This window comes from Carex rostrata, chromosome 7 (assembly GCF_964058835.1).
Source record: "Carex rostrata chromosome 7, lpCarRost1.2, whole genome shotgun sequence".
NCBI lineage: Eukaryota > Viridiplantae > Streptophyta > Magnoliopsida > Poales > Cyperaceae > Carex > Carex rostrata.
The window spans coordinates 12,880,160-12,946,857 of record NC_135924.1 but is presented as its reverse complement, the minus strand read 5'-3'; the positions used below and the strand labels follow the sequence as shown (position 1 = coordinate 12,946,857).

Genomic DNA, 66,698 nt, shown 5'->3' with positions numbered 1-66,698 from the left:
ATCGACTGTTTGAACTTTGAAAATGATAGAGAGAGATGGAGGCATGATGGAGGCACAAAAACATGGAGGCATTTGAACCCTCCTCATTTCATTATTATAATTATAAAATTATAAACAAGAAAACCTCTAGCATCATAAAAAATTAAAAGAATCTTAATATATAGATCTGTAGTACGGGTGAATCCGTAATATACATATTACCATAACCTCACTTTTGTAGTTTTTTTTATTTATAGAAATATTATTAAATAATATAAGATTTTAGATGGATTGGGAGTATATTTCAATTTGGTGAAAAGAATAATAATAATCGAACTCGGTGTCTTTTTTTGGGATCAAATATACAATTCAGATTTTTTGAGAAAATTTCAGTGTCATGGGCCACATAAATATTCAGATCTTTTGAAGGAACTCAATTCTTATTTCGGTTCCTTTTTGTTTTTGAGAAAAATGTATGCAGTGGATCTTCAATGGCTAAGGGAGAATTATAAATGGATGATGAGTGATTTCTAAGGAATTCGAATTGCAAATTCAGTTATTTCCACCAAATCGAAATCCACATCCAATTCATCTAAATCCCTATATATTTTAACTATATTGCTATAAATGAAAAGTCAGGCAATCTTGGGGTATTTTGGTCCTTTTACCGATGGAAGAAAATCAAACCATAACGAAGGTCCGTGATATGTGCTTCTATTGTTAGGTATAGAGTGAACAAAACTTGCCGTTTTTCGTTGTGTCGTGATTAAATTAATTTTTTATGTGTCGTGTTGTACTGATTAAAATATTAAGAAGTGGTCACGGCACAAAAATAGTTATGTCATGTGAGTCACGCTGTATTCAAACGTGTCGTGACCAAACATGACTTGCATAACTCAGGTGCTAAATTTTCTAAAAATAATCACAGCACTCAAATGATCATCATATAAATCACAGTACATAACCGACATGCGTGCTGTACCATAATCATACAATTTCATAACCAAACCGGCTCCACCGTGCTATTTTTCGAATGCGTATCCTCTGTGTTAATGAATCTCAACCGTCTAATTTTAAACGGAGCCAATCCAGGTCCTGCCTATAACATAGAGGGTTCTTTAATATTAGTGCAGATCTAATATGCACAAATTTTAAAACAGATTAGATAATCGAGATATATTACTCAAAAGGGAATCTTTCAGAGGATACAAATTTTTGGATTCAAATCTGCTCCTTTTTTTAAGAAAAGGAGCACCCTCCTATTTTTTCATCTGAACCGTTCAAAATCGATCGTACGGCTTCAATTATATCTGATTTGTTTTAATAGATTATATTGATATAAAAAAAAGTAATTGAAGTCATCGGATCAATTTTGAACGGCTCGGATGGAGGAATAGGAGAGTGGAGCAGATTTGAATCCCAAATTTTTATTCTTCTCACTCTGTTAGGCATTGTAGAGGAACAGTAGCACCTCTCGAAGCTTTGTAACAATATTATATATAGATTACATATATATATATAGAGGTGTATATAATGAGGTGGGCTACGGTGAGTTGCGAAGTAAAACGCGTTTCTACTTCACGCCGTATTTTTATTTTGAAAGTCCAAACAACCGATCCGAACCGTTAGATGTTTAATCCATATTGAAATGTGCTTGGAGACCAAATTTTACATTTTTTGAAATTTTTTTACTATTTATTAAGCATTTTTGAAAATTGCTGTTTTGCTGTGAACAGTAAAAAACAGTAAAATTTTCTGGACCATCAGATCAGCGACTTTCAAAATTGCTTAATAAATAGTAAAAAAATTCCAAAAAATGTAAAATTTGGTCTCCAAGCACATTTCAATATGGAGAACAAGATGAACGGTTCGGATCGACGTTTTGAACTTAAAAATCACAAAATATGAGCGTGAAGTAAAATAGTCGCTTTACTTCGTAACTCACCGTAGCCCATCTATATATAAATATATATATCTACGTGATTCCAGATACTGTGGCAAGAAGTAGAACCTTTTGGATGTTTCATTTGTTTAAGAATTTAAGGTCTTTTTGTTTTTATACCAGATGAATTTTATTGGCATATAGAGAAATATATGTCCACATATGTAGCTTTCAAAGAATACAGACAAAAAAAGAGAGGTTTGACTCTGACAAAGAATGTTTAAAATTGATTAATCTTATCTGACCGACAATAATATTGTTCAATTAATCCATTATGTCAAATACAAATAATTCAAAAAAATTTCAAAAAAGAAAATTAGTTCAGATAAAATTAATAAAAAAGCAGCATGTAAAATTAAGTGACAATATAGATTGTCCGATTTTATTTGGAATTATTTAGTACAAATTCTCGATAGTTTTGATAATCCTAAAAGAAATTTTAATTTAAAATTTTATATTGTAGGCATGTGATCTACATAGAAATGATATGAAATGATGAAATGATGCATCATGAGAATATGAAATGATGCATCATGAGAATATGAAATGATATGAAATGATGCATCATGAGAAATCATTGCTTATACATACAGAGAGAGCACGCTTACAATGATTCCTTTCACTTCAATAAATATTCAATTTAATATGTTGAAATGGGAAAATTAGAATAAATACCCTTCAATTTTGTTTTACAAAAAAAAAAAAAAAAAAAAAAAAATATATATATATAGAGTTAGGCTGGGGTGCTATGGATAGCATAGTGGCCTCTATGCTACGGCTCAATATTCGAGTTTTCAAAATTCAAACGGTCGATCCGAACCGTTCATCTTATTCTCCATATTAATATATGCTTGGAGACCAAATTTTATAATTTTATGAATTTTTTTTACTATTTATTAAGCCACTTTGAAAATTGCTAATCCAACGGTTTTACTGTTTTGTGCAGCCACCGTTGGATCAACAATTTTGTAAAATACTTAATAAATAGTAAACAAATTCAGAAAAATGTAAAATTTGGTCTCCAAGCAGATATTAATATGGAGAATAAGATGAACGGTTCGGATCGACCGTTTGGATTTTGAAAACTCGAATATTGAGCCGTAGCATAGAGGCCACTATGCTATCCATAGCACCCCAGCCTAACTCTATATATATATATATATATATATGAGATCATAGTACTTCAGGTGATGATGATAGATCATGTTCTTCGTGTGAGAGATGAAAGCTTGAAATCCTGTTCAAGTACTGAAAAAAGTTTGTCTATTAATTTTGGAATTATTGTCTCATGTTTTGATTTTATTTTTCTAAAAAGGTACAAAAACAACTACAATCTGTGTCATATTCCATTAAAATTAAGCCCGGATAATTTTACAGTAGTTCAGTTCTTAGGAGCTGTTCAACAACAAAGAATTAAAAGTGAAAGATTAAGAGCTTAAGGAACGTTAAGGAACCGATGTTCGGTCTTAATCCGTAGATGAAAGTCAAGAAAGCTAAAGAAATGAGTAAAGGTGCCTTAAGATTCGGAAAGAGTATTAAGATCCAGATAAAAGAAAACTAAATGGGGTATTCTTAATCTGAGCTAAGGAACCGATATTCAGCAAAATTAAGCAGTTAAGAAAACTAAATGAAGTGGATTAAGTTTTAAAGAGGTTTAATCTCTTGTTGCCGAACAACCCTAATTAATCAAAGCAGCTCTTTTTCATAAACAAACGGAAATAATACCGATTTTTTTATAAATACCCAAAAAAAATATAATATTACGAAATTTATCCACTGTCTGATTGAAATTCGAAAAATATCCAATCCGGTTAACCAATAACCGGATTTGGGAAAAACTTCCGGTTAACCATTAACTGGTTATCCATTAACCATTCAAAACAATATATCCGGTTAATGGTTAACCGGAAAGTTGTTGTTGTTTTTTTTTTTTAAAAAACAGAAAATTTTAAATTTTTTTATTTTTTGTATTGAAATATTAGAAATGTTGAATATATTTCTTTGAAAATATATGAGATACAATATAATTTGATTTATTAGAAAGACTGCAACAAATAACCCGGATCAATATTTTTCAGGCCGAATTTTTCGCGGCTGTAAGAAAAATTAATATATTTATTTATGTGTTATTGGAAAAAAATAAAAATGTTTAGATTCTGAGTTATTGATCCCGGTTCAAAAGTCATTTCTATGTAATCTAGAAAATATTGTGATCCTTCTAGGACATTTAATTTATGAAAAGTTGTGTCTATTTTTGAAAAAAAAATAATACCTTTAAGTTATTTAATAATTGTTATTAAAAAAGAATTATCAAAATAGATACAACTTTTTATAAATTAAATGCCCTAGAAGGATTACAATATTTTATGAATTACATAGAAGTGACTTTTGAACCGGGATCAATAACTCAGAATTTAAGCATTTTTATTTTTTTCCAATAACACATAAAAAAATATATTAATTTTTCTTGCAGCCGCGAAAAATCCGGCCTGAAAAATATTGATCCGGTTATTTGTTGCAGTCTTTCTAATAAATCAAATTATATTGCATTTCATCTATTTTCAAAGAAATATATTCAACATTTCTAATATTTCAATACAAAAAATAAAAAAATTTAAAATTTTCTGTTTAAAAAAAAAAAAAACAACTTTCCGGTTAACCATTAACCGGATATATTGTTTTGAATGGTTAATGGGTAACCGGTTAATGGTTAACCGGAAGTTTTTTGCAAATCCGGTTATTGGTTAACTGGATTGGGTATTTTTCGAATTTCACTCAAACAGTGGATAGATTTCGTAATTTTTTTTTTTTTTTTTGATATTTATAAAAAAATCGGGAAATAATAATACAAAAAAGATTCATGACAGTTTTGTCTTTGTTGAAACCAGATCTTAACCCTTTGTCTCTTCTGTATCCGAGGAAGAAAATTATAAAGAAAAAATCTTTATTTGTTTGCTCCAATATAGAATATAAATCTACTTGATTCATTATTCCTTTTAACTTTTTTTTTTCATTTTGTCTCAATTCTATTAAATTAATAATTTTAACTGTTAGATATTGTGGAGTTATCATCGATTATTTCTATAATTGTATCAAAGAAACAAAATATACTTAAGAAGTGTGTTCCACACATCCGGATAATATTATTTTAATTTTATTTATTTTCGATAAATTTTTAAAGATTCGAACATTTTACATCAATAATTTTCATACCAAAAATATGTGGTAATGTGTAGCACACAATTGCATTAAAGTTAACATCAATGCCACGTCCCCAGAGACTTTAAGAATCGAAAGCAATCATCAAAATAATACAACAAACTGTCAAACATACAAACAAAAAATAGTAACTATGAAAAGGAATTAAGCCTGTGGTGCTCGTGAAGAAAGGAGGTCCCATGTCGGATTTTTTTTATCTATAGAAATTATTAAATTCATACGTACTTACGAAAACGGAAAGATTACTTAATCTTTAACAAATTTAGAAAGATCTTGTTCATCGAGTCAATCCAAATATATAGATCGGACTCAAAGGTTCAGATCCATCAATAGAAATTTTTATAGAAAGACAGAGTACTTGATTCTCAACAAATTTAAAAAGATCTGGCTCAATAAGTCTGATCCAAATATATGGATCAGACTTAATGGTCTAGATTCATCGATAGAAATATGTACATAAATTATTAAATTCATATGTACATAAACATAAAGAGTACTTGATTTCCAATTAATTTAGAAAGATCTGGCTCACCGAGTCCGATCCAAATATATAGATCGGACTCAAAGGTCCAGATCCATCGATAGAAATTTGTATAGAAATTATAAAATTCATACGTATGGAAACAAAAAGAGTACTTGATTTCCAACAAATTTAGAAAGATCTGGCTCAATGAGTTCAATTCAAATATATGGATCAGACTCAATGGTCAAGATCCATCAATATAAATTTGTATAGAAATTATTAAATTCATACGTACGAAAACAAGAAGAGTACTTGAGTTTCAACAAATTTAAAAAGATCTGACTCACGGAGTCCAATCCAAATATATGGATCAGACTCAATGGTCCAGATTCATCGATAGAAGCTTCTACAAAAATTATTAAATTCATACGTACGGAAACAGAAATAGTACTTTCCAATAAATTTAGAAAGATCTGACTCAATGAGTCTAATCCAAATATATGGATTGGACTCAATGGTCCAGATTCATCGATAGAAATTTATACATAAATTATTAAATTCATACATATGGAAACATAAAAAGTACTTGATTTCCAATAAATTTAGAAAGATCTGGCTCAATGAGTTCGATCCAAATATATGGATCGGACTCAATGGTCCAGATTCATCGATAGAAATTTGTACAAAAATTATTAAATTCATACGTACGAAAACATAAAGAGTATTTATTTCCAACAAATTTAGAAAGATCTGGCTCAATGAGTCCAATCCAAATATATTGATCTAACTCAATGGTCCAGATTTATCGATAGAAGTTTGTACAAAAATTATTAAATTCATACGTACGGAAACAGAAAGAGTACTTGATTTCCAACAAATTTAGAAAATCTAGCTTAATGAGTCTTATTCAAATATATGGATCAGACTCAATGGTCTAGATCCATCGATATATTTTATTTTAAAAAAAATAGACGTTGATGGAAAAATCCGGAATATAGATGCCACAGAAAATCAGGTAAGACATGAATCGGTCTCAATGATGAAGATCCAATTCTAAGTTAATTACTGTGACAGCTACCGTTCATCTTTTCTATTGAATTAGAAAAAAATTATTTGGATCCATTTAGAATGATGAAATGTGATATACAAATTTCTCATTTTTACAGTTAAAAATATATATATATATATATATATATATATATATGAGTTAGGCTGGGGTGCTATGGATAGCATAGTGGCCTCTATGCTACGGCTCAATATTCGAGTTTTCAAAATCCAAACGGTCGATCCGAACCGTTCATCTTATTCTCCATATTAATATCTGCTTGGAGACCAAATTTTATAATTTTCTGAATTTTTTTACTATTTATTAAGCCACTTTGAAAATCGCTAATCCAACGGTTTTACTGTTTTGTGCAGCCACCGTTGGATCAACAATTTTGTAAAATACTTAATAAATAGTAAAAAATTTCAGAAAAATGTAAAATTTGGTCTCCAAGCAGATATTAATATGGAGAATAAGATGAACGGTTCGGATCGACTGTTTGAATTTTGAAAACTCAAATATTGAGCCGTAGCATAGATGCCACTATGCTATCCATAGCACCCCAGCCTAACTATATATATATATATATATCGATGGATTTGGACTATTGAGTCCGATCCATATATTTGGATCGGACTCATCGAATCAGATCTTTCTAGATTTGTTCGAAATTAAGTATTCTTTCTGTTTATGTACAAATGAATTTAATAATTTCTATAGATAATTTCCCCCATGTCATCATGTGTAAACGTACCGTTCCAAACTATGAATAGTTAGCAATTAAATATGGACCGTTAGTCGTTTTCAGAACATGGTTTTTAATTAATTTGTGTACGGTGTGAATGTAAATCAACCGACAACCAACTAAGATCTCCGACTTCACATTTTGATTAAAAAAAAAGAAGAAGCCTATTGCCAATGGAAACAGAGTAGGTCCGATGGGCATCAGATCTACTTTGGTTCTAACGGGTTCACTTACCGTTGGATTGATTTTAGCATTCGCGTCAGAATTTTCGCGTCTACTTTAATATTTGTGCGCACAAATTCTGAAATTAGACGGTATATCTGCCCATCGGAACCAAACTAGGTCCGATGGGCATCGGACCTACACCTTTCTCATTGCCAATACCCTTTCAATTTAATTCAATTTGTTGAAATTAGAAAAATATAATAAATGCCCTATAATTTTGGTTTAAAGAAAGCAAGAGGGCATGGCCATAATTATTAATTTGTACGGTTTTTTATTTATTTCTAAAAACTTAAATTTATCTTATTAACCTCTCAATTCTTGTAATTTTGTTTTTGTTATGTATTAAATTTTATTTCAACCTGTCCAACCATCTAACCCATCTTGTGTTTTATCGGGCTATGATTTGGTCGGTTCGGGTATGGATTTAAATTTTGAGTAAATCGTTTATTAATTCGGATCGGATTATGAATTTATCTTTAAAAATATGTTTTAATCGAATTAAAGACCCATATCTATCAATATTAAACCCTGTATTTGTTTAATATTTATATGTTCAATTAGTCAATAAAATGTAAAAAAAAAATCAGTTATATAACCCTGATTATTTTAATTTAAAATATTGTGTTGATTGCTGTCGATTTTCCTAAAAAAAAATTTCTAACAGGACCCATTAATTATCAAATCTATACAATCGAACTGGGTTAAAAATTCTAACGTGATCCATTAACCGGACCCATTAATTGTTAAATCAATATATCATATCATGTTACAATTTCTAACGGAAACCAGTTCGCTGTCTGCTTTTGCTGCATACAGAATTTGTATTCAATATGAAGCAAAAGCTATCGCGTATAGCGTAACTATAACAAAAACTATCATACATAGTATTTCTTTATTTAAAAAATTATATTTTATATTTTTACTAATTATTAACATTATCTAAAGTCTCATAAAACAATAATTATTAACATTATTTTTTTCTAACTTATGTTGACTCCATCTATTTTTTCTAAATGATAATTAAAAAGAATTCGGAGATTTTGATAGGACATGTTTGCAAAATTTTGTTTTGAATGTGGAACTAGATCTCTTGCCTCCCTGGGGTGCAGAAAATTCCTGCCTCCAGAGTCACTGCGGAGTGGATCCGATTACTATTAAAGAATTTAGGGTTAAAATAATTTTGAATTGAGAATTACATGGGTCAGTTCCTTTGAATGTGCAGGATCTCTAACAAATTAGGAAGAAAACAAAAAAAAAAAAATAATAAAAAGCCAAATTAGGCGTGCAATCAGTGAACAGATACTGTGGGAGTAGGTAGGTGACAGATGAAATGGTACATGCTTCTGCACCTGCTTTCATTGATAGCCTTCAAAAAGCTAATAATTGTCCTTTTTTATAGTTTAATCAGCCAACCACAGCGTTTCACTGTGTACTGTTTTTAGAATGATATGTACGTAAAAAATGAATTGAAATTTTTTTGTTCTCAGTTCAAGTTTACAAATCTGTAAATATATAAACAAGTAATTAAAATGATCATGAAATAAAGTGAACGGTGTTATTAGATAACATGATGTTCGAGAATCATAATTAAAATTTCGTTAGGATTTGATATATATATATTTTTTTTTTGAGTAGAGGTCAGAGGTTAAACCATCAAACTATTTAATACATTTGTTATTAGAATAAATAATTTTTTCTATCTGGGTTTGAAACTTATGACCTCATATTAATGATACAGTGTTTCAGTGTGTACTGTATATAGAATGATATATACGTAAAAAAGGTGCCGTGCTGTGATTAAGTGAACAGTTATATATATTGTAATCTAAATGTTGAAGGTGACCACGATATGCATGTCACACCATATTCAAACATGGTCACGTTTGTCACGTTTAATTATTTTTTTCATAATTTAGTTTGGTTTATTCAAGATTCACCATTTAATCAAGATCTAACGGTTATAATTACACGTGACTTGTGTGACCACGTGTCGTGCCGTGCTGTGATCAGATCTTTCGCGTGACGTGCTGTGTCAAATTTTTAAAAAATGTCCACAATACGCGACACGCGAGTCACATCATGTAACAGTCACACGTGTTGATGCTGTGTTGTTCCATGCCGTAATTGTGTCGCTCCGTAACGGAGCCGGCTCCACTATGCCATTGTTAATCCACATATAATAGTTTGTGCCTCAATTTAAAAGCTTACAAACATTGACCTGCCCCTAAACTTTTGACACAAGCTGTGTTCAACCTTTATCTAGCCCGACTCAACTCGGCTCATGAGCTCATTTTCATGTACATTTAAGCTCAATGCAACAGGGGGTCCTACAGCCAACTTTGGGGCAGGACAAGGTGCAGAATTGCATCAATCAACTGGCTTGGCTGTATTATCTCTCCTCCTTATTAAGGAGCTTAATGTCTAGATCCTGCAAGGGTCCTGATTTACTGTTTTTTTTTTCGGAATGATGCTCAGCCGTTGAATTTTCAGATCGCACATAAATGAATTTTCCAAATTATGAGCTTCAACACTTAAGTATGCATTGGTCGCGCCGCATATGATCCCAGTAGTATTTAACTATTTTTCTCTACAAATTTGATTTAAATTATCTCTCCTCCTTATTAAGGACCTTAATATTTTCTACTACATAATTTGCTCCCATTGCTGTGCACGGACACGATTACTAGTATATATATATATATATATATATATATATATAGGACTTGACTACGGTGCTATGGGTAGCTAAGAGGCCTCCTGTGCTACGGCTCAATATTCGACTTTTCAAAATCCTAACGGTCGATCCGAACCGTTCATCTTGTTCTCCATATTAATATGTGCTTGGAAACCAAATTTTACATTTTTTTGGAAATTTTTTACTGTTTTTTTAGATTTATTGAAAATCGCTGTTTTTCAGACAAATCTGGACCATAAAAAACAGCGATATTCAATAAATCTAAAAAAATAGTAAAAAATAGTAAAAAAATTCCAAAAAATGTAAAATTTGGTCTCCAAACACATATTAATATGGAGAACAAGATGAACGGTTCGGATCGACCGTTAGGATTTTGAAAAGTCGAATATTGAGCTGTAGCACGGGAGGCCTCTTAGCTACCCATAGCATATTAGCCAAATCTTTTATATATATATATATATATATATATATTCTCCAGCGTGTTTTTCCATTTTTAGTTTTTAGCGTTGCACATATCAAAGAAATATATTTAAATTTTTTCCTTGTACATGAGCTTCAATTGTTAGGAATACAATGAACCAACCAGAAAAATTAGCAATAGCTAGAAACCCCCTAATTAATGATAAGTTGTTTGTTTGTTCATGCTCAGTTCCTGTCAAAATTAATCACCTAATTAATATTGAGGCCATGTGTTTGGATTTGGTAGAACAGTACTGAGATTTCTATTGTTCGATTTGGTAGAAATTTGATTTGATATGCTCATTAATTTAATCTCTTTATTAATTTGTTTTGTGTGTTCTAAAGAAAGCCAGCGTGTACTTAAGACTTCATATCTGCCCTCTTTCATCCGTCATTATTCATCTTTCATCTAATTAATTAATTAATGAGTTTAAACAGTATAACTTTTTTAACTGTATCTCACAAAATTCTGTTAAAATAAATTAATTACGTGATTTAATTTGATTAAATATACAAATTTATAAAAAAAATTTTATGTATTAGCGCTTCTTTTAGGTTTTTTCTTTTGCTATTCTCTTATCTTATCGTTCATAATTAAGAGACGGACGACATAATTAATTAATTAAATAAAAAGATGTTTATTAACATAAAATTGTGATTTATTATTGAGGAAATTAACACCATTAAACTCATTGATTAAATGAAAGGTGAATGTCATGCGTCAATTAAAAATTGGCTAAAATCCTCCCCACATGTGATGGATCCGTATCCATTTTTTTTCTTGCTAGAAAAAGCAATATCATGTTATTATTTCTTCTCTATATCTCTCTTCAAAGAAGAGGAAAGAGAGAGAGAATCACATGAGAGAGATAATAGCAGGGAGAGAGTAGAAGTTTGAAGAGCACCGGATCTCATTTCACATATGATACCATATTGTTATGTGTCAATTAGGAATCGGTTTAAATTAATAATGAGCAAAATTTTCCTCACTCATTTTAGAGCAATTATTTATTTAATTTTTTAGATTCTCTAATTATATATTGTTAAAAAATTTAACTATTTATTTCTTTACCGCAAGGAATGAAAAGCTATAAGAAGTTCTTGTCAAATTTGCCGACATCATTAGTGAACCATTAATGAACAATGAAATTCGTGGCTGGATCGTGATTTGCATCTGACTCGCTCGTTACTGGACCAAACTATTAACGAGCCAGCTCGCCACTAGCTCGATCCATAATTAACAAGTTCAAGTTGGGGCCTAGCTTGCTCTCCAGCTTGGCTAGGCATCAATTTGTGTGCATTTTATACTGCCCAGCTCGGTCCAGCTCAGTTCAACTCGGTTTGAAAAATTTATAGAATTTATTTTCTTCTTAAAACAAAATCTATTCAGACCCATCGAGCCAACTCGTCAGCTCGCGAGCTAGCTCGATCAAACTTGTGACGATTTCAAATTGAAATTTTAGCTCGGACTTCTAAAATCAGCTCGCTTGTGACTCGTACAAACCAGCTCGTAACGAGTTCAAGCTGAACCCAACTCGTGACGAGCCAGCTCATTGCCACCCCAAGTCGTTTAACGACTATGCCTTATCTTTGTGACTTTCATACTGAGCCCCAAATTATTGTTGGAAGAGTAAAAAAAAGTTACATTATTTAGAATACAACTAAATCATAAATCCAACTTGTACTATCTTGTAAAGTCACGGAGAATTTTAAAATGATTGTTAAGTTTATACAAAAATCTTGGCATAGTAATAAGAAAAAAGGAGATGGCATTTTATGAAATTTAAATACTTCAACTGAAAGTTTTACTGTGATGTACCTGGCATGGAATTTTATGCTTCGTACCTGACATGGCATTTTATGCTTCGTACATTTTATGCTTCGTACCTGACATGGCATTTGTATGCATTAATACTTCAGCCGGGGTGTTAACGAGCTGGCTCAGTCCAAGTTAAATCCTAACTCAGTTTATTAATTTTTGACTGAGTTACAGCCGAGCGAGCTGGACTTAGGATATCTGAGCTAAAACCTCAGTTTGAACTCATCACAAGTCAGCCCGAGCTAACTCGCAAGCTAGCTCGCTGTATCTTGTTTTAAGAAGAAAATAAATTCTACAAACTTTTCGAATCGAGCTGAACCGAGTTAGACAGTATAAAATGCACACTAATTCATACAAATTCACAAATTGATGCCTAACCGAGCTAGTGAGCAAGCTAGGCCCCAGTTTGAACTCGTTAATTATGGACTAAGCTAGTGGCGAGCTAGTTTGTTAATAGCTTGATCAAGTAACGACCAAGCTGTAAGCGAGCGAGTCAAATGTGAGTCACGATCGAGTCATGAGCTACAAGCTTTTTTTGCCACCCCTACTTTAACATGAACTTTGACTTCTTTTTAAAATGTGGATTTTTTTCTCTTTTCCTTTCTGTTTAACTGAGCACTTGTGGTTAAAAAAAATATTATCTGAGAATGAAGCTTTCCATGTGCAATACTATGAATACAGGGTTTCTTTCTTGGGTGCTAATTTTGAAGGGAAGATGAGCAATAAAATTAATAAATAAAAAAGTGGATACTGATCCGGTATGTTAACTGTTACATTTCTTTATCGCCACACATGAAAATCTATAACAAGTTGTTGTTTGTTGTCAAATTTGCCGACATTATTAGTGAATCATTAATGACATTGTTCATGACATTTAACCCCCTTTGTTCCTATAAAACGTGTATAATGACTATGCCTTTTTTTGTAATTTTTTTTTTTTAAGGTCAGAGGGCAAGAACACCACTAACTAATTTTAATTATAAATGAGAAAAATATTTACAAAGGTCTAATTTGTGCCAGAAACAATTAATTAATTAATAAGAAAATAGTTGCTGGAGTTAACAATATTCTTCATTCTTTTTATAAAAGAAAATAAATAATACAACTTAAAACTGCATCCTTAGCTTTGTTTTCATCCCTCTTCAACAGAAACAACATTTTAAGTTGATGTGTTAATGCTCTCTGAATTGGAAATGGAACAGATCAGATGTATGTAAAAGACCCAACAACTTTCCAGAACATAGAACATGACCCCACAACAAAAACTTCAATCAAGCATTACAATGCTTTACATCACAATAATGCCATCCATCTCATCTTTTCTGACAATGCCACTGCCAACAGAGTTTAATTTGTTTGGTTGTCCTTTCAATATTCTCTGTATTGATTAAATTCTGTTAACATTTAGAAGTGAATCAGAAATGATAGATTCAAACTAAATAGTATATACTCTTGGTAAGCAGGGGCGGACGTAAAATTTTTATCAAGAAAGAGCAGGAATCAGGTTAAAATAACTTATCGAGTTCAAACCCATTAACTAATTGCATATTAGATAAAAATGAAACAATAAAAATAGCATACTCTTACATAATGAAAAATAAATAAAATAATATCATTTTACATATTAAAAAAAAACAAAGTTAATCTGAATTCATAAATTTTTATAAAAACAACAAAGTTTCTCATTAGATGTTTTTGGACAGAGACCTGGTAATAGGAGTTTTACAGTGTCAACAAGCTTCCCGTACTATTATATACTTAATTTCAAAAAATATGGATCTGCTATCATTATTGTAACGACAACTTTCCATGGTAGGTCCAGAAACACTGAATAAAAAATTATCAATCTAACCCAGAACTAGGGAATAATTACCAAAGATATACTTGTCAAAGTATATCTTAAATAAGACAATACACTCTTAAAAAAAATTACTAACCAATAAAAAAATTATTGAGTTAAATTATAGGTGAAACCAAATGTGCATGGAGGCTAAAAATTGATAAACAAAAATCGTTATATGAGAGATTAAGCCCAAAACTAAAATTAACCAATAATGTTTTGCTACTCCCTGAAACTAAAATTTTCCAATGATGGAAATAATACGGCTCACAGTGAAAAATAAAAAAGAAAAAAAAAACTTGAGAAAAATAAATGGCCCAATAAAAGCTTTGGAGCACCAATTTCACATTTAAACTTACACGAGGACTTTATTATACGTAAATTTCAGAAACAAAATACTTTTATCATCACAGAAATGCTTTATTTTTAGAAGTAAAACTTCCGACCTCAACAATTATATTTCACAAATTAACTAAAGTTGTTTCCTGACATACAAACAAAGGCAATAACGGATTGAATCTGTAAATTTATCAGATTGCAAAGAACATACTAAATCCTGAAAGAAAGACTTCATCAGATGTACTCTAATTGCTGAAGCTTAAAAGTAACATTATCAAGCTCCGCATTCAATTGACCGATCTTGTCCAGTAGAACCTTTCTTGTTTTCTACAATCAAGTTTATAATTTAAAATTAAGTGAAAAGAAGGTATCCGTGCAGATAACAACTTACTTGAGAAATAAAAAAGAAAAATTGCATGCCTAAAGCTGTAAAGCTTCTGTACTTGGGCTCCTATATACAACCTAAGAAACCATCAACACAACTCAACATAGATTATGTGAATACAAGATTGAAATCAATTCAACTTTTGTAATTGTTAATATCAGTTTCAATAGTCATAATCTTTTATTGATGAATGGAAAGATGTCTTCTTTTCTATCTTTTATGCAAGATTTTCACCTAAGATTTTGTTTAACAAGCCCATAAGATTGATATCTCGTTATGCACATACCAGCAAGGTACAGTGTACTTTTAGATACGGTAATGATACAAAAAATGGGGATAGAAGTTACCTCCAGATCCTTTTCCTCATCGTACATAAATTTAGGCAGTTTCTTGAGTAGCTGCCTCTTTTCTCCAACCACGGCTCTGCTTATCTGGATTTAAAATTTTACAACCCCAATCACAACTGAAGTTAAGGGAACAACTCAATCAGAATTAGGTACTTTTAGGGAGGCAACAGAAAAAGCTTCACTGCTTGCTAGTATATTAACATAAGGCTAAATTACAGAAAACTTCCTTAATTCTTTCCTATCATGATCAAATTAGTGACATAAGCCTCAACACATGTTCACTTTCCAACACAATTAGCATTAATTAAAATGAAAATAACTGTGATAATCCCCACGCTAGCTTTATTTAAGGAGAATTGTGATTTGCAATCTTCTTCTAGAAGGAAGAAAAACAAATATATTCTTCCTTCTAGAAGAATATAAAGTTAAGTGTTCGTACAATTATCACAACAGATATTACACAATCTGATATTTGTAGCAGATAATAAGTGTTCATACAATTATCACAACAAATATTACACAACTGCAATAATCCCTCAAAACAAATATATTCTTGTTTTTTAATTGCCTGTTAATTGTAATATCTGAACTGTAAATATGTATCAGGGAAATTGTCAAACCACTGTTAAGGGCTTTCCCCATGTATTTTAAAAAGTTTGTTGTGATTTTGTGTAACATATCATTAAAACATAATCTGATAATAGTTACTGCCATATATGCATGTTCTGCACATGCAACATAGTTCTATTTTTGAAGCAAAAACAACTCCACAAGCAAAGACACATAGAATCTTCCTCTGGTAATTATTTCCAGATTTTTGTGGTTTCCTTTTATAATTTAAGGAGGACCAAAGTACAGTTAAGGGCAAAATTACAGTCAACCAAGCATATAAAAATGTGCTTAGAAGTACTGAACTACAATTTAACATACCACGTACTAACAGATGGATATTATCAATCCAATCAGAAGTCTGGAGAGGTATGAATGACATGTTACATTTCAACAAGGCAAGAAAAAGGTAAATATTATTATTTACCTGAGGAGCATAGACACAACCAAGAGCTCCTATGATAAGCCCACCTAGTATGAAACCTCCAACAAACATGCCAGCACTATCGAGCGGATCAGATTGCCTGTTTTAGTACAACATAAGCAATAGGTAACGATGCTTATACAGGTACCAGTGAATATCAAAATGATTATGTAGTACAGTAGTAGTAAGACATGACTTCTCAAACTGGGTACTTTACAAAAGCCAGGACCAAAAGAACTTTCATTGAGTGTTCTCACCCCCAAATGGAAATTGTTTAATTTAAACAGGGAATTAAATATGAAAAAGAAATATATAGTTGAAATACAGTTACGCCATATTGACGGAAACTCAATTATCAAGTACACATACCAGCCATAATAATGCAATTCCCCACTAAGAATATCATTTTATGGTACCTGTATGATGTTGCTTGGATGGTGGTTGGCTTTCTCATCCCAATGTTCCCCTTCCTTCTGAATGATACATTAGCGGGCCCACATTTCAGAGGATGAAACGGTTTGGAAGACGAACCTGACACGAGATATCCAAGAAAGAGGATGAGATACAAGGATATGGTTCTATTTGCATACCAGGTGAAATGACAACCAATTAACAATCACTAAAATGATTATAAAAGCATTTATCATTTTTCTAGGGTACCAATCAAAATTAAATGTACAGGATTTGAGAAAAATCCACTCAAATTAAACATACTAACCCAGTTCTAGAAATCAACATCTATTTCGTACAATTAGTAGATCTACTAAACAGAGCCTGAACAGTTCCGGTTCAAATTGAGTTCTGAAAAATCGAATTTTCTAATCGATGCGCATTTAAATCCAAAATATACAACAAAAGCCAGCTAAATGGAATGCATCCATAGAAAGATAAGAGAAGTTGAGAAAATTACCAAAGGAACCAGCGGAGAAGGGGAGCGCCACGGCCGATTTGGAGATCGTCGCCATGGGATCAGGTCGTTGCACAGTGAGAAGGGAGGAGAAGCTGGGAATGGGAAGGAGACGCTTATCAGTTTAATTTTTTTTTTAATTATCCGTTTTCTCTATTTGATTTTTTCTGAAGGCAAAAAATTTCAATATTATCAAGGCAAAATTCGATTAGAGCCCGGATCAGAATTTCGGCCCATTAAGGCTTTTTTTATATAAATGGGCCGCTTCGATTTTGAATTGTTTGTCTTTGTGTGGACTGTAGGGTTTATAATTTACGGGTGAGAAAGGATAGGATACGGATCTGGTACTGCTTGGTTGTTATGGATAGAGGTTGGTTATTCTACTTCTATTTATACGAGGGCATATGCTTATAAATTATTTTTGCGTTTTCAATGTCTAAATGGTTGATCTGAAGCACTCAACATGTTCTCCATACTAGAATGTGTTTGGAGATCAAATTTTATATTTTTTTAATATTTTTTTAATATTTTTTTTGAATTTTTCAAAATAGTCATAAAAATATTAAAAGTAATAATAAAATAATACGAAAAACCCTGTCTTGAAAAATTCTGGAAAAAATAGTAAAAAAGTTTCAAAAAAAATATAAAATTTGGTCTCCAAATACATTAATATGGAGAACATGTTGAGCGCTTCAGATGAACCATTTTAACATTGAAAACGCAAAAATGACTTATAAACATATGCCCTCATATGCTTATGGAAGTATAGTAGTCAATCTCGTTATGGATATCATAAGTTATCCATGTAACGGTCTCAAAAATTTATCGTATAAATTTTTAATTTAATTTAAATAGTTTAATAAATCAGTTATATAATAAATTTGTAAAATATTATTTTTTTATTATTTATGAAAGATGACAAAAAATGATCTAAAATATGTTATTTTTTGCCATCTTTCATAAATCATAAAAAATAGTAAAATTTAGTATTTTACAAGTTCATTATATAACAAATTTACTGAGCTACTTAAATCGAAGTTTGAAGTTTATTCGATAAGTTTTTAAGACCGTAGCACAGATGACCTTATGCTATCAATAGCACCTAAGTCTTACACAAACTCTATTTGTGTTTATTTTTATTTTTTGAACACGAATATGAATTGAATATTAAACGGATTTGAATTTGAATCGGATATTAAACGAATATCCAAATATGAATATAAATACAAATATAATTTGAATATCGTAATAAAATTAACATATCTATTCAACAAATTATTTTTTCACTGCTACATTAAGAAAATAGGTTTTTTGTGTGTGTGTGTAAACACATATTTGAATAGTTTGTTTATTTAATAATAAAAATTCGGATTGTATTGTCACCAAAGAATAAGATAAGGACAAAATGATTAAACAAATTAAAAACTTCTAATAAGCAAGCCCAAATAATATGAAATTTTCTGAAGCACTAGCAGTAAATTGATATATGGCAGTCAGATAAACACTCTATTGAAAGTGAGAGAATATGAAAGCTTGAGAAAAAATTATAGTTGTACCAGTAGCAAAAATAAAAACAGTATCTACTACTTCAGATCCCTTGATTCTCTAAATTGGAAAACTCTTTTCCATAACGGGTTTAAGCTCCACCAAATATCTTTCTTTCAACCCGCAAATCAACTTCGCGGCTGAGAAAAAATTATACATGTACCAGTAGCAAAAATAAAAACAGTATCTACTGCTTCAGATCCCTTGATTCTCTAAATTGGAAAACTCTTTTCCATAATGGGTTTAAGCTCCACCAAATATCTTTCTTTCAACCCGCAAATCAACTTCGCGGTTGAGAAAAAAATATACATGTACCAGTAGCAAAAATAAAAATAGTATCTCCTGCTTCAAATCTCTTGATTCTCTAAATTGGAAAACTCTTTTCCATAACGGGTTTAAGCTCCACCAAATCTCTTTCTTTCAACCTGCAAATTAGCTTCGCGGTTGATCCGGGAACTTGTTTCCCAAAAAACTCAAACCTCCCTTCAGACGTAGGCGGAGAGACAATGGCCATGAAAGTGGGTTTCAATTGGGACCCGGAAATCCTTAACTGGAAATACGATATCGTGACAGAATACGTGGTGGAAAGAGAAGGGGACGACGAAATATCAGTAACGATATGTAGGAGTGGACTAAAAAATCTTGATATGGTGGTTGAAACTTAAAAATGCACAATATACAGTGAATGGGATTTAAACCAAAGTCTACATAACCACAAAATAGAACTTTAACCACTTGATTACGAGTATATATTTGATATTTTATGAGAGAGGCTGTATTATATAATAAAATTAAAAAAAATCAATTACATTTCAACATATACATAATTTTTTTACATTTCAACATACACATAATTTTTTTTTAAAATTATAGGGTGGCTTAGCACCCCTATCAATACATAGATCCGCCCATGGCGACATGGAAGACATAATTTTTTTTTAAAATAGCGCATACCATTAATTACAACATTGGTTTATCCTGATTAACAACATTTAGGGCCTGTTCGGCCGATTCACTATTCACGTGGGAAAAAAAAAATTCAGTTCAACTGAATTTTTTTTTTCCCACGGGAACAGTGTTTTTCAGTTCAAATCCCGTGCCCGCGCCCATTCCCATTTGTCGGCCGAACAAGCCCTTAGTGTTGAGGTTTACTCGATGAGCGCATAACATTATCAAGCTCCGCATTCAATTGACCGATCTTGTCCAGTATAACCTTTCTTGTTTTCTACAATCAAGTTTACAAATTTAAAATTAAGTGAAAAGAAGGTATCCGTGCAGATAACAACTTGATAAATAAAAAAAGAAAAATTGCATGCATAAAGCTGTAAAGCATCTGTACTTGGGCTCCTATAAGACCTATATACAACCTAAGAAACCATCAACACAACTCAACATAGATTATGTGAATACAAGATTGAAATCAATTCAAACTTTTGTAATTGTTAATATCAGTTTCAATAGTCATAATCTTTTATTGATGAATGGAAAGATGTCTTTTTTTCTTCCTTTTTTACGTCCTTTCCTCTAATAGTTTATGCAAGATTTTCACCTCAGATTTTGTTTAACAAGCCCATAAGATTAATAACTCATTATGCACATACCAGCAAGGTACAGTGTACTTTTAGATACGGTAATGATACAAAATTGGGGCAGCAAAAAAAGGGGATAGAAGTTACCTCTAGATCCTTTCCCTCATTGTACATAAATTTGGGCAGTTTCTTGAGTATTTGCCTCTTTTCTCCAACCACGGCTCTGCTTATCTGGATTTAAAATTTTACAACCCCAATCACAACTGAATTTAAGAGAATAACTCAATGAGAAATAGGTACTTTTAGGGAGGCAACAGAAAAAGCTTCACTGCTTGCTACTATATTAACATAAGGCTAAATTACAGAAAACTTCCTTAATTTTTTTCTATCATGATCAAATTAGTGACATAAACCTCAACACATGTTCACTTTCCAACACAATTAGCATTAATTAAAATGAAAATAACTGTGATAATCCCCCACGCCAGATTTATTTAAGGAGAATTGTCATTTGCAAACTTCTTCTAGAAGGAAGAAAAACAAATATATTCTTCCTTCTAGAATTATATAAAGTTAAGTGTTCGTACAATTATCACAACAAATATTACACAATCTGATATTTGTAGCAGATATTAAGTGTTCACACAATTATCACAACAAATATTACACAACTGCAATAATCCCTAGAAACAAATATATTCTTCTTTCTTAATTGCCTGTTAATTGTAATATCTGAACTGTAAATATGTATCAGGGAAACTATCAAACCACCGTTAAGGGCTTTCCCCATGTATCTTAAAAAGTTTGTTGTGATTTTGTGTAACATATCATTAAAACATAATCTGATGATAGTTACTACCATATATGCACGTTCTGCACATGCAACGTAGTTCTATTTTGAAGCAGGACCACAGTACAGTGCTTAGAAGTACTGAACTGTGATTTAACATACCACCTACTAACAGATGGATATTATCAATCCAATCAGAAGTCTGGAGAGGTATGTATGACATGTTACATTTCAACAAGGCAAGAGAAAGGTAAATATTATTATTTACCTGAGGAGCATAGACACAACCAAGAGCTCCTATGATAAGCCCACCAAGTATGAAACCTCCAACAAACATGCCAGCACTATCGAGCAGATCAGATTGCCTGTTTTAGTACCACATAAGCAATATTAAAACGATGCTTATACAGGTACCAGTGAATATCAAAATGATTATGTAGTCGTAAGACATGCCTTCTCAAATTGGGTTCTTTACAAAAGGCAGGACCAAAAATACTTTCATTAAGTGTTCTTCTCACCCCCAAATGGAAATTATTTAATTTAAACAGGGAATTAAATATGAAAAAGAAATATATAGTTGAAATACAATTACGCCATATTGACGGAAACTCAACTACCAAGTACACATACCAGCCATCATTTTATGGTACCTGTATGACGTTGCTTGGATGGTGGTTGGCTTTCTCATCCCAACGTTCCCTTTCCCTCTGAATGATACATTAGCGGGCCCACATTTCAGAGGATGAAAGGGTTTGGAAGACGAACCTGACACGAGATATCCAAGAAAGAGGATGAGATACAACAAGGATATGATTCTATTTGCATACCAGGTGAAATGACAACCAATTAAAAATCACTAAAATGATTATAAAAGCATTTATCATTTTTCTAGCGTACCCATCAAAATTAATCGTAACACCTATTTCGTACAATTAGTAGATCTATTTCGTACAATCACGAGGAATTGGGAAAGAAAAATCGAATTTCTAATCGATGCGCATTTAAATCCAAAATATACAACAAAAGCCAGCTAAATGGAATACATCCATAGAAAGATAAGAGAAGTTGAGAAAATTACCAAAGGAACCAGCGGAGAAGGGGAGCGCCACGGCCGATTTGGAGATCGTCGCCATGGGATCAGGTCGTTGCACAGTGAGAACTAGAAGTGAGGAGAAGCTGGGAATGGGAAGGAGACACTTAGGCGTGTTCGGATGTCAATTTCCTCTGTGAATTTTGATGGGTTTAGGCATTATAAACCCAGTTAGGTGTTCGGCTGTCAATTTTTTTTTCTAAAATATTTCCTCGGCTGTATCATGTCATTTTCGATACAATCATACACTTGAGTGGGATAAGACTAATTCTGTGTCCCGGTTCCGGATTCTTTTTTCTTACCGTTTTTTTTTTTTTTCTACCGCCCTCAAAAATCAGAATTAAATGAATACCATCCGAATAATCAGATTTCAGATTCCGTCACGTTCGCACCGTGGATCTGCGGACGGATCGCCAACCCGTTCGCGAAATGGATCTGCGGACTGACCCGCTCACGCCCTGACCCGCTCGCCTGACCCGCTCGCACCGTGGATCTGCGCACCGACCCATTGATCTGTGCACTGACAAGCTCACTTTGACCCGCTCGCGTCATGATCCGCTCGAGTGACCCGTTCGCACTGTGGATCTGCGCACCGATCCGTTCGCACCGTGGATCTGCGGACGGGTCAACCCGTTCGCAGATCCACGGTGCGAACGTGGCGGAATCTGAATTCCGATTTTTCGAATGGTATTCATTTAATTCTGATTTTTGAGGGTGGTAGGAAAAAAAAAACGGTTTTTTCTTTTGTAATTACATAAATTTCAAAGCATAAAAATCAAATATTTTAATGTCAACTATTTAATTACCAAGAAGCACAATATATATGCTCCGATACAATTTATTATGTCGAAACAATAAGATTCAAGAAATATACATGCGGAATTTTTATTCTTTGGTCTGGTGCTCTAATAATTTTTATGATATTAGAGCAAGAAATTATATGCTATACATTAGATTAAATGTTTCTGATAATTTTTTTTTTGCAAATGTTTGTAAACTGTTTTTTATTTTTATTTTTGTCATTAGATATTTTAAATGTTTATTTTTTTAAACGTTTTTAATTGTTTTTTCTTATTTTGTTTGTATCATTTTAGTAATATTTTTTTTTATTAGAAATGGTTCATCTTTTTAATATTATTATTTAATCAATTTTATTTAATTTCATTGATATAATTTAAAAAAATATATATGTTTAGCAAATGTTACAATTTACAACCCATTAAAATATTAAATTTACAATATATTATTGGTCTAAATAATTAGATGGTGGCATGACAGTTTTTTTTTTCATTGTAATTTTATATTTAATTGCTTTTTAATATTAAACTAACTTTAACTTAATTGATTAAAATCAATACATAACGCTATACTATTTAAAAATAATAATTAAATAAAAAATCATGTATAACTAAACTAAACTAAAACAATTAAATAAATATACATATTTTAAAATAAATAAAAAATTCTCTCAATTAATCCCATGATTCAAACGAACACTCATTTTGTCATATTCTCATAATTAATCCCGTGCATTCCATACCCGTGGGTTCCTACTTTTTCAAAAGTGAATTCTTATTCCCATTCCGTAATCTCATGACATCCGAACACGTCTATTAGTTTAATTTTTTTTGTATACCCTCACATACTTTTCTAATTTCTTATTACACCTAAACTCTTCAATTTATCTTATTTACCCCTTAACTTTAAAAGCACTTTCTTTTTTACCCACTACACATTAATTATGAGTTAACTATAATTAAATCTCTGATTAAAATAATAAAAGACAAAAGTACCCTTCTCTATTTTATTTTATTTTATTTTTTATTTTTGGTTATGCCCCATTGTATTGATAGGATACTGGTACAATAGTCTGTGCCAAAAATGGCAAATCAGTTTTGGCTAAGAGAATGAGCACAAAATCAAGGAAAGGTAAAATAAATAAAAATCAAAATAAGTGAAATATGAGATTAGTAAAAGATATAAACGAAAACATAAAATGGCAGTAGCTTTGACTCCTTGTGAGATCTCTACTGCGCAAGCCCCTGTTGCGCTTGTGAAAAATATCTCTTTTGAACTGTGCCATGCTCCATGAATTCTGCTAATGTTCTTTGTTCCTCTCTCAAAATCATGACGTAATGCTCTCTCCATATTAAAAAGCTTTTAATCTGGTTTATTCGTTTCGGGTCGGATGGAACAGATCAGATCTTGTCCGAATTGAAAAAAAAATTCTCAAAATTTGCGGAGCTTTTAATCGGGTCCGTCCGATCTGAAACGAACGGACCAGATTAAAAACTCTGCACGAAAAAACTCCGCAGAGAATACGCTTCCATGAGCGTGTAGTACTTAAACCTCATGAAATTTTGATGCAAGAACATAACTACAATCAAACTAAATATGATGGTACTATCCCCACAAAAAGAAATACATAGAAAAAAAAAGTACTTTATTTTTTTGGAGACATTTGGCCGTAACCTCAAGAAGGTACTGGTGAAGAGTAACTGTTCTAATGGTACTATCAATGAAACTAACTAGTTGAATATTTAGATTCAAGATTTTAATACAGGATGAATAATCAACATTTTATCACTACTAACGAATAATCAACTATGGTCATCATATTTTTTTTTCAGGCACAGTAATTCCGCAATTTATCATCTATAATCAGGCTTTGAGGTAAACAAGTTTATATTTTCAACATTTAGATATAGTCAGATTCTAGTACCATAGAAGATATAACTCTATGGTTAAATAGAAAAAGAAAATAAGAGTTCAAGGGTAAATTAAATATACCAAAAAGTGGAAGGATAAATAGAAAACTGAACAAGTTTTGAAGGACAAATAGAAAATTAACTCTCTTTTTTTAATATCTTTTTCTCTATTTTATTTTTTCTGAAGGCAAAAAATTTCGATATTATCAAGGCAAAATTTGATTAGAGCCCGGATCAGAATTTCGGCCCATTTAAGGATTTTTATATAAATGGGCCGCTTCGATTTTGAATTTTTTTTTTTTTGTTTGTGGAACGAAGGGTTTATAATTGTTTGTACCACTGCACTAAGGTGCGACTCTCCGCGTCTAATTTTTTAATCGTCTTTTTATGAAATCCGTATCCTCCGTAGTATTGTAGATGATCATCGTAAATCACTTTACGGTTTGAGATTAAATCTCAACTGGTTTGAGATTTGGGTTGCAATAGGGGGCAGTATTTTTGGGCTTTGAGATTTGTGCCAAGTTAAAAGGAACGGTTCAAATCTAGTAACTCTACGGAACAATATCTCTTGTTCCGTATCTCTTTGGGCTTGTTCGGCAGGGTTGGAATAAGGGAAATTAATGGAATTAAAGAATTATTCTTGCCGAACAGAAAAACAATGAGTGAGAATAGAGGAGCGGAATAGAGAGGTTTTTCCTCCTTTCTCAATTCCGAGGGAGAGCTGGAATTGAAGAATTAGACTAAAAAGTGGCGGGAGAATAGAGTATTTTCCCACTTTTTACCCTTATTTCACTGTTGTGGCACTTTTCATTCTTCTTCTTCCTGCACATTTCCAGAGGAGAAAAACCTTATTTCTCCATCTACTCCAATCAAGATATCCGATGATTTGCTGAGTGATTTGTGAAACTAAAAGTACCAGTGAGATGAACATGAATTCTTCTTTCAAATGAGATCTACCTTGTTAAAGCAATTTTAATACTTCGTAACCGTCACGCTTGATGGCCTCTTTGTCGCTGCTTCGTCCAATTCACCATAGCTGCTCCGTCGAATCTCCACAGGTAAAAAGACTACTTTAATTGTTTATTACAAAGTTAGGATTTTTGTCACTGTTCCGTCCAATCACCATGGCCTTTTTGAAGTAATATTTTAATTTTTGCTATGCAGCTTGTGACGCTCGAATCATGAATTTCATTACTGCTTGAGTCTGGAAGCTTCATTGTAAGTTGATTATGGTAATTTAGATTTTTTTTTGTTGTTTCTTTTACTTTTATTTTGTGAAAATTTCTTGGTTGTTAGTACTATTGACGATAGTAAAAAATATTTTTTACTTTGAATTGCATAAAAAAAAAATTATTTTTAGTACTTCGATACTTTGAAATTGATCTAACTAGCAACTTAGGTTTATTACCCTGATGCATAAATTTATTATCAGGTCAACTTCAATTTTTACTTGATTCCAAGGATGAATGGTATTTCATACTTTCGCAAAATTTACCAATTGTATTGTCTTTAGCAATATTTCATACCAATTGTACAGTGGAGGTGGGTGTATCAGTTATTCTGGTACAAAAGGCCTTGTAAACAAACAAATTAATTTAGAATGATTGAAAGGGTAATTTGGCATGTCAGATAGATGAGAAAAGGTTAGAATAGTTACATATTATTTTTAGGGCCTGATACAATGAATAGTTAAAAAATTTACATGAGGACTCACCCCAAGACATCCTTGAATTGGTACCTGGTATTAGATCATTACCAGTACCAACCTCAGGTACACAACCTACAATTGTAGAAAAAGTCTTTATTGTCTAAGATACACAATGTAGAAGGTATCATGCATATATATTTTTTTAAATAATTTCTCTTTGTTCTTTCGAAGGATAAGTTTCATGGATTCAAATATAAGTTCATCAAGCGCAAGGATGAGTGGCAATGGCAGAAAGAAGGGGTCTGGGAAGGGTGCAAATGACCAATCTGAGATAACAAATGAGAAGTATCGAGCACCACGATCTCCAGAATTTACTCGACAAGAGATTGAACTACTTATAATTCTAGTAGGTGACAGGTTAAAAGCAAGGAATAATAGAAATGAAGGCAGCCTTAACCCTACTCCAGACGACTGGAATTACATTGGAAGCCAATTTAACTACAGAAGTGCTCAAAACAAACGTCACATGCAAGTTTTGAAAAATAGATGGAAGACATTAAAAGCTGAGTTTTCTTTTTTCAAAGATCTGGCTGGTAGAAGTGGACATGGGTGGAACGAAGTTGACGGTATTCCCGATGTGACTCCAGAAGCATGGGAAGAATACATCAAGGTGTGTACTTATAACAACAATTATTCATGAGTTTAAAATGCATTTATTTTCTTTGACTGTTGCTGGTAGATATTAAAAAATAGTAAAATATGCATGTTAGATATCATGCAAGATTGTTGCTGGTACAAGTTTGTAAAATTGTGCATAGTACCATTTTGTAAATTTAATATCTTATGTATTTTCAGATAGATGAGAGAAGGTACAAACCTTATCGACATAAGAAGTTTCCTTGGTTCAGAGCCATGGAAGAGTTATGCGGAAATAACATAGCAACGTGTGATAGACAAATAACTACAGATCCGACCATTCCAATCACGCATAATCTAGACTCAGATAGCTCTGAGATGGGGGAATCGTTGCATGAATCTCAACCGGTAATTGATACTGATGACACTGCCAATCAAACACCTTGTACCAACAGTCCTATAAGTCCGATATCGGTCCCTTCAACAGGGATAGAATCGGGGCGTACCAACTCTGTTGCAGAGAAGCGTAAGAGAGGTGATACATCACGTGCCGAGTCTTCGTGAAATGGCAAGAAAAATGCAATAAACAAGAAAACTGCAATTGCTCATACCTTTCTTAACCAACAACAGTCAAGAAATGAAACACTTAACAAGGTGGCTGACAATTTGCAGAAAAATCCAAAGTTTGGAGAGGTTCAAAAGGAGGTAATTAACAGATTAAAGGGTATATTAGATTCCACGTTACCTACATTTCACAGTGACTATTTTGATATGCTAGCTGTTTTAGGAAATGATTGGGTGAGAGGATGCTTTATGAATTTAGAAGATGACATGTTAAGGGGATATATAGACTACATATTGCGTCGTTATCATGCAGGCTTGCCACTTATTCCAGATACTGGCGGATCTGTTTCGCACTACCCTTCTCCTAACCCTACTTTAATTCCATACCCATATGGTATGGCTAATACTCCTCACATCTTGCATCATGTAGCCTCTCATGCTCCACCTATGTCTGCTTCACCTGCTGCCAATCAAGGTAACATGAACAATACTTCCCATACCAATGTGAGCGGTGATGATCATGCCACCCCTTGCACTCCAACCTCAAACTTGCGTCCATCTCTCTCTGACTTCCACTACTCTTGGACATGAAAGATTGTTATTCTAGAATCATTTTGTAATCAAGTTAGTTTATCTAGATGTGAAACTAGATTTTTGTTAACTAACAAAGAATATACATCATTTTGAATTGTTGCGTTTTAGTTATAAACAATGACCATTATGTGAATTGTATTTTGTAAGCAACAAAGTGTTATGAAAACAAAGTCAGATATTAGTTATGGAATTACATTATGTGTTTTTAGTTTTAGTTTTTTTTTTTTGGTGTGTTAAAGTGCATATTCTAAAGTTGTTGAAATTGTTGGTACTGGTATTAATATTATTTTAAAGTGTATATTCTAAAGCTGGTACTGGTATTAAAATTGCATTATGCGTTAAAGTGCATTTTGTGTTAAAATTGCATTATGTTGGTACTGGTATTATTTTAAAGTGCATATTCTAAAGCTGGTACTGGTATTGAAATTGTTGGTACGACATGTGTTAAAAATTGTGGCTATAATATTATTTTTATTTCATCATTTTTCCCCAGCCAGGATAGGTACTGGTATTTTGAGTTTAAATGTAGTTGCATAGGAAGACAGAAGAATGTAATTTGATCTTAGAAAGTGTTTTTTAGGTAAAAGAAGGATGATTGTAACAACCTAAGGGCCTTTGTCTACACAAAAAAAAAAAAAAAAAATTATCTATTAAACTTGTGTTCAACATTTTACTGAAAATTATAATCAAGTAATAGCATTCAACGTATGTTGTTGTATTAACAAAACTCAACAAGGGTATAGGAGTCATTTCCTACTATTCTTATATTTTAGTAATATTCATTTTTACTATTCCAATCATTGAGTTTACCGAACACAATTGGAATAGAGAAGAAGAGTGATCAATTCTCAATTCCACAATTCCTCTATTCTCCTCTATTCTCTTACTATTCTATGGCTTGCCGAACAGGCCCTTTAGTAATAGAGAGGATACAGATTCCTTTTTATGCACCTTTTGTATGATTCTGTTTCATGCACTTTAGTTTAGTATTATTTGTTGTCAATATATTGTACTATTAGGCATGATTGCATTGTAATAAATGCCAGGTCTAATGACTTTCAAGTGATTATGTACAGGGACAGATTCAGGATTTCTGTCAGGGTAGAGCACTAATTAGATTTAAATAGTTAATCGTGTTTAAACCCATTAACATATCGGGTACACAATTGCAGCTGAATCCTTATAACTATGTTTATTAAAAATCTATTATAATCATAAAATCGATTGACACCATATTGAAATATTTTTCTATGCTAATTAAAAATTCGTTCAGCACAGCTTAAAGTGGAACTGTTCTTAGCAAATTAGCAAATTGAAGTTAAAACTTAGATAAAAATTTAACCAAAATATATGTATTGAATAATAAAATGTTCAAAAAGTTATGCCAGCCCATTTCCTTAGAATTGTAATGATAGGTTTTATCGTCAGACATTTCTTGTTCTCTTCTTCTCCATTATTATATTTAAGAAATAGAGCATCATAGTCTTAAAAATATATATATGCAAAATCGAGCAAAGAACGGAAAGAATCGGTTCAAGAATCAGACTAGCTTAGGCCAGGGGTAGGCACTACATCGTTCCAGGAGTAAGCAGACTGAACAATTAGTACTGGATCGAAAATAAAAATTTTAATCCAGAAATAGACACTTGCCTGCTCTAATTTCTTTTTGCATGGGCGGAACCAAGGGGATGAGAGGGGGGGGCCAGGCACCCCCCATAAAATCAGGATGTTGCTTATTTATATAGTCTAAGTGTACATTTTCATATGATTTTTTTACAGATGCATACCGATTGGCACCCTCCAAATTCAAATCCTAAGTTGTTCTTTCGTCTTTCAGCGGCTCGGCCCCCCCAAATTCAAATCCTGGTTCCGCCCCTGTCTTTTTGGGTCTGCTCATTATTATGTATATACTATGTAACTGATTTCTACAACTGATGATTCTATGTTGATGTAAAAGAGAGATAATAATCGAAAATTCAAATTTCGACTTTTCTGAATCATGAATTTCATCTATTATTTTTTGCGAATTTAATTTTAACCTTTTTTTTTTTTTTAAAAAGGGACTTAATGCAGTATCTAACCGTTAGATGCATCATACATGTGGCGATTCGTGTTAGCTTCGAATCTTGTTTTGTTCGGTTCTGAGAAGAAGACTACAGTTCAGATTGCATAGTTCCTTGTGTAGCGAGTTATAAAGTGATGTACATGGGTCAAAAAGAAGGCGGTATAGTTGGCTATGCTCCGAAACGCCACAACGGAAAGCAGCCAATTTTAAAAGCTGGAGAACCTGAGAAAACACAAGCCGTTGTGTTAGTTAATTGCTTCATTTTTTTATGCGACGCAAACATTGTGTCCATTTATGCAACATGCATTCATTCGCTGGCTGGCTCAAATTATATGAAAGTCTAAACCAGATCCTCACCAGCTTTATTATAATTCCATAAAAAAATTTAACAAAGAATGCGCTTCCGGCATTTTAGTTAATTTTTTTTTTGTTATACATTTTTAGTTTAAATTTTGTTACAAGAATACAAAGTTATTTACATATGAGTATTTCAACAATTCTACTCTATTATTTAAATAAGAAAGAGAAAAAAATACACTCTAATCGAATCCCAAAAAGACAATTTTTGCTTGTACTTCTAGATCTTAAACGGTCATTTCAAAAACATCCATTTAATTAATGCTTACACAAATACAAATGCTCTGTTTTTAACATAATTACTGATTTATAAAAACTTACAATTTTTTATAATATAAAAATAGTGTCAGAAAATTTCTAAAATTTGGCTTAGTTTAAACACTAAGTTCTGACATTAGTATATAAGCAAAGTTGAAATAGATTTAAGCTAACAAAGAGCATGTAAATTTAATATAATAAACTCTTGAATCTACTCAAACATTAAAGTTAAACAAATGTTTTTAATTTACTTCACGAGTCAAATATTTTCATAAAATATTAATTCTATTCTATTAATTAGAAATTAACGCATTAAATTTAACCTTCAAAATATTTAATAAAAAAATAAAAGAAATAAAATTTGGAATGTAAATATGTAATCTGTGAAATAGATCAAATAGAAAATTATGCATGATACTTGTATCAATAATCATTGTATGGATCACTGTTTTAATATTATCATTGTATGCAGAAATCCACTACATACCACATATGTGGTATGCGACCGTATATGCGGATTTTTATACATATTTTAAATGTGAATTCATATAAATATGCTCTAAACCGGTATTTTTATCATTGTTAATATAATCTAAACCGGTAATATACGGTATAAACCACTATTAATATACTATAAACCGGTATTTTTATCACTGCTAATATATTCTAAACCGCACATTCGAACCAAATATAGATTTTCTATTCATATTACAACTGAATAGACCGAATATTACTACACTGATATAGATTATGGATGATGGATTATGGAAGGGACCTTCCAAAATCTGTCATACTGCTTTGAGCAAAATGTTCCTAAAAGTCTGAAACTAAATTATCGGAGAAAATGACCCGCTACATGAATGCCTTCAAAAGAAGTATAGAAGAACCTAACCATCTCATCTCAGCTCAGCCATTCTTTCCGACGCGCTCATATCGCTCCTTGCCTCCTACTTCAAAAAAAGAAAAAAGAAAAATGTTCAAACAACGAAACAAAAAAGGGTTTCTCGAGAAATTCTCTCGCGCTAAATTTATCTCGACAGCTCAATTCTCAGAACCAGTCATACACCTCTATCTTTCCCTCTTCCCGCCTTATCTCTCTCAACCGCTTTTCTCCTCCGCTCCAAGTCAAAAAGGGGGGAGATCGATCGTTTTGAAAGATTTTCTGACATTTTTTGGTTCAATCAGAGAAATCAATGGGGGGAGGTGGAGGTGGTGGTGGTACGAGTCCTATAAGAGAGCTTGATCAGACACCGACATGGGCTGTTGCCTCTGTTTGTATGGTTATAATTCTCATCTCCATTATAATCGAGAAGGCGCTCCACCATCTACAACAGGTAATGTACATAGTGACAATTCAATTATTCGAGTTCGGTTCGGCGAGATCAAAAATTCGTAATTTGGGAATAATTTGGATATAATTCAGAAATGATTTGGAATTATCCGGATTAGAGATCTCAATCTTGTAACTAATAAATTCGGAAAAAAAAAATGTTATGGAAAAATTCGGAAAAAATTCTAGAATAATTCGTAAAATTCAGGAAAATTCGTGAAATTCACGAATTATTCGGGTTTTATTCAGTCAATCGAATAATTCGGCATCACCCAAAAAATGAATTATTCGGATATAATTCGGGTATATTCGCGAATCTTGTGACTATGGTAATGTATAAATTGATTTACTAGAATGGTCATAATGTTTTTGAATTTATTTTCTTTAATATTAAATCCCCATTGGTGTTTGTTCAATTGCCAATTTGCCTGGCATGGTGACATGGAATTTTTTTTATAAACCATAATTAAAAAAAAAAGATTTGTACGAAATCAACATGATAATTTTTTTTTTGTAAAAACCATAAGACCTGAAATGTCATTTCGGTCCGAATTTTTTTTTTTCAGGGCCGAAATGACAATTCAGTCCGAGGTATTTTCACAATTTTTCACTCGAAATATGTGAAAATGGCTAGGACCGAAATGGTATCTCAGTTCTTATAATTTTTGTAAAAAACAAAGAAATTAAGTTGGTTTGGTAAAATCTATTTTTTTATTTATGGTTTCTAAAAAAAAATTTGGTGGCATGTAACTTATGCCCTATGCAATAATATTTTTAGTTTGTTTTGAATTAAATGCCTAGTCAATAATTATAATAATATAATTTACAAGTTAAAATTTATGACCATGTATGCCCCGAAATTCAAAATAATGTTTTCATGGGGATTTTACTATAATGGATATTATTTCTGGTATTCAATTCAAAATCAGTGTATTTAAATAATTTCTTCTTGTGCAGATGTTTGAGGCACAAAAGAAGAGGGCTATGGTGGAGGCGTTAGAGAAAGTTAAAGCTGGTAAAATCAACAAAATTCAACCTTTTAAAATTTAATCTCTTCCACAGTTCTATCCCTCCCTTTTCCTTGCAAAATAAGAAACATATACTTAGTCTTTCAACATTTTTTCGTCCTATAAAAGATAAGTGCAGGTATGGTTCTAGGGTTGCAGCCATGTGGGCACTAGCATAGAAATAAATGAATTATTTGGGTTGGGTTTGGCGAGGTTAAAAATTCGTGATTTGAAAATAATTCGGGAATGATTCGGAACTATTCAGAGATCTCAATTTTGCAAGAGAGCAAAAAGAAAATGTTATGAGAAAAATTCGCGAATAATTCGGAAAATTCGGAAAAAAATAGTAAAATTATTTAGGTTTAATTCGGTCAAAGTTCGGTCAATCCAATAATTCGGCATTCAGTTCGGCATCACAGGAAAAAACGAATTATTCAGATTTAATTCGCGAATAATTTGTGAATCTTGTGACTATGGCACTAGTGATACCTTATCCAATTACCTGGTAAATTGAGAAAAATTTATACATCAGTAGACTTAATGCATGATTCCGCAGAGTTGCCTTATAGAATATAGATTAACAAAATGACACAGCTGGATTAACATATCTTTGTAGTTTTCTAAACTTCAAGTGGAATATGCTCTCTCATTTTGTAACACTTAATTGTCACAAGTAGTGTGGGAAAAATAGCACGGCGGAGCCGGCTCCGTCACGGAACGGCACGGCACGTGTTACTGTTCCGTGCCGGGACTCGCGTGTCGTGTGTCGTGACCATCCCTTGACATTTTGGTCACGGCACGGCACGCGAAAGATCTAGTCACGGCATGGCACGCGAGTCACATGTAATTAGGACCGTTAGGTCTTAATCAAATGGTGAATCTTAAAGAAACTAACTTAAATTATGAAAAAATAGTTAAACGTGAGAAATGTGACTAGTTACGTTTGGACACAGCACGTGAATAGTCACGGCGTGACTCGCGTGCCGTGACCACCTTTTGACATTTTGATCACGGCACGAGACCAAAATCACGACGTGTTAGTCACAGCACGGCACGACACGTTTTTTCCACTCTAGTCACAAGTTCAAATTCTAGCTCTTATTTTGAATTAGTAATAGAAAAAAAGAAAGTTGGGGATGATTAATTGCAAGAATCTGCAGAAATAAAATGCACTGCACCTTTTATGGTAGAATAGAGGTTCCTCCAAATAGTGCAAAACATAGATGGAACTTCAAAACAAGGCAAATGAAAGGTTAAACTTGATAATAATACCATGTCAGGCAGGAAATGTTAAAATTATTTTCAGCAAAGTCAACCTCAAGTTCATTGCCACAATTTTTTGTGCTGAAGCTAAATGTTTTTTTTTTTTTTTTTCTCTAGTGCAATTATAAAATGTATAAGCAAAATCCTCTGAAACCTCTAAATCCTCTCCATGTACTAATTGTATATCTGCCCCTAATTCTTTTGAATATTCGAAGAAAAAGAAAAATCAGATTAAATATTGCTGTAGCTGGTGACCTTTTGAGCCTTCCATGTCGCACAAAAACACTATAATTCATGAAATCCTAGAGCATCAAATTTTTTTTGTAAGACCTTACAAGTTTTTCTGTGATGAAAGCTTTAATTCATAACTGCGGTACTTATAGTAAATCATGAAAACGAGTCGTGTAATCCAATTAGAACCTGTGGACACTCTTCATTTAATTAAAAAAATGTTAATTGCAGCAACTATAATGAATTGTTATTTGAAGACAGTTTCCCATGTTTTAATGTTAATTTTGACAGAATTGATGATTCTGGGTTTCATCTCCTTGCTCCTGACATTCGGCCAGAACTACATAATAAAAATATGTATCACTGACAAGGTGGCCGACACAATGCTTCCATGCCGACTCGAGGAAAAGACGATCGAAGAGGAAAAGGAGATACCCAAAGAACATGAAAAAATTCTGCTGGACTCCTTTATCAGCTCAAGATTTAACCATGAACGATTCCTTATGGAGGCCTCTAGTACCCCTCACTGCCCCACTGTAAGTGCAAGTCTTGCTTATTGTTTAAACAATAATGATAAGAGTGAGGCTATGGTACTATGCATAGCAAGGCTTGGTCCATACTATGGATCAATATTTTTGTTTCCAAAGTTCAAATAATTGATCCTAACCGTTCGACATGATGTCATATGAAAATGTACTTGCGGACTACTTTTGAATGGTCTAGAATCTTTAGATCACGTAAAAAAAAATTAAAAATTGCACAATTTGATTTACATGTACATTTTCATATAGAGATCATGTTGAACTGTTCTGGTCGACTGTTTGGACTTTAAATATGAAGATATTGATCCATATTACTGACCAATATGCGTCATGCATAGTACCATAGCCTCACTCTAATAATAATATATATTTTTGAAAAAGTAGCAATGCAAACGGAAACATTAAACAATAATAATTTTGTGAATTAGTTACATAGTTGCTTACTGCAAGCGGATGATCCAACGACAGACCCTTGAATCATATTTATTTATACATTCTTTTTTCGTTTTGAAAAAGGTGGTTGAATTTGTTTATTTTATATAACTATTAAGAATTTGTTTTTGAGGGACCCACATCCGAATATATTTGCTGAAGGTTTTCCACTGCTTTGGAGTTGTAGTATTCAAACAACCCCCCCCCCCCCCCCCCCCCCCACACACACACACACACACAAACACCAAAATAATATATATATATATATAGTATGGCTAACGCGCTTCCTCTAACATATGGGCCGAAATGCTTCCGGTGGAAATTTGAAATTTCAAAATCCAAAAAGTCGATCTGAACCGTTCATCTTCTTCTCCATATTAATATCTACTTGGAGACCAAATTTTACATTTTTCTGAAATTTTTTACTATTTATTAAGCCATTTTGAAAATCGCTGATCCAACGGTAGCTTCTGATTTTTACTGTTTGGTAAGCCACCGTTGGATCAGCGATTTTCAAAGTGGCTTAATAAATAGTAAAAAATTTCAGAAAAATGTAAAATTTGGTCTCCAAGTAGATATTAATATGGAGAAGGAGATGAACGGTTTAGATCGACTTTTTGGATTTTGAAATTTCAAATTTCCACCGGAAGCATTTCGGCCCATATGCTAGAGGAAGCGCGTTAGCCGTACTCTATATATATATATATAGGCTGTGGCTAATTTGCTGCCGGCAGCATTTATGCCGGCGGTGCTGCCACTATTTTTTCTATTTTTTGATGTTTAAACGACAAATCTAAACCATTAGATGTTTAATCTATATTATAATCTACTTGGAGACCAAATTTTACATTTTTTGGAATTTTTTTACTATATATTAAGCTGGTTTGAAAACCGCTGATTTCAATGCTGCAGAAATTTACTGAAATCAGCGGTTTTCAAACCAGCTTAATATATAGTAAAAAAATTTCAAAAAATGTAAAATTTGGTCTCCAAGTAGATTATAATATAGATTAAACATCTAACGGTTTGGATTTATTGTTTGGACATCACACAGCTAAATATAGCCTCGGCAGCACCTCTGCCGAAATGCTGCCAGCAGCAATTTAGACAGACCCATATATATATATATATATATATATAGAGAGAGAGAGTACGGCTAACGCGCTTCCTCTAGCATATGGGCCGAAATGCTTCCGGTGGAAATTTGAAATTTCAAAATCCAAAAAGTCGATCTGAACCGTTCATCTCCTTCTCCATATTAATATCTGCTTGGAGAACAAATTTTACATTTTTCTGAAATTTTTTACTATTTATTAAGCCACTTTGAAAATCGCTGATCCAACGGTGGCTTAACAAAACAGTAAAACCATTGGATCAGCGATTTTCAAAGTGGCTTAATAAATAGTAAAAAAATTCAGAAAAATGTAAAATTTGGTCTCCAAGCAGATATTAATATGGAGAAGAAGATGAACGGTTCAGATCGACTTTTTGAATTTTGAAATTTCAAATTTCCACCGGAAGCATTTCGGCCCATATGCTAGAGGAAACGCGTTAACCGTACTCTATATATATATATATATATATATATTGTGTTTCCGTGCAGTACAAGCATATCTACCTTAACATGTCAGGCATGGTGAACATCTGGTAGACCACCAAAAGACCAGGAAACCTTTGACAAAAAAAGGAATAGGAAAAATAAATGAGATGCACCATGAGGAAACACTTAATAATTGAATTAGTATTTTAGTCACCATTTATATTAATTGAGCCAGTTTAGCAATGTTTTGCATTGTAACCTTGTATATTCTATTTTGCATAATTTTGCAGGGAAGGGTGTCGCTTATATCGATAAATGCAATCCATCAATTACATATATTCATATTTTTCCTGGCAGCTTTTCATGTGCTGTATAGTGCTACTACTATGGCTTTGGGTAGAGCTAAGGTAATTAACTTTTTGTTTGCTGAATTTGTTTTGTAATTAATATGCATTACTATTTTTCTATATATTATCAACAAATATATTCTGCTTGCATAGATTCGTGGGTGGAAGGAATGGGAAAAAGAGACATCATCTCTAGATTACGAATTCTCAAATGGTATTTCCTTGACTAAGTTTATGTAAAAATATGAAAATTGAACACATTTTTCTTTATTCTTGTTCCCAAATATTTTGTTTTCAGATCCTTCAAGATTTAGGTTTACCCACGAGACTTCTTTTGTGAGGCGTCATACCAGTTGGTGGAACTCGATCAGATTTTCCTTTTACTGTGTAAGAAACTCTCCTATGTTGATGTGATCATGAATTCCCCAAAAATCTGTTGCAATGCATGCCCGGTTTTTAATAGTTTAATACCAAATTTTCTCAAAAGTTGGTAGTTATGGAGAAATCAGGAAAAATATAGTGTAAATTAGAACCCTTTATTGGGACTTCTGTGCAAGAAATCTTGGATCATCATAGAAGTGCTGTTGATGTTTGGATTTATTTGGAATCAAATTTTTTAATGCAGTATTTCTAATAAGTTATTTTTATTAATTAAATGCAGGCATGTTTCTTTAGGCAGTTTTTCACATCTGTCAGAAAGGCCGATTACTTGGCCATGCGCCATGGTTTCATCACTGTATGAACGCAACAAAATTTCAATTTTGCAAGATTGTTCCTATTTACTGGAAATTATTTTATGTAGAGTTTTTCTTTATTTGTCAGGTACATTTGGCTCCTGGCAGTAAATTTGATTTCCAGAAATACATAAAAAGATCACTTGAAGATGATTTCAAGGTTGTTGTGGGTATCAGGTATGTATGTCCACCGTACCAGTTGCAATTGGTACCACTGAAATTGGTACTGATAAGTTCCATTTTGTACTATGTTGGCTAACTAGTTCTCTTTTCTTCTGTTTTTAATTTCTCTTTTATAGTCCCTTCTTATGGACATCTGCTGTTGTATTTCTTCTTCTCAATGTCAAAGGTGAGCTAATAAAATTAACTTTAGTAGTCTCTATAACATCTAAATATTTCTTACCAGAGGAATCTTACTAATTATATTCCTTCAATTAATTTTCTCTGTGCCAGGATGGCAGACACTGAATTGGATGTCTCTGTTTCCTTTAATTGTATGGGATCTCTACAATGTTCAAACTTGGTGTTTATTTTCATCAAATTTTGTCATTCCTGTGCCTAACTGGTTGCTTTATTAACAGATTGTACTAGCAGTTGGGACTAAATTACAAGCTATAATTGCACAAATGGCACTTGAGATAAAAGAGAGGCATGCTGTTGTACAAGGAATTCCTCTTGTGCAATTAAGCGACCATCATTTTTGGCTCGGAAAACCCAAATTCATTTTGTTCCTCATCCATTATACTTTATTTCAGGTACTAACTAGAAAAGACTAATTTAAAATGCTAGCTGCTTTTGAGTTCTGTTTTAATTGCTTCAGTTTTCTTGGTCTTGCAGAATGCATTCGAGATTATTCATTTTCTTTGGATATGGGTAAGCCAGTGTCATTGAATTTCTTTATGTTTTTTATTTATTTTATTTATTATAAACACCTCCCTTTTTCTGGATTCAAATATGCTCTTTCTATGTGGAACAGTACGAGTTCGGGTTGCGATCATGCTTCCACGAGAAATTCACTCTTATAATTATCAGAGTTTGTCTCGGGTAAGCATTTATGCTCCCTTGATCAAAAAAATTAAACAGATAAAATAAAACAAATTGAAATGTGAGGAAAAGGTCAAAATCAGAACTCATAAATATTTGTTTGTAAAATTTCAGTGTTGCAGTTCAAATTATATGCAGTTACATTACACTACCTCTCTATGCTCTTGTCTCTCAGGTATTAATGAAGATAATATTTAGTTTGGTAACCATTATAAAAATTATAATATGAAATGGCCCAAACAATAAATTTAATTTTCTATCTTCAGATGGGGTCCCACATGAAGAGATCCATATTTGATGAGCAAACCTCCAAGGCACTGAGAAAATGGCACCACCAAGCTGTGGTAAAAACTAAAGCCATTGGTGGAAACCCTAACACTAACACTAACACTAGAGGCTCATCTAACTCACCTAGCACCAGCCCGCGGGCCACAAGCCCTCCACGGCCCTTAGCGGGTAAGCAGATGCAGCGCATGCAATCCAAGTCAGCCGACCGAGGAATTCAACTCCAGGTGGCTCCTTCTAGGAGGAGGCATTCTTACAACGAAGAAGAGATAACGGATGCGGGTCAGACTGAGGCAGCACCTGTGACTGACTTGCTTACCGGGTCATCACCCCCTCAACAGCAAGGCCCGCAACAACAGCAGAGGCATGGAGAGGATGACGAGGATTATCAGTTTGTAAAAGTTGATCTTTGATGTTGATTTTCAGATTTAGGTTTGATGTAGAGATATAAATTATTATTTTTGTATTTTTTTTCGGGTTAGATTGTTTAGGCCCGATATGTATTTTATCCTTTGATGGCTTTATACTTACTAGATTTCATTCCTTACTTTTTTTTTGGTCAAAACGGGAAGACGAGTTCTCCTTTTAACATTAAAAACTTGTAATATAGATGAATTTCTGGAGCTCTACTTGAAATGAAATAGAAAATCATTTTCTTTTTCTTTCTGTTTTCCTTCCTTTTTTGCTGGTTCTAGGTATTAAGGTATATTTTTGTAAACCTTTTTCTTTTTAAAATCAGTATATCACTCTTCATGTTACTCATAATGATACTGACAAGGTGCACTGAACAACTAATCTTTTGGTTAAAATTTTGATTCAATTAAGTTTGTCAGTTCAGTTAGTTAAGTTGCATTGAACCAAATGAACACTGGTCACTATCAAAATTTTCACAACATTAAATGAGAAAATTAAATAACTTGTCATGATACAGATATAAATGAGAATAGATTTTTGAGTTTAAGGCACTCCCTCTAAAAAAAAAAGACAACAAAAATAAGAAAACAAAATTTTAAAGCAACCATGTCTCAAAAACAAGGTATGCTTAATTCACAGCTGTTGCAATACCTGAGAAACCCTATTTGCATAATTTAAATTACAACAGAAAGTCAACCACACAGTTCTAAAATAATTCACAGCTGTAGCCTGATTTATTTTAAACACCAGAAAACGATAAGGAAAAAAAAAGGGTCCAGAACAAACTGTTTACACATTAAATTGGGGAACATTTAAGACTTTTTTTTTTCGAAATGAAAATTTTAATTCTTCAGGAAATAGATTGACACTTTTAAAAAATAGAAGGAACCACACCAATAGTACGGTTCCACCAAGTGTAGGTTTCTGAGACCGCATTAATAGTACTATTGGTGCGGTTCCATCAGCCTGTCCTTTTGTCTATTTTTCAAAGAAAACAAACAAATAATTCCTTTCCCATGCAAAGATTTGATATTTATTTTACAAAAAAGAAAAATCAACATTTGATGTTCTATGGACTAGAATAAAAAGTTGGTGATATTGAAGACACCATCTTGCAAATTGACTCAAAAATGATATTCAAAATAGTAGCCTCCATGATTGATTATTTAAATAGCAATATATGATTCCATTTGTCTGTAACACATGGTGGTGGTGAGCATCTCAAGAAAGAATTTAATTTGTTGTACTAAGAACCAAAATCAAGCTGAAGTTTTTAAAATTTTTGCTGTATGCTCACCTGAAGGATATAGGAGATTCTAGCTAGTACAATAATGGGTCAATGGAGGCAGAACTAATTGCATTTAATAATATAATTAATTAATGAATGCAAAGCTAGTGATTGAATTACAGAACAGCTCCAATGGAAGCTCTCATGCGCCATGTGGTAGCCATGCAATTGCATGAATGGAATATAGTTTCCTCTGCAATTTCATAATATTTGCACCTTTTTGTTATTCATTTTGCAGGAATAAAATCTTTCAATTCAATTATATATATGTGCAAATTTTTATACACTGGACAATAACTTAGATACTAGTTAGAGATGATTACTTGCTATCAGTGTTGTAAAAAACATCCGTACGTTTAGATCAATTAATCAGCCGATTAGTCATTGACGGTGATCAAACTGTTATGAATTTTTCTGACTAATCAACCGATTATTCATGATTATTTCCGATTAATCGCTTAACGGTACCCCGTCCGTCCAACGACCGCATACCGTTATTTACACCACTGCTTGATACATATAATCTTGAAAACAAGCATATGATTTTGAAGCATAGAGCTCCTTTTAGTTTAAAGTATCTGCACTGTTTCTTAGTATTTACAGGACACTAAAAATAATTATAGTTTTCTTGAAGAATGTGCATCTCAATTTCTCAATGCTCATAAAATAGTTACAATACCAATTGCAGAGTTATAAAATGATGATTGATTATACAACTTGTTTTAATAATTTGGTTGAGTTTGTTATATCAATATATTTACAATTGATTTATAAGGGATATTCTATAGATGTAAACATAAAATATATTAAAATATTAAATAAATCTCATAAATTAAAATTGAAGATAGGTTGCAGTGTTAAATACAATTTCACATTGTAAGAAAATGATTGCTAAAGCCAATAATGTGACAAAAGATGTCATTTTTACAATGTACGATGCACATGCTTTCATTTAATAATTAATATATATATAGAGAGAGAGGGGGTTCAAATGCCTCCATTTTTTGTGCCTCCATCATGCCTCCATTTTTTAAAACTTAAATAACTCAAAATTTAAATCTTAAAATTCAAAATAAAACCGTTGGATATAAACTATATCATTTTATCTATGCACGTGTAAAAAATTATGACATTTCAACTTTGTTTTGATTGTCATCTTGAGCTTGTAAAAATGTATACTTATATGGATAATTTCTAGATGTTGATTTTTCAACTTATTGATTCACATAAAAGCAAAATAAAAATGTGATAATTTTTATGAGCATATAGAGAAAATAACATAGATTACATCTAACGGTTTTATTTTGACATTTAAGTTTTAAACTTTGAGTTATTTAATTTTTAAAAAATAGAGACATGATGGAGGCACAAAAAATGAAGGCATTTGAACCCTTCTCATATATATATAAGCTTCACATAATCTAGCCTAGGTTTTTCTGATTTGTTTTCCTTTCTATTTTCATGTTTGATGCTTCAGGAAAAAAAAAAAAAAAAAACAAAGAAACTCATCAGACAGTTTTATTATGATCTGAACTTTGATCCAAAATTCATTTTCTATTAGTTGAATAAAGTCCTTTAAATTGTAGTATACAATGTTTATATATAAATATTTATTTATTTGCCTCTATTGTCGGCGCTTAATTATTTATTAAATATTTAAACAATGCTACGTGGGAGCTTTGGATTGCACAAGCCAAAGTGACTTCATTATATTGTTTTATTAACATTGCCATTTAATTCTAACACTTGTCGTGCAGAGACTTTTTTATAAAATAAAAAATAAGGGTCAAACCTTCTAATTTTAAATTGAAATATTTAAATCGATTTTCAAACTTGTAACTTTACACGTGGAGAGAAATTAAGTTAAAAGTCATATTTTGTACAAATTATTATAAACCATATTACCTTTTTTTTAATATTAGAAACCGCATTAATTATTTCGCAAAAATTGCAGAGCTCAATTTTGATTATTTTCCGGAATATATTCATCGGCTTAATTTATTGAGTTAGTTACCAAATGCATAACCTTTGGTTTTTATTAATGTGGAAATCTCGTTATAAAATAATGTTATTTTTTTATTATCTGGCTCGTTTGATTAGGGGTGGTAACGAGCTGGGTCGGTCCGAGCTAGGCTCTAACTCAGCTTGTTAATTTTGAATTGAGCTACAGCCGAGCGAGCTGGACCTATGGCATCTGAGCTAAAACCTACCTTGAAATCGTGACAAGTCAGTCCGAGCTGGCTTGCTGGGTCTGGCTGGATCATGTTTTAAGAAGAAAATGAATTTTGCAAACTTTTCGGATTGAGCTGAACCGAGCTAGACCGAGCTAGACAGTATAAAATACACACAAATTCACAAATTGAAGCCTAACCGAGCTAGCTCGTGAGCTGGTGAGCAAGTTAGATCCCAATTTGAACTCGTTAATTCTGAACTGAACTATTGGCGAGCTAGCTCGTTAACAGCTCAATTCAGTAACAAACGAGTTGTTAACGAGTGAATCAGATGTGAGTCACAATCAAGCCACAATCGAGTTACGAGCTTTTTTTTTTTTTTCTTTTTTTTTGCCACCCCTAGATTAACAAGTTTGACACAAGAAAACCTTTTATTTTTCCATAAAGCAATTGAAACATATTTTTTTTTATTATCGGAATCATTATACGTGGCATGTACTGAGGTACATGCTCCAAAAGCGTCTCTTCCTTCTTTTGAAAATTAAAATACACCAATCAAATGCCAACTCACAACGTTCAATCAGCAACCGCTGTCAATGTCTCCGGATCTCTTAATTTCTTTCCATTTTTATATTGATTTTTTTAGTATCTTGAATTAGTTTTAATAGGGGTTGATTCTCATCTCCATCTTTAAAACCTTATTTTATTTCCAACGCAAGTCTTTATTTTGGTTTCCGAATTTTTTTTTTTAATACCATAATCGAAAAAAAAAAACCAAAAAAGTCATGTTTTGAGGGATTTCGACATTTACCCGAGCCGCACAGCCAATCTGCGGTCTATTTATGAGGGCCGCAGATTGGCTTAGAGGTCCCCCAGAAGTACAAAAAATGCACTATAATATTGAATATATTTACGTTTTGGACCTCTAAGCCAATCTGCGGCCCCCCATAAATGGGCCGCAGTTTAGCTGTGCGACCCAGGTAAATATGAAAATCCTCCAAAACGGAGGTGTTTTGGTTTTTTTTTTTTTTTTTTCAATTATGGTATGAATAAAAATTTCAGTTTTGGTTTCATACTGTACACATGCAAAGTATAGAATTTGTGTGCTTCAGCAAAAGTTAAAATAATGTTGCCAATATATTTATCCCTTGTAAATTACAAATGCTCATACAACTATTTTTATCATATATATATTTTCTCTTTTTATAAGAGGAATTCAATACCATCGCTTCTGAGTTGATTTAACAATTTAAACTATTAAATAAACAAAAAAAAAAATCAATGAACAGAATGGTAAAACGATAATACCATTTGTAGCTAAAAAATTACAGTTTATTAACAGCAATTTCAATGAATCAGTCAATCATGTAATAAATAAATAAAATAACAGTTGACTAATTAACTAATTTTAGTATCTAATTACGTGGGATTCAAAGGATCGCAAACATCTCAAAATTATATTCCCGTAAATTAAATAAATTAAAGTTGTGAATATAATTATATAAAATTAGTCCCTTGTTAGACTGCACCGGGTATTTCTCTGAAAAGCATAATTCGCGTAACGATATTAATAGAGTTATTTTAACTTCATACAGAGCACGATCAGCAGATAGAAAATGAAAACATATACTTGATGCGCTGCTTATAGCTAAAAAAGCTTTGTCAATATATTTACCAGGATCGCTTGGAAAATGGGGAAATAAATCTGCTGCGATTCCAAAGGATCGCAGGATCCCTCCGTTCTAATTCCAACCGTTAATATGTTTTAAGATTGGTGCGAAAAATCAAACTTCTTTCGAGATTCGTGGATTTCAATAAATGAATGGTTAGGATTGGAATCTCAGAACCCTGCCATCCTTTGGAATCGCGCAGCAGATTTGCTTTTTGAAAATGGAGTTCACCATTTCCTTTTAAATGGAGAGAGTGAAAGCGAATTTTAGGCAGAGACGCATGTTCCCTCCACCGGAATATATATGGAATAACAGAGAACAGATCCCGCCTCTCTCTCTCTCTCTCTCTCTCTCTCTGGAAAAAGGGATCCAGATTCAAAGGCGAAACTAAACAGTAAGCACCTTTTCTCTTTCTATTCCCTCTTTATTGAACAAAATTCAGATATTTCGATCCGTTTGAAGGTTGTTTGTTCTTTTTCAAACGAGAAATAAGTAAATTTCTCAATTATACAGCTATTGTTGAAATCTTTATTGCTTAATGATTTGTTTATTTTTCGTTGGGAAATTATTCCGCCTTTTTTATAGCTATGTTACAAGTGTTATTGAATCCAGTTTGGAATTGGCATTTATTTTCATCCTTTTTTTAACATAATTTCAACAAGTTGGCAACCTCAGTGATGTAGCAGCTGCTCTTATAGAAATTCCTTTTCAATTTATTATTTTCACTGAATCATTTAAGCTTGTTGAGAATTGAATTCTTATCTGATTTCTGTTTTTCTTTAGCTTGTTGTTGCAATAGAAATTAAACAATGAGCGGAGCAGTGTTAGTCGCAATTGCGGCATCAATTGGAAATCTGTTGCAGGGCTGGGACAATGCCACCATTGCAGGTGATCTATTTACATGTCAAATTTTCAAGGAAAAAGATGTGTTTCCCCTTAAAAAAAATTCAAAAAGTCTACTGTATGTCCCTGCAAAATGATAACATGCTTCTGTATGCTTGAGAAATATGTCCTTTACTAATTTCTTTACAAAGTACCCAGCTATTCTTAGTCATTCCTGCTTTGTCCAATGTCTATGAAAGAGCAAAATGATGAGAATGGAGGATATCTTGGAAACTTTTGTAAGAAAAAATGGGGAGGCCAGTTCCAAATATACTAAATTATACCAAAATTCATCCCACATTTAAAATCTCAAATTTTGTACATTTGCTCAATTATATAAATTAATCTAATTTCATCCTCTCCAGGAGCTGTCTTATACATTAAAAGGGAATTCAATTTAGAATCTCAACCGACAATTGAGGGATTGATCGTGGCCATGTCTCTAATTGGTGCAACCATAATCACCACCTTTTCTGGCCCTGTATCAGACTCAGTAGGCCGCCGGCCAATGCTAATCATCTCATCAGTTCTCTACTTCCTAAGTGGCCTAATCATGTTCTGGTCTCCTAATGTGTATATTCTTCTCTTGGCACGCCTGATCGATGGGTTTGGTATTGGCCTGGCTGTAACCCTCGTACCAGTTTACATTTCTGAGACAGCCCCTCCAGAGATAAGAGGGCTGCTTAACACTCTACCTCAGTTTACTGGGTCTGGAGGAATGTTCTTCTCATATTGCATGATTTTTGGAATGACGCTTTCGCCCTCGCCAAATTGGAGGGTGATGCTTGGGGTTTTGTCATTGCCATCACTTGTTTATTTTGCGCTGATGTTGTTTTATCTCCCTGAATCACCAAGGTGGCTCGTGAGTAAAGGCAAGATGAAAGAGGCCAAGGCAGTGCTGCAAAAGTTGCGTGGAAGAGAGGATGTCTCAGGTATATATTAGAGAAAGCTTTTAGGTTTTTTCAGAGAGATCTCTAGCATGTATTCATTTACTTATTGTTCTTCTCAAAAATAAATATAAAGAAACAAAACAGAAGGCAGTTTTGAAGTTATACAACCTTATCATGTATAACTTATAGGGGGCTTCATGCATATTTGCCTTATTAAGATGAATAGAAAAGCTTTGCATAGTGACATACCCAATTTGAATTAAATGCCAATCAACAAGTTTCATGCTTTGGAAAATAGTTTGCAAATGCTTAAATTTGGATTGGATTCGTGGTTTTTCAAATGCTCAAAATCTCAGAAAAAAGCAAAGGATCCTAAGACTTGGGGGAAATAAATCTGCTGCGATTCCAAAGGATCGCAGGGTCCCTGCGATTCTAACCCCAACATTTATTTAATGGAATGTAGGAATCTCAAAAGAAGTTAGTTTTTGTGCAAGAATCTCGAAACATATGAATGGTTGGGGTTGGAATCGCAGGGACCCTGCGATCCTTTGGAATTGCAGCAGATTTATTTCCAGACTTGGGAGACTTACCCATGTGGAAACTTTGCTAACTTCACCAGAACTAACAGAATTTTAACTTCCTTATGTTAAACTTCTAGGTGAAATGGCACTTCTTGTGGAAGGTCTAGGCAGTTCTGGTGACACCTCCATCGAAGAGTACCTTGTTGCCCCGGCAACTGACCTCACTGAGAGTGATGCTCCATCAGATAAAGACAAGGTAAAACTGTACGGGCCAGAATCTGGTCTTTCATGGGTGGCCCAGCCCGTAACCGGCGGAAGCGTACTGGGAAGTGTGCTGGGCTCCACCGCGATGTCTCGTGGTGGGTCCATCATTGACACAATGATGGACCCGGTCGTTGCCCTCCTTGGGAGCGTCCATGAAAAAAACCCAGAAGCAACCAGCAGCATGCGAGCTGGCAGCAACCTATTTGCACACTTCGGGAGCATGTTCAGTGTGGCAGAGCGCGTGGGCCCCAGGGAGGACAATTGGACCGAGGACGACCCACATACAATGGATTATGATGACACGAGGTCGTCAGATCATGAAATGACGGAACATGATGAAGAAAGAGGTGATCTGGAAACACCACTTTTGTCGCAGAGTGAATTGCCGTTAGATCATGACAGTTCCATAGGGGAGGTGCAGGGGGCAATGGGAATAGGAGGGGGGTGGCAGCTGGCATGGAAGGTGTCAGAGAAGGATGGGGTCTACAAGAAGGTGTTTTTGCACCAGGATGAGGTGCCGGCATCAAGGAAGGGATCCATGATGTCACTAACGGGTAGTCAATTGCCTGTGAGTGGGGATTTCGTGCATGCCTCAGCATTGGTTAGTAGTTCCGTGCTGGGTAGCAAGGGATTGGTGATACAAGATGCGATCGGGCCCGCCATGGTCCAGCCGCCGGAGAACACTGCCAAGGGGCCCTTCTGGAAGGAACTCCTAGAGCCTGGGGTCAAGCACGCTTTGTTCACTGGTGTTATGCTTCAAATGCTTCAACAGGTACAGTTTTTGTACCTGCATTAACTCAAATCAACTGCTTCAATATATAGTGGAATTTGGAAGGGGTTGAATGCATTGTCAATGTATAATCCAAACCGTTTGGGATTTATTCATAAAAAAATAAAAAAAACCGTTTGGGATTTAAATTTTCCATATTAATAGAATGAGACTATGGTACTATGCATGGCACAAATTGGTTCATACTACAGATCAATATTTTCGTTTACAATGTCCAAATAGTCGATCTGAACCATTCAAGGTGGTCTCCATAATGACAATGTGCTTATATACTTAAAATTACATTTTTAGACTTCTTTTACTATATTTTTATATAGGTAGAAAATCACTGCTTTTCAAAGGTCTAGAATTTTAGATCAACTGATTTCATACCTATCTAAAAAAATAGTAAACAAATTCTAAAAGGTGTAAAAATTTGATCTACAAGTAAATTTTATATAAATATCATGTTCAACGGTTTGGATCGACTGTTTGAATTTTTAAAATGGAGATATTAATCCATAGCAGAGACCAATAAGTGCTATGCATAGTACTGTAGCCCCATTCATATTAATATATTTGTCTGCTTGTTTGTTTATGTTGTGTGGCATGTGGAAAAAGATTGCAAGTCCTCGTTTTTACAATATATTTTTTTGTTCTAAGCTTAATTGAATCGTTATTTTTTCTTTTGCAGTTTTCGGGAATAAACGGGGTGTTGTATTACACACCTCAGATTTTGGAGCAAGCAGGAGTTGGGGTTCTCTTATCAAATCTGGGAATCAGCTCAGACTCAGCATCTATTCTCATTAGTGCTCTCACCACCCTCCTTATGTTGCCATGCATTGGTCTTGCCATGCGGCTCATGGATGTTTCTGGACGGAGGTCAAATCTCAAATTCTTTTATATATATATATCAGTTCTCTTATCTTGTCACCAGCTAGATATTTGCATCTATGCGTCAGCATAGCAGGGCTTTACTTATTTTTATGCCCCTGCTCTGGATTTATCTATTTATATATAAAGACAGTATTATCTGATATAGCAATTAGAAACAATTAGCAATATCAACTTATGCTGAAAATTAGCAATATCAATTAGCAGCAATTAACAATACAGCCACCATTCTTAGCAGCAATTAGCAATATCAACTTATGCTCAAAATTGCATAGTACATACAGCCACCATTCTTAACTGGTGCACTGTCATTTTCGTATTAATATATGCTATCTGGCCACTTTAAAGATAATACCATAAATTGATGTACTGCCTAAGTTATTCCTGGCTAAAAGCAAATTGAAAACACCTCTAAGCACACAAACAGTAACATAAGTAAACTAGAAAGAGACAAAAACAATTAAGAGGTGGAAATAAAGAGAGAACATACTAATACCAGGCCAAATTGGTCTTGTACCATTCAAGCAAACCCAACCAGAAAAGAACCGAAACTAATACCAGTATGCAGAATGCTTTAATATTTTTGGGAAACCCTTGCTTTTAGAATGATTGAGAAATAACCATAGTAGGCTGTGCTTTAATATTTACCAAAAATGAAAAACAGGAGCCTCCTTCTGACAACAATCCCGATCCTGGTCGTTTCTCTGATTGTGCTAGTCATCTCCAATGCGGTTAACATGGGCATGGTGCCTCATGCAGTGCTATCTACTGCCAGTGTCATTATCTACTTCTGCACCTTTGTAATGGGTTTCGGGTAAGAAAAAATATTATACATAAAATATATTACTTTTTTTAATCAAGATACCGCTGTATTTTGCTGTAATTGTTATTATGCCCCAACATTTCTGGTACTCAATTACAAACCAGAAATCACTAAATTGCACCTAACTTTTCATGTTGAAGTTTAAATGGTACATGCATGGTTCATATAAATTAAAATTGGTTATAGGAAAACACCTAGAATATGTCCTACTATACATGCATGAAAACTAATAATACTATTTTTATATGTCAGGCCTATACCCAACATCTTATGTGCAGAGATTTTCCCGACCCGTGTGCGTGGCATTTGCATTGCAATTTGTGCTCTCACCTTCTGGATTGGCGACATCATTGTCACTTATTCCCTCCCTGTTATGCTAAATTCCATAGGGCTTGGGGGAGTTTTTGGAATTTATGCCATAGTTTGTTGCTTTGCTTTTGTTTTTGTGATTTTTAGGGTTCCTGAGACCAAAGGTTTGCCCCTTGAGGTTATCATTGAGTTCTTCAATGTTGGTTCTAAGGGTTTGCAAAATGAAGTGATGGAGTGAAGGGGTAAAAATGGGAAAAATGTTTCTTTTTTTTTTTGGATAATTTGAGGAAATTATGCCCTTTTCCAGATGGGAAAAGAAGAGGAAGCAAGTAGGCTATATTCCATTGCTTCTGTATAGGTGAGATTTCAATTTTGTATTTAGTTTGGCCCAATCCTTGTTTTTATTGACACTGTAATTAGATTTGTAATTTTTATTTAAGTGGGTCGACATTAATTGCTACTATTTTTTTATACAATCAAAAGTTAAAATTATAGCCGGTATGTTTTGTTGTCAGTTTAGCCGATTAAAGTTTCTAAAATTGGTTTGTTTTGTTGTCAGTTCGAAATTATAGGGTTCATTTAGCAAAATATACGACTTTAGGAACTAATTAAATGACCATAACAAAATAATTGCTATTATATGATCAACCACATGAATAATGTCTAATTTGTTTTGAAGAAATAAATTACAGTCGAGAGACAAAATTAAAGTACGAAGTAGTACTAATTTAAATGTAGGAGAGAAATACAAGGAATAAATTTACAAACTTCCCCTGCCTATATGCAAAGGCTGAGAATCCAAAGCGAAGAGCTTCTTACCAGAAATTCTTTTACGATGAACAAATTTACAAACTTGCCCCTGCATCATATGCAAAGGCTGAGGATTCAAAGAGGAGTTTCTCAGTCACCATGTAATTTGCTTCTGTCATGTAGGTTGATCAATATCCGGGTATGATGAAAAATTACTATTGATTTTCTACAATTTTGTTTTACCATGTGTGTGCGACGACCTCAACTCAATCAATATAGAAGAACACAAATTGAATAGAAGAAAGGAACAAATTTTATTGATCTCTAAGTAGTGTATTTATACTCGGGCGGGTACGGGTACCCCGGGTATACCCGGGACAGGTACGGGTACATCTCGGGTACGGGTATGGCGGGTATAATTTTCAAAAACCATACCCTATCCGTCCTATACCCTTACCCGTGTACCCTTGACGGGTAAGGCGGGTACGGGTACGGGTATTTTTTTTTTTTTTTTTATGTTGGTTTTTTTTTTGTTGGTTTTTTTGTTGGTTTTTGTTTTTGCTGTTTTTTTTTGTTTTTTTTTTTTTTTTTTTTGCTGTTTTTTTTTCTGGTTTTTTTTTTGTTGGTTTTTTAACAGTGTCGTATAAATGTTATTACGTGTTTATAATTCGACTTTTAAAATATGAATAATTCAATATCAAATAGTGTGTATATATATACATAAAATTATCAAGTCACATCTTTATAATTCCTAAATAATTAAAATTTGTAACTTATATATATAAATTATTCTTGCCAAAATTTATTTGTTTAGTCGCCTAAGTACAAATGTATTTATTTATTTCTTTAGACGAGTCATTTTATTTTATTTTTAAATTCTCGTTCTAATTATATAATTTCATAATTTATTTATATCTCGAAATTTTTAAAACAATAGAAGTTACCCTCCTCCTTTATTCCGGGCTTGGGACCGGCTATGTAAAATAACATAGGCGAAGTTCTAACTTTTTTTTTTGTTAGTAATTCTTCTTTAAAATGAATAATTTAAAAACTAATTGAAATATTTAGAAATTTATAATTTAAAAAATAACGATAAAGACTAAAAGAGGTTAGAAATTTATACCGACACTACCTATCTAGAAGTTCTCATTCCTATACCATTCTTCGCTATCTAACATTTACAAGAATAAATCTAAAAAACAGAAATAAAATAACAGAAATTAAAAAACAGAAATAAAATAACAGAAATTAAAAAAAAGAAATAAAAAAAAAAACAGAAATAAAAAAAAGAAACAAAAAAACAGAAATTAAATCTAACCTATTCAAAATAAATCTAACATTTTCAAAAATAAATCTAACCTATTCAAAATAAATCTAACATTTTCAAAAATAAATCTAACCTATTCAAAATAAATCTAACATTTACAAAAAGAAATTAAAAAAAAAGAAATTAAAAAACAGAAATAAAAAAACAGAAATTAAAAAACAGAAATAAAAAAAACAGAAATAAAAAAACAGAAACAAAAAAACAGAAATTAAAAAACAGAAATAAAAAAAACAGAAATTAAATCTAACATATTCAAAATAAATCTAACATTTTCAAAAATAAATCTAACCTATTCAAAATAATTCTAACATTTTTAAAAATAAATCTAACATATTCTAAATAAATCTAACATTTTCAAAAATAAATCTAACATATTCAAAATAAATCTAACATTTACAAGAATAAATCTAAAAAACAGAAATTAAAAAAAAAAAAACAGAAATAAAATAACAGAAATAAAAAAAAACAGAAATAAAAAAAACAGAAATAAAAAAACAGAAACAAAAAAACAGAAACAAAAAAAACAGAAATTAAATCTAACCTATTCAAAATAAATCTAACATTTTCAAAAATAAATCTAACCTATTCAAAATAAATCTAACATTTACAAAAATAAATCTAAAAAACAGAAATAAAAAAACAGAAATTAAAAAACAGAAATTAAATCTAACCTATTCAAAATAAATCTAACATTTTCAAAAATAAATCTAACCTATTCAAAACAAATCTAATTACTTCACATATTTTCAAAAATAAATATAACCCATTTTTTAAACCTATGAAAAATAAATCCGAATTTCAAAAATAAAATCTAGCATCAAAACAAATTTAATTACTTTACATCTAACAAATCTAACATAAACTAAATAAATCTAACATATTCAATAAATCTAATAAATCTAATTACTTAACAAATCTAACATAAAATAAATCTAACAAATCTAAATATCTAATTACTTAACATCCAATAAATCTACATAAACTAAATTTACTCTACAAAAATAAATTAATCTAACATGAAATAAATATAACCTTTAAATCTCGCGGAAAAATCTTGCGGAAGGTCCCGAACTTCGTAATTTTGATACCTTCGTAATTCCGTTTGCGTATTTGTAGAAGGAATTAAATGTACAACTATATATTTTTTTAACAATAAATTTAAAATTTGAGAATAATAGAAATTTAGATTAAGAGAATAAGAGAATTAGAGAATGAGAGAATGAGAATTGAGATGGAGATGTGAAAATGAAGGGAGGAAGAGGTGTATTTAAAGAAATTTTGGTTGGAGGGATAAAATTAAAATTTTTAATTTTTAAAGAATAACAGTAACAATAACAGTAACAGAAACAGAAAACAGAAACAGAAAAGACAAAGAAAAAAAAAAAAACCCGTCCCATCCGGTGGGTCCGGCCGGTCGAGTCCGGATGGGATGGCACCGGTTTGGGGGGGAAAAATCTGATTTTTTGAATTTTGAAATGGGATGAACAGTGGTCGGGTATACGGGTACGGGTACTCAGGTAGTCGGGTACGGGTTTAGTCGGGTACGGGTAAACTCGGGTAGGGTATGGTCGGGTATTGGTCTAAAATAACGGGTCCGGTCCGGTTTTTGCCCGTACTCGCGTACCCGAGTACCCGACCCATACCCGGGCTCGGGTACGGGTACCCCGGGCGGCGGGCACGGGCGGATATGGTCAGGTATACCCGACCCGGGTGTTATTCAAACTCTATCTCTAAGTAGCGATACAAGAACAGCAAGGAAAAACAGTAAGGAAGAAAGGAAGTAAAATTACAAATGATTGATAATTGTTTTCCTAATCATACTCCACAGACTAATTCCCTTTTTATAGGCGATGCCCCTAGAGGTGGAATAAATCTAATCCATGCTTCCAATCTTTCAATTGAATCTCCATGCTCCATCTCAGCACTTGCGTGTAACAGCCTGGTCACTCATCTGGTTTTGTTCTCCTCTGTTAAAAGGTAATGCCATCCTCTCCATTTCTGACACTTTGGGTCCCGTTCTCCATTCATTTAATTTCTCGTTAATAGAGGTGGGGTCCTTCTGCAGCGTCCGATTTCTTTTAAAAAATTTGCCCGTTATTTGAATGACTATGCCCGAACTCCTTTCTTCTTTTCCATCTTGTTTGACTAAATCCAAATTGGACTGGATAATTCCCAAATTCGCTCCAGGTTCTGACAGTGTGTCTACTATGGATCAATTTGGATCGAGACACTGTTATTTGGACAAATACTGGTACTTAATTCAAGATCTTCTCTTCGTTTCCTTCCGTTTCCTTCCGTTTTGTGATTTTTAACTTTTGTTTTGCTTTTAGCCTTTACATATTCTCCCTGATAAGTTCTACAGTTATCTAAAATGTGTAACTTTGAAAGGAAATTAGTTGTTTTTTCAAAGGACAGAGAATACAATATGTATCTAAGAAGTAGAATATAGCAGAAAACAAAGAAAAAGTATTTGATGTTGCCTGAGACACCTAATTTATCACAGCAAATATAACAAAACGAAGTTAAACTATAAATTTTCAAAAAAAAATTTGGTCAAATCTGAAGCCTCTCCTTACTAATGTCCAACACTGATGGTGGTATTACCTTCATAAAGAATGGTTATAATGTCTTAAAAACAGTATTGCAACTGAAAAGAATAATGAAACAAAAAAAAAAAAAGACAGAAAATCCTGCGGCTAAGTTTCCTACATACATACATTGATAAAAGCCGAAACCTTCCATACGGCTTACCCAACGAATTCATCAAGACCTATTGGATGGAGCTCAAAGCCGAAACCTTCCAGATAATGCTCAAATTCTTTGATAACTGCCTCAACCTAACCCAATTCAATGAAGCAAACATTATAATGATCCCCAAAACCGATGCACCAAGAACCACTTCAGATTTTCGCCCAATAAGTGTTATCAATCTAATCCCAAAATTGATCACCAAGGTATTATCCAATAGGTTGAGATCTAAATTGCCGGACTTGATTTCATCTAGGCAAACGGCGTTTGTGCATGGGAGACAGATATCAGAGAACTTCGTGGCCACGAGAGAAACTTTGCATCACATATCGCACATGGGCAAGCCGGCTGTGTTTGCCAAAATTGATTTCAAAAAAACCTTCGACTCGATAGAATGGGCATTTCTAATACGGGTCATGCGAGCTAGAGGCTTTCCTGAGAAATGGATATCTTGGATGCAAGCAATTTGGTCGACTTTCTCTTCAAGGGTATGTATTAATGGAGAAACATCACGGCCGTTTACTCACAAGCGGGGTCTCCGTCAAGGAGACCCCCTATCACCTATGCTCTTCAATATAGCCGTGGATGTATTCCAGAGGATGGTACAGACCGCCAGTTTGATAGTGGGAACACCACTGTCAGGAAAAATCAGTGAATCCATATTGGCCTTTCAATACGCTGACGATACGGCAATAATTGCTAATGCAAATGACACCTCCTTAATCTCATTCAAACTCATCTTGCGGCTATTTACCAAAGCATCTGGCTTGCAAGTCAATTATGCGAAGAGCACTTTCATTCCACTAAACATACCTCAACAGGACAGGCTACGAGTTCAAGCAATCCTTGGATGTTCACAAACAGACTTCCCAATAAATTATTTAGGAATGCCACTAAATATCCGAGCACCGGTAAAAGATGATTTCTTACCACTGCTGGAGAAGGTAGAAAAGAGATTGGAGGGCTGGCAATCAAAACTTTTGAGTAGAGGGGGGCGCTTAGAGTTGGTACAGTCGGTTTTATCTACTATACCGACTTACCACATGATTTGCTTCAAATTCCCCAAATGGGTAATCAAAAGATTGGATAAGGCAAGAAGGAATTTCCTTTGGAGGAAATCAACTACTCATGTCAGAGGGGTCTCACTGTGCAATTGGCCACTTGTGTGCTTGCCAAAATTTTGGGGTGGTATGGGTCTGCCGAATTTAGAATTGCGAAACATTTCACTTTTATTGAGATGGTGGTGGAAAGGTTATAAGGAACCCAATTCTCTGTGGACTGTCACTGTAAAGAACATCCGTTGGCAAGGCAATTACCACTCGGGTCCAATGCTTTGGTCCTCCTCGGGCTCCTTTTTCTGGGGTCAGCTCCTCTCAATCAAACACATCTTCGTTTGGGCAACTCAGTGGACAATTGGAGATGGCCGATTGATTTCTTACTGGTATGACAATTGGGGATCTTTACCGATGGCCAACTCAGGATCAAGGCAGGTGGGCCATTCAGTGTCTCTGAGACAAGCAAGGGTACTGCGTCTGACAGCCCATCAGCAACTTCAAACCTTTCCGCAACTCACTGATCAGCCAGATGAACTGCTTTGGCGGTTCAGCTCAAATGGACAGTACAGCTCAGCTTCAGTTTACAAGATGCTCATAGGAGGAGGTCGTATCGAATGGGAATTCAGAGCAATTTGGAAATGCCATATACCACCAACAGTAAAGGTCTTTGCATACCTACTGTTAAAAGATAGATTACTGACAAGGGAAGTCATGATATGCCGGAATTTCAACTGCTCTGAAACAACGTGTCCTTTATGCGAAACTGGAACATTGGAGTCAGCAATTCACTTTTTCTTCAAATGCCCCTACTCATTGGAGATTTGGAGTAGCCTAAATAACTTAATGGGAGATGCAATACTGGTACAGGGTAGCACTGTACAAGAGGTATGGAGGAGGTCATTTAATAAATTCAAACATAATCCAGTAGCGCGCAAAAAATGGGAGGCCATCTTCTCAGCTGGTTGCTGGCAAATCTGGAAGCAGCGAAATAGCAGAATTTTTGAGCAGAGACAAGCACTGTCAGATGTGGTCATGCAATGGATTATTAATGATGCGACTTTGTGGGAAGTAAATTAGAAGGAGGCTGGAGAAGTTTTTCTTATAATTTTGGTAGTTCTCTTTTGCAAAAGTAGTGGTACAGGATATCAGGTTAAGCTAGGATGTGGTTGGCATGAATGTAGGCTTGCATGCCACAGTTTATTGAGGGCCAACAGGAATATTGATGCATGTAGCCTGTATAATCCTTTATTTCATTAATACATCAAACCTGGCAGCCACTGCCCGGTATTTCAAAAAAAAAAACATACGTTGATAAATATATATTCTCACAAAACAATTCCATCCAATTAAATATTTTGCTTTATATAGCACGAAACTAGCCTGTAGCACGCACAAACTGGAAAATACTGCAGCACACAGATAATTACTGAGGCAATGCTACTTTAGCTTCAAAGTAGAAAAGCAAAACTGGAAATAGAGAAAGAGACAATAGATTTTTAACGTGGTATCTCCCGAAGGAACTAATCCACGGGCCTAAACACCTCTCTAGGAGGTGGCTTAGTCGGCCAACCCAAGCAACAATTCCACTATTCCATGATTCATTCCTTCTCGGCGGAGCAGCCGTTACATACCTATTACAAGATTTTTTTTTTCATTTTACAAGGTTAAAAAGGATTCAATCTGCAAAAACATTTTTATTATAGTTAGAAACTTAAGATGCATAAAATAATATTACAGTAATGAGTGAGGCTATGGTAATATGCATATAACGCAACAATCAGCGCTATGAATTCATATCTCCGATTTTAAAGTCCACATAGTTGATCTGAACCGTTGAACATGATCTTCATGTGAAAATGTACTTGCAATCCAAATTTTACATTTTTTAAATAGATAGAAAGTCATTTGATTTGTAAATTATGGGCCATCCAAAAGCAGTGATTTCCTACCTACCTAAAAATATATAAAATTTGGTATGCAGGTACATTTTCATATGGAGAACATGTTTAACAGGTCGGATCGACTTTCTGAACTTTAAAAATAGAGATATGAATCCATAGCATGGGTTGGTTTGTAATATGCATTTTACCATGGCCTCACTCGACAGTAATAATCAAACATAAGAAAGTAAGTTCAATTGCTATATATTTACAGTTCAACCTTAAGCATATGTAAAACCCACAGAATATAAGAGAATCTCAGTGCTGTCTGATATCCAAAACAGTAATTGGGACTAATACTTCAGCCTTGGAAAAGTACAAGGATGTGGCATGGACTTTTTGTTTCTCAGATGTAGTGGTACAAATTTACATATACATAAATATGTGCATGAATAAGAATCAATATTTCCCAAACATAAGGATAAGATTTGTAATAGTCCTGACTTGACAATTGAAAGAGTTTGTACAATTCATAGCATGACCGGTACCATAACAAATGATAGGTATATATGTTAACATGAATGATATTTATAAATGGAAAAGCAAATGAATTGAAGAGAGAAGACTCATACCAGTTTACGAGGAGGGCGAGTATCACAAATCATCACCACAGGTATTTAAGAAAGTTTAGGCCAATCTGGACCTGATGTCATGCACCTCATCTGCAACTCAGGACAGCAACAATAAATACGTAGCTCTTGGAGGATTGGTGGAAGTTCTGGAAGTGATTGCAACATTGAACCATCAAAAATGATCAATTTGTTGACAGCAGAGAGGCTTCTTATTGGCTCTATAGAAAGAAGCAAGGGGTCATCTATGCCAATCTCATCCACAGAGAGCAGAGGTTTTTCCTGAGTGATGGGACTTGGTAGTTGTGGTTGGGTTGAAACGGATCTCTTCAATTTTGGCATGAACATTCTTAAAATAAAATAGAACAGGGTGTATAAGAGACTCCGGAAAAATGTAAGTGCTTTTATTGAACATGCCAAAAACCAACTGTTGACCTCATCATTTCGATCTGAAGTTTGTGTGGTGCCATCCTCCTTCCTTTCAGTCTCATCGTTTTCCAATGATAATGGAGAAGCAATTGCTTGAGATAACTCGGGACATTTATAAATACTCAGACGTTCTATAGAAGAGAGACCAAGTAAGCTATCCAGGGATGACAAGTTCAGGCAATCAAGAAAGGTTAGTCTTTTTAGTGTTTTACATCTGCTAAATACTTCTTTGGGAGGAAGACTAGTAATATTTTCACAATCATGCAATCTCAATTCAATAAGAGAATGAACATTTTCAAGAGCTTTTGACAAAGTTTTTTCTAAATGACCACATGAACCAATTCTAAGCATCTGTAGTGCAGAAGGGAGAAAACATTCTTCCTGCACCACTATCTTTTGACATATACGTATAATCAACTCTTTTAGTGAAATAAATTTATTGAAACCTCCTGGGGGCAAGTTCATCAGTTCCCAACAATATGCAATTTCCAGTTTCTCAAGATTCACAAATCGGTCAGGGTTTTGGAACAAACCTTCATTTAATGATACAATACTATCACAATGACTTATTGACATATCAACAAGATCTGATAAGCTCCCTGATTTTCTACTTTGATCATTCCAAAGACTTGGAAGAGCGTTCAATCCCAAATATGCAAATTTCAATTCCTTCACGCAAAGAGGAACAGGAGGCAAAACTTGCAACCTTTGGCAATCTGAAACATTGAGTTTTCTCAAACACTGCATCCATTTATTGGGTTGCTTTTCCAGACACCATTCTTCTAGTTGCCACATAGAATCAATCTTGAGCACTTCCAGAGATGGAAAGGCATCTACTACCAATGACCGGTTGCATTCATGAATGATCACCTTTACTGCATTCAATGAATCAAAATCTATGTACTTTAGGAGAGGTAGTTCCTCCAAACAAGGCAAGTTCTCGAAAGTACAATCATGAATTATTAAACGTACAAGCTTTGAAAGACCTTGTGTTGTGAACCAGATAGGAGGTCTTCCAGTACCCCTGTAGTTATATATTACCAACTCCTTCAAGCCATGAGGTGGTTCAAGGTGATCAAGCACATCTTCATTAAGATGGGGTTTATTTGGGTTTCCATAATCCCAATTTAATCTCAGTATATTAAGACTGACTTTGTCTTTCAAGTTAGCTTGTTCCACTTCCTCACGACTACCAACATCTTCAATTCTATTAATTATTAATCTCCGAAGGTCTTTCATGTCACTTAGCTCGCATATTTTAAATCCATCATCCTTCCCCACATTAAAAGACAACTCTTGTAGCAAAGTGAGCCTTCCTATACCAGCAGTGTTGTCTAACAACTCATCTTGTGCCGTGAGATGCCTCAGATTAATAAGTCTACCCCAGGCATTCACCTGTTCGAGTTGATTGATATCAAGCACATCACAAACCATGGTTTCTAGAAGGTAAAGTGCTGACACTGATTTTGGAACTGCATTAATTCTATGTGAAGAAATATTCAAGTAACGGAGGTGCAACAATTTATTAACACACTTAGGAATTTCACTCAAGTTATCAGCCAACAATATTAAAAGCCGAAGTATTTCCATTCCTTTCAGCATTTCAGTAACAAGTGAATCGGGTTGACAAGAATCACAATGTAAAATGAGTGTGCGTAAATTTCTCAAACCAGAAATGCTCAACCCACAAGAACTATTGATATCCACATACAAATGGCGAACTGTATTTGGAATAGACTCCACTTTTTTTGTACTAGTTGTCAAGCATTCTCCTTGAGAAACAAATATAGAAAGGTCATGTATCAAATCATGCATGACAAATTTATCTTCTCGAAGATCATGTATCAAATCATACCTGACAAATTTATCTTCTCGAAGACCATTTTCAAAATAGATGAAAATTGATTTATTTATCATTTCATCAAAGTATTTGGAACCTACATCCTCTGGTCTCATTGTGTTATTAAATCTCGGAGACACCATACCCAGAGCAATCCACATGTTAATTAAATCATGCTTACGAAAGACATGATCTTTCGGAAATATGCTACAAAACGAAAAACATGGTTTCAAATGTGGGGATAAATTTTGATATGTTAATCTCAAAGCAGGCATGATATCATTATGGGTTTGCTCTAAGCTCCATAACTCACTTTCTAATATACTTCTCCAATGTACCTCGCTTAGATCGGAGCATAATATCCCTCCCACTGTCTTTGCTGCCAGTGGGGACCCTTTTAGTTTTTTCACTATATCTCTTCCAATTTCCACCACCTCCTTATGATAATCGGGGTCTTCACCCCCAAAAGCGTACTCTTTGAAAAGATCCCACATATCGTATTCATTCAAACTCTCCAAAATAATTGAATCCATTACATTAGGTCCAACCAATGTGGCAACTGTTTTCAATCGAGTTGTTAATAATATCATGCTCCCATTCTTTCCATGTTTTAAAGGAGCTACAAGTTCTTCCCATCCTAGTTTATCATTTTCGTTCCAGATATCATCAAAAACAACCAAAAACCTTTGAGACTTTAATTTCTCTATAAGTTCTGTTTGAATCAAAGCACAACTCTCAAAATCTGCTTTTTTCTTGAAAACAAATTCATACAACTTCTTTGTAATTAATTCCACGTCGAAGTTGTTTGAAATACAAACCCACATTCTCAATTCAAAATGTTGTATCACGGTCGGATCATTATACACAAGTTGAGCAAGAGTAGTCTTGCCAACTCCACCGACCCCTATGATGGGCAATACTGCAAAATTCTTTCCCTCGGTTTTGCAAACGGGGTTCAACAACTTCTTAATGATATCCTCCTCCTCTTTCTCCCGACCAAATACACGAGTTCTCAGTACTAATCTAGTTTGACGGCTACTGATGGTCAACTTAACCATCTCCTTTTGGTCCCTGTTTGATCCTTGCACGAGCGTGTAAAACACAACAATTTCAGTAGCAACCTCATCCATTTTCTTCACTGCCTCCATTAACCGATTTAAAAAGTGGTCCTTCTTGATCGCACGTAAAAAAAAAGTTCTAAAATCCGTGATAGCCTTGTCTACCTTGTTTTTCTCAGCGTTCAGTGCTCTTTCCTTCTCATAGTTGTACTTTATCTCGTCCATCACATCATCAGCTTGGTCGGCAGCGTCCCTGAACTGCCATAGCCACTTCTCCAGTGCCGGATTCTCCTCCCTGATCAGCCCCTGGTCTACAGCATTCACCACCGCTTGGATCTTTGGCAGGGCCTTCCGAAGCCGTGTCAGCTCGTCCTTCAGCCCCAGTTGCATCTTCTTTTGGTCCTTGGCATACTCGATGAGCTCGTTAATCAGCTTGGAAATGACCGCGCTCGCGAACCACCCACCGACAACAAGTCCCACTGCCATCGAGATCTCAAAATTTCAAAGAGAATGCGTGATCAATAACAATTTTGGAATTCAACTTTCAAAAAAACAATTTTGGTACTCTTGTGCAGAAAGTAGACGAAGAAAAACCAGGCAACAAAATGCTTGCTTTAATTCAATTTTAAAACTAAGTCAAGTTGGTATGGTGGCCGGCCATTATTTATTTATTATTAACTTTTTTTTTATTAAAAACTAAGTCAAGTTGGTACGATGCATTATTGATGTCCGCAGAATCAGTTGAGAATTTTTTTTTAGGAAAATTTCCTGTATGCCCATCTAGTGTATTTATACTCGGGCGGGTACGGGTACATCTCGGGTACGGGTACATCTCGGGTACGGGTATACTTGGGTACAAGGGTATACGGGTACGGGTATGGCGGGTATAATTTTCAAAAATCATACCCTACCCGTCCTATACCCGTACCCGTGTACCCTTGACGGGTAGGGCGGGTACAGGTATTTTTTTTTATTTTTTTTTTTGCTGTTTTTTTTTCTGGTTTTGTTTTTTTTTTTTGGTTTTTTTCTGCTTTTTTTCTGGTTTTTTTCTAAATTTTTTCTTATTTTTTTGGGGGGAAAAAATCAAATTTTTTTAATTTTGAAATGTGATGAACAGTACTCGGGTATACGGGTACGGGTACGTTTAGTCGGGTACGGGTAAACTCGGGTAGGGTATGGTCGGGTATTGGTCTAAAATAACGGGTCCGGTTTTTGCCCGTACCCGCGTACCCGAGTACCCGACCCATACCCGGGCTCGGGCACGGGTACCCTAGGCGGCGGGTACGGGCGGGTATACCCGTTAAGGGTATTATTCAAACACTATGCCCATCTAAACTTTTAAAATAGCCAATATCTCCATCAAATCACCATAATATTCCAATATCTCCATCAAAAATTAATTTTCTTTTTTATATGCCCTTTTGTTTATTTTATTATTTATTTAATTATTTTAAAAATTAAATTGACCATTATACCCTTATTCTGTAAACAAAGATGTCCAGTTATTTTCTTTTCTTTCGCCTTCTTTTTCATCCACCAGCGACTCTCCCAAGTCCGAAATCACCAGCAACTATTCTCATGCCACCGCCCCCTCACCTTGCACACCGAAGTAATTTCACCCTGACACTCCTCCGCCAGTGCCTAACACTTCTCCGAGGTAAGTTCTCTCTTGCAGCTTTCTGTACTACTGATTCTTTTCTCCATCTCTTCCTGGATCACCGCTCTCTGTCGATGCAGAAACTGAAAAGATAAATAGAAAGAAATATTGCAATTAATATAGTACATCATTGCCTCCGTTTGTTACATCTAATTACATCATTGCCTCAGTTTGTATCCTAATCAATCTGTAACTGCTTCCGTTGCTTGTGTGGAGTCCAAACTGGGTGCTTCTATTGTAATCTCATTACTGATGCATCTCTCAGTATGTGTTGACCAAAGACCACTTTGTGTTATAGGGTTTTTAGCCCCACTCTATCTTGTTGCCCACACAGAAGCAATCCTCCGACTCAATGCCTCCTTCTTGCCGGTAAACCTCTTGCGGATCACCTCGCACATGAAATCTGATCACTTGCACATGGTCTTTTGATGTCATCACACATGGATTTTTTTTGCTTTGACTTGGAGGGGGTTGATACTTGGTGCTCGTTTGTACCAGAAAACTTGAGAGGGTTTAAATCGGCACTAGTACAAACATTAGTTTGGCTTGTACCAGTCATCAAGGTGAATTGATATCTGATTATGGTTAAATATAAATTTTAGACCATAAGTGAGGTTTATTCATCTAAATTTTAAGGAACTCAGTACTACCATGTGCCAATAGACCATAGCAGTATATGAAAATGTAGAAACTTGTATCAATTAAAGTTAAAGGATGAGATGATTTGATTTAGTCAAAAAAAAGTTGAGATGATCTAAGCACGTAATTTATGGTGAAGTGGATCTTTAGCTCAAACATTTGGACAGAGTCCCTGAATCTTCAAGGGGTGATGGTTCGAATCCATCAAGATCCTTAATAATACATAATTTGAATTATAAATTTTACCCTTGAAAAATAAGTTTCAATCCAAAGCTTAATGAGTATATCAATGAAGATTCCTGCATATGTTTCAGCAATAGATTCTGAATTATCACTTAAGCATTTAGATATCTCAAATTTTCAGTTAGACAACTCTCATCCAAACTCTATTATGTTGATCTATCATATCTTTGACCTTAAGCTCTCTTTGTTCCCTTGTGGCTGGTTATAGAAACTTGCAAAGATCATGCCATGGCTGAGAGCATACTGAGCATTTTTCACCGTTCCCAATGCACCACCTTAAATCTGGAGAAAATTCTTCTCGAAGCTTCATCATCTCACACCACAACCTGGTATACGAGTTAAGCTTGTTGAAGTGGTATAGGGTGTTAGTGGGCTAATGGTCGGTAGTATTAGTACCCACAATACCGTGCCAGTGGGTTCTGACAAGATCCAACAAGTGGGTTCTGACAAGATCCAACAAGGGACCTCTCACAATGCCTCTCTGATTTCAGGTCAGTCTGTTTGGGCATGCTTTACTGATGCTTCTTAGGTCTAGAATTGGGACAGTGTGCTGGGTTTCTTTTTTCAGCAATATGATACGCTTGGGGCATATAGGGCAAAACCGTGCACAGCTTCATGTCCCTTGCAAGCAGAGGCAAATGCACTCTTGGAGGCCGTCAGATATGCGGTTCAAATGAGCTGCTACCCGTGTGAGTTTAGAACTCATAACTACACTCTGGCAGATGCTGTCATGCATATTCACCTCCCTACAAATGTAGATTGGCGTGCAGCAAGTGAAATCTAGGAAATCTGGTTGATTTTCAAGCACAACAAGCTCCTTACATGCTCTCATATTAATAGATAGCACAATGAGATGGCAGACTACTTGGCGAATAGCGCATGAAGAGAGAAGATAGATTATACATGATTTACTTTTCCAATGTTCTTGTAATGTTGTTCTTTGATTAAGTGAAATGTCGTTTCTATCTTATCCAATTGTAATCCTTGATGTAACTCTTCTATGTTGAAATGAAAATTGCATATGGGTGTGTTTGTTTGAAATAAAAAAAGAAAAAGAACAGTGCCGTGTCAGCAGAGAACATTTTCCAGAGGTTCTTCATTACCAATGTTTTATTGAGAAACTGTAAGTCTCTTATGCCAAGCCCCCCTCAATGCTTTATCTGGAGTTCTATTTTCCAATTAATATACGTCATGTATCTACCTTGCTTGTTACCCCAGAACAATTGTTTGATTATTGAAGTTATTTTGGATAGAACTCCTTTGTGAATGGAGGCCGTGGACATACGGTACAGACACAGTAAAGTGGATTCTAACACCAAACATATGAGGATAGTTGCTGGCTATTTACAATTTGGAAGAGTCGCTCGTACTCCAGAAGAAGGCGAAAGAAAAGAAAAGAAAATAACTGGACGCCTCTGTTTACAAATAAAGGGTATAATGGTCAATTTAATTTTTAAAATAATTAAATACAAAATAAAATAAACAAAAGGGGATATAAGAAAGAAAATTAGTTTTTAATAGGGATATTGAATATTATGGTGATTTGATGGGGAAATTGGCTATTTTA

At 33.8% G+C, this 66,698-nt stretch overlaps 5 protein-coding genes across 8 annotated transcripts; 2 read left to right on the top strand and 3 right to left on the bottom strand.

The window, feature by feature from the left end:
- Nucleotides 1–14,772: 14,772 nt before the first annotated feature.
- LOC144556799 (uncharacterized) lies at nucleotides 14,773–17,590 on the bottom strand. 2 transcript variants are annotated; one of them, XM_078305247.1, is made up of 5 exons: nucleotides 17,446–17,590; nucleotides 16,952–17,066; nucleotides 16,539–16,635; nucleotides 15,503–15,586; nucleotides 14,773–15,097 (listed from the first exon to the last, which is right to left on the bottom strand). In XM_078305247.1, exons 1-5 carry the CDS (start codon nucleotides 17,498–17,500, stop codon nucleotides 15,005–15,007), a joined length of 444 nt encoding a protein of 147 aa, XP_078161373.1. In that variant the 5' UTR covers nucleotides 17,501–17,590; the 3' UTR covers nucleotides 14,773–15,004. The 2 variants fall into 2 exon arrangements, with proteins under 2 accessions (XP_078161373.1, XP_078161374.1); XM_078305248.1 differs by lacking the exon at nucleotides 14,773–15,097 and adding an exon at nucleotides 15,104–15,232.
- Nucleotides 17,591–20,068: 2,478 nt separating this feature from the next.
- On the bottom strand, nucleotides 20,069–22,543 carry LOC144556800 (uncharacterized). 2 transcript variants are annotated; one of them, XM_078305249.1, is made up of 5 exons: nucleotides 22,385–22,543; nucleotides 21,957–22,071; nucleotides 21,575–21,671; nucleotides 20,664–20,747; nucleotides 20,069–20,212 (listed from the first exon to the last, which is right to left on the bottom strand). In XM_078305249.1, the coding sequence occupies exons 1-5, from the start codon at nucleotides 22,437–22,439 to the stop codon at nucleotides 20,123–20,125; spliced, it is 441 nt and encodes a 146-aa protein (XP_078161375.1). In that variant the 5' UTR covers nucleotides 22,440–22,543; the 3' UTR covers nucleotides 20,069–20,122. The 2 variants fall into 2 exon arrangements, with proteins under 2 accessions (XP_078161375.1, XP_078161376.1); XM_078305250.1 differs by lacking the exon at nucleotides 20,069–20,212 and adding an exon at nucleotides 20,472–20,509.
- A 9,613-nt stretch (nucleotides 22,544–32,156) lies between these two features.
- On the top strand, nucleotides 32,157–40,643 carry LOC144557221 (MLO-like protein 9). Its single transcript, XM_078305763.1, has 15 exons — nucleotides 32,157–32,560; nucleotides 33,514–33,571; nucleotides 35,349–35,593; nucleotides 37,862–37,978; nucleotides 38,072–38,132; nucleotides 38,217–38,305; nucleotides 38,580–38,654; nucleotides 38,741–38,829; nucleotides 38,952–39,001; nucleotides 39,106–39,146; nucleotides 39,234–39,407; nucleotides 39,490–39,525; nucleotides 39,629–39,696; nucleotides 39,811–39,871; nucleotides 39,963–40,643. Exons 1-15 carry the CDS (start codon nucleotides 32,420–32,422, stop codon nucleotides 40,392–40,394), a joined length of 1,737 nt encoding a protein of 578 aa, XP_078161889.1. The 5' UTR covers nucleotides 32,157–32,419; the 3' UTR covers nucleotides 40,395–40,643.
- A 5,194-nt stretch (nucleotides 40,644–45,837) lies between these two features.
- On the top strand, nucleotides 45,838–51,306 carry LOC144557059 (monosaccharide-sensing protein 2-like). The gene is made up of 7 exons (XM_078305610.1): nucleotides 45,838–45,918; nucleotides 46,308–46,412; nucleotides 46,772–47,338; nucleotides 47,955–48,853; nucleotides 49,545–49,732; nucleotides 50,409–50,558; nucleotides 50,820–51,306. The coding sequence occupies exons 2-7, from the start codon at nucleotides 46,334–46,336 to the stop codon at nucleotides 51,112–51,114; spliced, it is 2,178 nt and encodes a 725-aa protein (XP_078161736.1). The 5' UTR covers nucleotides 45,838–45,918; nucleotides 46,308–46,333; the 3' UTR covers nucleotides 51,115–51,306.
- A 7,979-nt stretch (nucleotides 51,307–59,285) lies between these two features.
- On the bottom strand, nucleotides 59,286–63,125 carry LOC144557043 (disease resistance protein RGA2-like). 2 transcript variants are annotated; one of them, XM_078305590.1, is made up of 2 exons: nucleotides 61,575–63,125; nucleotides 59,286–61,523 (listed from the first exon to the last, which is right to left on the bottom strand). In XM_078305590.1, the coding sequence occupies exons 1-2, from the start codon at nucleotides 63,076–63,078 to the stop codon at nucleotides 59,314–59,316; spliced, it is 3,714 nt and encodes a 1,237-aa protein (XP_078161716.1). In that variant the 5' UTR covers nucleotides 63,079–63,125; the 3' UTR covers nucleotides 59,286–59,313. The 2 variants fall into 2 exon arrangements, with proteins under 2 accessions (XP_078161716.1, XP_078161715.1); XM_078305589.1 differs by having other exon boundaries at nucleotides 59,286–63,125.
- Nucleotides 63,126–66,698: the final 3,573 nt, after the last annotated feature.

Excerpts from the sequence above, each read along its gene's own strand:
- LOC144556799 (XM_078305247.1), bottom strand. The coding sequence starts at position 17,500 with ATGGCGACGATCTCCAAATCGGCCGTGGCGCTCCCCTTCTCCGCTGGT. Across the intron at positions 15,587-16,538 it reads GTTGTGTCTATGCTCCTCAG|ATAAGCAGAGCCGTGGTTGG; the intron begins GTAAATAATAAT and ends TTTTAAATCCAG. Across the intron at positions 15,098-15,502 it reads ATGAGGAAAAGGATCTGGAG|AAAACAAGAAAGGTTCTACT; the intron begins GTAACTTCTATC and ends ACTTGATTGTAG.
- LOC144556800 (XM_078305249.1), bottom strand. The coding sequence starts at position 22,439 with ATGGCGACGATCTCCAAATCGGCCGTGGCGCTCCCCTTCTCCGCTGGT. Across the intron at positions 22,072-22,384 it reads CTTCTCCGCTGGTTCCTTTG|GTTCGTCTTCCAAACCCTTT; the intron begins GTAATTTTCTCA and ends ATCTCGTGTCAG. Across the intron at positions 20,748-21,574 it reads GTTGTGTCTATGCTCCTCAG|ATAAGCAGAGCCGTGGTTGG; the intron begins GTAAATAATAAT and ends TTTTAAATCCAG.
- LOC144557221 (XM_078305763.1), top strand. The coding sequence starts at position 32,420 with ATGGGGGGAGGTGGAGGTGGTGGTGGTACGAGTCCTATAAGAGAGCTT. Across the intron at positions 38,830-38,951 it reads AAGGTTGTTGTGGGTATCAG|TCCCTTCTTATGGACATCTG; the intron begins GTATGTATGTCC and ends TCTCTTTTATAG. Across the intron at positions 39,002-39,105 it reads TCTTCTTCTCAATGTCAAAG|GATGGCAGACACTGAATTGG; the intron begins GTGAGCTAATAA and ends TCTCTGTGCCAG.
- LOC144557059 (XM_078305610.1), top strand. The coding sequence starts at position 46,334 with ATGAGCGGAGCAGTGTTAGTCGCAATTGCGGCATCAATTGGAAATCTG. Across the intron at positions 47,339-47,954 it reads TGGAAGAGAGGATGTCTCAG|GTGAAATGGCACTTCTTGTG; the intron begins GTATATATTAGA and ends TTAAACTTCTAG. Across the intron at positions 49,733-50,408 it reads ATGGATGTTTCTGGACGGAG|GAGCCTCCTTCTGACAACAA; the intron begins GTCAAATCTCAA and ends AATGAAAAACAG.
- LOC144557043 (XM_078305589.1), bottom strand. The coding sequence starts at position 63,078 with ATGGCAGTGGGACTTGTTGTCGGTGGGTGGTTCGCGAGCGCGGTCATT.